The 65,000-nt window shown below is 47.3% G+C and overlaps 3 protein-coding genes across 3 annotated transcripts in view; all 3 read left to right on the top strand.

The window, feature by feature from the left end:
- The window catches only part of cyp1d1 (cytochrome P450, family 1, subfamily D, polypeptide 1), a gene marked incomplete at both ends in the record, with an annotated part of 4,894 nt that extends 269 nt beyond the window's left edge, over positions 1-4,625 (top strand). Inside the window, 7 exons of the mRNA XM_079750590.1 lie at positions 1-7; positions 1,213-1,824; positions 2,503-2,626; positions 2,728-2,817; positions 3,925-4,048; positions 4,148-4,234; positions 4,343-4,625. The exon at positions 1-7 is cut by the window's left edge and continues 269 nt beyond it. Coding sequence (XP_079606716.1) covers positions 1-7; positions 1,213-1,824; positions 2,503-2,626; positions 2,728-2,817; positions 3,925-4,048; positions 4,148-4,234; positions 4,343-4,625 — 1,327 coding nt within the window. The remainder of the gene's footprint in view (positions 8-1,212; positions 1,825-2,502; positions 2,627-2,727; positions 2,818-3,924; positions 4,049-4,147; positions 4,235-4,342) is intronic.
- Positions 4,626-20,193: 15,568 nt separating this feature from the next.
- Positions 20,194-27,196, top strand: anxa1a (annexin A1a). The gene is made up of 12 exons (XM_079750696.1): positions 20,194-20,262; positions 20,898-20,972; positions 21,572-21,662; positions 23,181-23,275; positions 23,569-23,682; positions 24,095-24,185; positions 24,599-24,678; positions 25,215-25,359; positions 25,469-25,564; positions 25,910-25,968; positions 26,249-26,371; positions 26,580-27,196. The coding sequence occupies exons 2-12, from the start codon at positions 20,916-20,918 to the stop codon at positions 26,637-26,639; spliced, it is 1,011 nt and encodes a 336-aa protein (XP_079606822.1). The 5' UTR covers positions 20,194-20,262; positions 20,898-20,915; the 3' UTR covers positions 26,640-27,196.
- A 902-nt stretch (positions 27,197-28,098) lies between these two features.
- mfsd3 (major facilitator superfamily domain containing 3) lies at positions 28,099-47,647 on the top strand. Its single transcript, XM_079750682.1, has 6 exons — positions 28,099-28,231; positions 29,200-30,066; positions 37,753-37,900; positions 42,027-42,127; positions 43,667-43,776; positions 46,257-47,647. Exons 2-6 carry the CDS (start codon positions 29,349-29,351, stop codon positions 46,482-46,484), a joined length of 1,305 nt encoding a protein of 434 aa, XP_079606808.1. The 5' UTR covers positions 28,099-28,231; positions 29,200-29,348; the 3' UTR covers positions 46,485-47,647.
- The last annotated feature ends 17,353 nt before the right edge of the window (positions 47,648-65,000 follow it).

The raw sequence follows: 65,000 nt of genomic DNA, 5'->3' as shown, positions 1-65,000 counted from the left end.
CTTCCAGGTGACCCTGGAGCCGCTCCGTGTGACCTGTTGTCTGCTCCATGTGACCTGTTGTCTGCTCCATGTGACCTGTTGTCTGCTCCATGTGACCCTGGTGCCGCTCCATGTGACCTGTTGTCTGCTCCATGTGACCTGTTGTCTGCTCCATGTGACCCTGGTGCCGCTCCATGTGACCTGTTGTCTGCTCCATGTGACCTGTTGTCTGCTCCATGTGACCTGTTGTCTGCTCCATGTGACCTGTTGTCTGCTCCATGTGACCTGTTTCCCGCTCCATGTGACCTGTTGTCTGCTCCATGTGACCTGTTGCCCGCTTCATGTGACCTGTTGCCCGCTCCATGTGACCTGTTGTCTGCTCCATGTGACCTGTTGCCCGCTTCATGTGACCTGTTGTCTGCTCCATGTGACCTGTTGCCCGCTCCATGTGACCTGTTGTCTGCTCCATGTGACCTGTTGTCTGCTCCATGTGACCTGTTGTCCGCTCCATGTGACCTGTTGTCTGCTCCATGTGACCTGTTGTCCGCTCCATGTGACCTGTTGTCTGCTCCATGTGACCTGTTGCCCGCTCCATGTGACCTGTTGTCCGCTATATGTGACCTGTTGTCTGTTGGTGTTTGTCTATGTATGCACTTTGCACTTTAATACAGAAAGAAAGGGTTAGGGAAGATTATTTTATATGTTTAGCCTCTCATAAACTATTTTTGATGATGTTTAATGTTTTGTTTTATGTTGATGTATGGCCTGTCTTGTAACATCAGCGACCATGATGGAAATAAGTGCTTGCACTTTGTCACGTTTTTCTTATATCCCTCGGATATGTCTTTTGCTCCAAATAAATCTAATCAAATCAAATCCTCATGGTAGAACGAGACAGTGTTCTTCTAGAGCAGGGGATGTAAACGCTTTTCAGGGCGAGGACCTCTTCTGCTGATGGGGACACAGTGGAAGAACCCAGTGTTTCATATCGTATAACATTGTGTTGCTTATTAAACTGGGCCAATAATAATGTGTAGTGCGGTCTATTGTGCCATGTGTAAAAGTGGCACGAAGTCTTAGCATTGTACGCATCATTAGAAATTATACATTTAAATATCTGGGATCAAATAGTTCCGGGGACATTAACCCTGCGGACCCCCAAAGGGGTCATTGACCCCCGGCTTGAGCCCTCTGTTCCAGCGCGTTAACCCCCCCGCCGGCCTCCTGCTCCAGGTGCGTCTGGGCTCCCTGACGGTGGTGGTGCTCAGCGGCTACACCACCCTCAGGCAGGCCCTGGTGCGGCAGGGCCAGGCCTTCGCCGGCCGGCCCGACCTCTTCACCTTCTCGGCGGTGGCCGACGGGACCAGCATGACCTTCAGCGAGGAGTACGGCCCGGCCTGGACGCTGCACAAGAAGCTCTGCAAGCACGCCCTGCGGACCCTCTCCCGGGCCGAGCCCCGGGGGTCCGAGGCCTCCTGCCTCCTCGAGGAGCATGTGTGCGCCGAGGCGCGCGGCCTGGTGGACGCCATGCGGGCGCGGGCCTCCGCCGGGGGCCCCGGGGGCCGGGTGCTGGACCCGGCGCGGCCCCTGGTCACCTCCGTGGCCAACGTGGTGTGCGCGCTGTGCTTCGGGAAGCGCTACGACCACGAGGACGAGGAGTTCCTCAGCGTGGTGCGTGTCAACAACGAGGTGCTGAGGATCTTCGCCGCCGGGAACCTGGCCGACTTCTTCCCGGTGTTCCGGTACTTCCCGAGCCCGTCGCTGAGGAGGATGGTGCAGCACATCCGCAGGATGAACGGCTTCATGGAGAAGAACATCCAGGAGCACGTGGCCTCCTTCGATAAGGTATGGACGAGGGGGGAATAGAGACCCTTACACTGGTCAAATTCACAGTATGAGAGCCGACTACAAACTAGAAACACTTGTATCATTACATAATATGTAATGATACAAATACAAATATTAGAAATAATTATGAAGGAAATGTATCCCAGTGAATATGTATTGATATGTATTTATATGTAACAAATCACTTTCAAACTTCTTATGAAATGAAGCCTAGTTGTGATCTGTTTTCTTTTTATTCTAGTTTCTTCCAATGTCCACTCATTTGCTGACAACTTTTTAAGTAATCAGTGTCCACCCATGCAGTTTCTGCTGTGTGGTCAAAGCCAAAGAAGGACCTTTGTTCCAGCGCGGAGAGGCTAAAATGTTTGCACGCACGTTAATTTGAAATTAGCAGTCAAGTGGAAGACACGCGTAACTTAGCAGGCATTACTGCAGGCAAATTTTTGCTCAGCGGAAAGAACTTGAGTTTGGACTTCTGAAATGGTAAAGTCCAACATTAGTATCACACACTGCTCTGAAAAAAGTACAAAAGAACAAAAAAACAAATATGATTAAAATACATTTTGTAAACAGTGACAACAGCGATTCTGCTTGTGGACATGTGTTGACCTGTGTTGACCTGTGTTAACCTGTGTGCTGTGTGTGTGCGCTATTAATTTCCGCCCGTGAGTCCAGAACTCGATCCGCGACATCACAGACGCCCTGATCGCCCAGTGTGAGGAGAGGGGAGAGGACCAGCAAGGATCCATGCTCTCCGACACCCAGATCATTCACACCGTCATAGACATCTTCGGAGCAGGTCCGTCACCTTGGTGATAGCCGAGTGATGCTCAAGAAGACTGGTGTAAATGTGGATGATAATCGCTCTCATCTATTTAAATGTTGGCTTTTCTTTGTAAGGATTTGACACCATCATAGCTGGTCTACAGTGGAGTCTCCTGTACCTGATCAAGTTTCCAGACACCCAGGCCCGAATACACCAGGAGATAGGTACTGATAATTATAAACCTTGATTATTCAGTGACACAAATCTTTGCTTCTTTAACATGCCGGCTAACGAGCAATGCATCTTTTATGATTGTCACATGTAGTACTGGACATTAAGAGAGCAATAGTTTTCGGTCAGGAAGTTTACCATGAAAAAGATGTGGAGTATTTAAAACAGTATATAAATACTCTCTGACACACACACACACTTACACACACACACACACACACACACACACACACACACACACACACACAATCCACACACATCCTTTTTCCAACAGCATTAACACTTCCTCAACTCATTTCACCTGCTTTTGTGCTTTATACACTTTATACATAAGTGCTTGCATAGATGCACACCTACGATGCCTTCTGCTGTAAGCACGGACTTGTTCTCAAGCCCGTTCGACACAAACCAGGCGAGAGAGAGGAAGGAAGAGAGCCGCAGTAAGAGGAGACAGGATGAGGCAGAATGAGAGCGGGAGTGTGAAAGAGGTGAAGAAAGAGAGAGCTGTTCTGGGCCGACACAAAGGCGGTAACACGCAACCACCAATGCACACACACATGGTTTAACATCCTCCATTCACGTGGCAAGCTCTCTCAGAAGTGTGCATCAGGAGTCGCGTTCACATCACAGCATCCCTGAATAGTGGTTGGGTTTGCTGAGAAATCACTTTGTGCTCAACAAAAAGTATTGTGAACCCTTCTGAACCCAGGGCTCTGGGTTCTCTGGGTTCTCTGGGTTCACAAAGCTTCTTTTCTCTCCCTCTGTCACGTTTGCTGTTTCACAGACAAGAGCCCAAATCATAGCTGTGTGATTAAGAAATAATGATTTAGAAATTAACTATAAAGCAAAATAATCAAATTAATAACCAAACGATTACTTATAGATTTGATTTAAAAGTGTTGTACCATAACTGAGTCTGGTGTTGTACATCAACTGAGTCTGGTGTTGCACATCAACTGAGTCAAGTGTTGTACAACAACTGAGTCTTCCGCAAATCGATTTTATGGGGTTACGGTGTTTGAAATGTTGAGGTGTGGCTGGGATTTCATTGCCACATAAACTCTCTTATGACCCCGCATGCTCCTCTGTGTCTCTCTTAGACGAACACATTGGCTCGAGCGGAGTTCCCAGGTTTACAGATAAGCCCAAGATGCCCTTCACAGAAGCCTTCCTGTACGAAGTGTTTCGCCACGCCTCTTACGTGCCGCTCACTATCCCTCACTGGTGAGTTCACTTGTTGTCTCAAGTAGGAAAGTCCATCACCAAGTGATGGTGATATTCCAAATGGGATTCAAATGGAGTCTGTCTTGAATGTGTTTGCAGCACGACTACAAACATCACATTGAACGGATACTTCATCCCCAAAGACACGTGTGTCTTCATCAACCAGCACCAAGTCAACCACGATAAGTACGACGGAGTTAGGGTTAGGGTTAGGAGTATCCCCCTTGACCTCATTTGGACTGAGCTTTCGATTGCTCTGACGCTCTCCACGTCTTTTATGTCCCCGGTCTCCAGAGATCTTTGGGGCGATCCAGACGTGTTTCGGCCCGAACGCTTCACGGATCCTTCGGGACGCCTCGACAAGGCGCTGACGGAGAAGGTCCTCATCTTCGGCATGGGGAAGAGGCGTTGCCTTGGAGACGGATTCGCCCGCCTGGAGATGTTTGTGTTCCTCACGACGCTGCTCTGCGACCTGCGGCTCCAGAAGGTCCCCGGCCAGGAGCTGGATCTCAGCGCCGAGTTCGGTCTGACCATGAAGCCACGGCCATACCTCATTAGCATCTCATCAAGGTTCTAGAACGCTAGGACGACCAATCATGTTGCGTGTTTCTTAGGACGGCCCTCTGTAGCTACATCACGTCACATCTTCTGGCCTTGTTTAGATATATTCAAACACAGCGGCGGACGAAATCTGCGACATTTAACCTGTACTAAAACAGATGCTAAATATAATTTGCAATATATTCATATTTTCTCATTTTTTGTCACACTTGATGTGCAGTAGCCTATCATTGTTTTGTTTGCTTGTTTGTATGTGGTCAATTCATTCATAAATATAAACATCTAAATACACATGAATATAATCTGAGGATCACCGTACAGGTACGCGGATTGTGTGTGTGTGTGTGATTATGAGTGTTTTGCGTGTCATTGTGTGTGTGGGTGTGTGTGTTTGTGTGTGCTTACCAAATCCCCGGAGGACACCCAACCGCCCTTTGCCACTAATGGGGCCCTCATCCGTGTGGGGCTGGCCGGCCTGTAGCCTGCGCGGCCGCCTTTGTCTGGCTGTTAGCTGCTGCTCCATGGAGCTCATGGTACGATTCAAACCAGGGAGGTTATTAAAGAATAACAAATCACTGGGGCCGTGCGCTGGGTCGCCTCTGATGGGGAACGGCCAATGAAACGCTGCACGCAAAGCTAGGAGCCACCGCGCTAATTTGGCTTAATGAGCGCGGTATAGCGCGGTGTAATATCAGCTGGGAGCTGCTGATAGAACCGGGCGCCGACCAATGCAAACGCAGCGCTGGTTAACTGGTGGAACATGGGGGTCTTGTGCATCGCACTGTGACCGGGACCGGGGGGATAGGACTGAACCAATACCTTTGGTTGAACGGATTATGTTTGGGACGACACACAATTTGAGTGTACAACAGCTATGCCAACTTTACTTTCAGATTCACATCCAGACACACACACACACACATACACATCCAACAACACACACACACGCACACGCACACAGACACACACATACACAGACACACACACACACAAACACATACAGACACACGTGCACACACACACACACACACACACACGCGTCCCCATGCCAGCCATTGTCCAGCTCTAGCATCCACCAGCCCGCGGGACCCCTTGCGTGTTTGACAGTGAGTGTACAAGATGTACAGAGCTGTTTCAATCCCACACACACCATTGTGTTCCCAAAGAGACTTCGTCTAATTCAACGGGCGCCAATAGAAGTATCATTCACCAGGCCAACTGACCTTGTAATTACTCAGCCTGGCCTACAGGGGGCCCCAGATCGAGGGGGAATTCCAGAACTTGGACCGAGAAGCACCCATTGACATACAACACGCGATGCCCTTAATTGCCCACTCTCGGTTCCACCCAGTCTGGGACCCAGAACGACCCCCAAACAAACACTTCTTCATCCCAATCACTTCTGTACGGTTTGTTCTGTTCTGGAGTGACATCCCGATGTAACTAGCCGTGACGTTAATATTGCATTAATCGCAGAAATAGACAAAATAACAACCATTAAACGAGAACAAGAGTATGCAGTATGTACAGTTTATGTGATTGAAGTACTATGATGAAGTGTTCATATAGGCTTAGAAGTCCTTTATGGAGCATTAGTAGGTATGGTTACAGTCAGTAGTACAGTACAGTCAGATGATAGTGTTTGAAGTCCATTTACTTCTATGAATAAATAGTAAAAATACAAATGAACAGATTCAGAATCAAAAGTTAAAGCCAATTGTGATAGACGAATGGTCACAGAACAGTACAATTAAAATAACTTTGGAAGAGTTCAGACTTCCTCTTCCTCGACCGTCTGTCCAGATTTCAGCTTCAAGATCACCTGTTAAGAGGAGAGGAACAACCTTTCACACCTGCTGTGTGCCTCCCGCTGTGATCTTCTGCTGTGATCTCCTGCTCGGTATTTATTTGGTGTTTCATCATTTTTGTGATGTTATCCAACGTGGCAAAAAGTGGTTTCAGTATTAACCGAGTGTTGACCTGTTCTTTAGACCCAGAGGCCTCCTTCGCCAGGGTTCGGTCCGTAAGCCTCCAGCCGTGTGTGTACTGAACCTCACCTCTTTGAGAGCTGCGATTTCCTTGCTTTCCAGGTTTCTCTGAGCGTGGTTGGTGATCGCCTTGACTCGCGTGGCATAGCTGTGGGAAGTTGGATACTATCAGAAGGGTCCACATTCTAAGTGTTTGTCTTTGTATAAAACGTTTGTAAAAAGGACCTCTCTCTCTCTTTCTCTCTCACACACTTTCTCAAACTCCCTCACACTGTCTTACATTCTCTCACTCTACCATGTCTCTCCCTCTCTTTATCTCACTCGCTTATCTCTCTCTTTCTCACTTTGCCATGTTTCTCTATGTCTCTCTCTCTCTCTCGCTGTATCTCTCTCACACTCTGCCATCTCTCTCTCTCTCTCATTGAATATCCTTCATCCTTTTCTCCATGGACTCACACTAGGGAGGTGAGGGTCTCGTCCATGTTATACTGCGAAGGAGAGATGTTGACGATCATCAGGGTTTTGGCGTTGCCACCCAAGGAATCCTGCATCACCTACGAGTCAAAACAACCCACCACAGACAGCAGTGAACATGCGCATAAATACACAAGGGAATGCCTTGGGCTGACATGGCTCACAAGCTTGTCGCCGTGCTGTAATGATGTCATGGTGTGTTTGTCGTGGTTGTTGTATAGACAGAGTGGAACCTGAGTGAGTTTGCTGTTTCTGTAGGGAACATGAGGCAGTTCAGAGGACAGGGCTGATATCACATCACCCAGGGCACTCAGCGACTTGTTGATGGAGTTAGCTTCCTGTAGAAGAGCAGATGAGAGGGGGAGGAGGGGAGAGAAGGAGGGAGGAGAGTAGAGAAGGAGGGAGAGAGGAGAGGAGAGCAGAGGAGAGGAGGAGGAGAAGAGGGGAGGAGGAAGAAGGAGAGGAGAGGAATGGAGAGGAATTGAGAGGAGAGGAGGAGGAAGAAGGAGAGGAGAGCAGAGGAATGGAGAGGAGAAGAGAGGCGAGGAGGGATTATGTGATGAAAGGAGAGAGGAGGAGGAGGAGGAGGGAGAGGAGAAGAGAGAAGAGGAGAGAGTAGAGGAGAAGAAAGGAGAGTAGAAGAGAGAAGAATTGAATTGAGAAAAGGAGAGTGAAGAATAGAAGACACATAACAGACAAATTAAGAAATAAAAAAGAAAAACGCTGACATTGATGACTTAGATAAGAAAAGTCTAACATTTGCCAGACCCAGCCACCTTGAGTTGGTGGTCTTTGGCGCCGGTCTTTGCTGCTCTCTCACTGCCTGCCAAGTCGACCAGACTCAGCTTCCCACAGCTCACGCTGCCATTGGTCAGATTCCTGCTCTCCACCATGATGCCCATGATGAGGTGGGAGCGGGAGCTCTCTGAGTTCATCTCTACGGGAAAGGCAAACAGACAAACAGCGCTATTCTGACCTGTGTTTACAGTCGGATATCGTTAGCAACAGACACACTGCTGTATCTCAGGATGGATCACGTTTTTTGTATGAATGAGACCTTATGAACGGCAGAACATTGCCTTGATAGAGCGCGTGGTTGGATATGTAATGGAGACATTTCGACAGACATATTGACTAGCCATCTTCTTGTTTACGACAACATATCGTCTGTCAATAAGTCTTCCCGACATCTTAAGAGGAAATGTCCATCTGCTTTTCACGAGTCAGACAACTGTCCCGGTTACATGGGATCAATGTATTAGACCAGCTAGCAGTGATCCAATCTTAGTAGCTTACAGTACCACACAATTAGTGACCCATGGTACAATCTCCCAAGTCCCAAGCCCAGTAGCAACTTGGGCTAACCATGGCCTCATCATCCCAGTGACTGTGAAACTACCATTTAAAACAACCCTTAACAACAACTCCATGACTCCAAACCACAGAAACGATATATTGTTTCCCTTTCTTCTGACAAATACTTATTATTGATTGTAAGTTGCTTTGGGGTAAAAGCAGGGTAAAAGCGTCTGCTAAATGCCCTGAATGTAAATGCAAATCCAAACCAGCCCGCAGTGTCCTTGTGACTCCCTTGTGGCTCACTGGTGGAGGAGATGTGCCGATTGGCGCAGGCCTGCTGGAACAGAGCGAGGAGCTCCGGGGCGCTGGTGGCCAGCTTGGTCTCCGCTCCCTGGGCGAACACCACGCCCTTCCTGTTCCTCTTGATCTCCACCCGGCGGGGCGGGGCGTGGGGCTGGGCCTGCGAGGCTTGCCCGTCCCCTGCCTGGCCCACCAGCAGGTCCTGAAGCTGGTCGTTGTACAGCTCCAGCATGTAGGCTGAGACCTGGGCGGGGAGCAGCCCAACGTCCAGAGCGGTGGAGGACAGGAGAGACACAGGAGAGATCAGAGGACAGGAGAGACACAGGAGAGACTCAGGAGAGATTAGAGACCAGGAGAAATACAGGAGAGACTCAGGAGAGATTAGAGACCAGGAGAGACACAGGAGAGATTAGAGGACAGGAGAGACACAGGAGAGACTCAGGAGAGATTAGAGAACAGGAGGGACACAGGAGAGATTAGAGAACAGGAGAGACACAGGAGAGATTAGAGGACAGGAGAGACACAGGAGAGACTCAGGAGAGATTAGAGAACAGGAGGGACACAGGAGAGATTAGAGAACAGGAGAGACACAGGAGAGACTCAGGAGAGATTAAAGAACAGGAGGGACACAGGAGAGATTAGAGAACAGGAGAGACACAGGAGAGATTAGAGACCAGGAGAGATTAGAGAACAGGAGAGACACAGGAGAGATTAGACAACAGGAGAGACACCGGAGAGACTCAGGAGAGATTAGAGACCAGGAGAGACACAGGAGAGATTAGAGAATAGGAGAGACACAGGAGAGATTAGAGAACAGGAGAGAAACAGGAGAGAGTGAATGGTCAGAGACACACCATAGAGATTGGAGATTAAGAGAGAGACAGTAGAGATTGGAGAATAAGAGAGACAGTTGAGAGTGGAGAACAAGAGAGACACAGTACAGATTGGAGAATAAGAGAGACAGTAGAGAATAACAGAGACACAGTAGAGAGTGGAGAATAGGAGAGATACAGTAGAGATTGGAGAATAAGAGAGACAGTAGAAATAAAATGAGCTGATGAATGAAACATGATATAGATGGACCGATATCTTCTATGTTTAGTTAAATGTGTGGTCTCCACCCTTTTGAGTTTATTGGTGGCGTGGAGGGCAGAAGTTATGAAGGGATGCCAAAAAGAAATCTAGATATATATCCTTCAAATTCTTCAGAAGTCTTTCATGGTTTTGATTCTGCACTTGGAGTTTATAATTGCAGACGATAGAAGCAGAGATAAATCAACAGTTAAGATGAGTTAAACCTTAAAGGAACGCAAAAACAACCTAGAAAGATATCTTGTATTGTCTGCGTTTGTATTTGATTCAACACGTTTGAGTCCAAGCTGCCATGTCCTTTAGATATCTTTTAATCCAATCAGACTCTGGGGGGGCCCTGGTGTCACCTTGCAGTCGAACCGGGTGCTGTTGTCCTTGATGATGTCGAACATGGCGGTGAAGGCACGGGGCATGATGCCCGGGCTCCGGTATTCCTTGTCTCCCACCATGGTGAAGGTCTTGCCTGAGCCCGTCTGGCCGTACGCAAAGATGCACACGTTGAAGCCGTCGATGGCCGACTGGATCATTCTGCAGGACACAGTGGATAGACACACACAGAGTGGATTCACTATGGGTACGTGTCAATTAGACGACTATACCGCTGAGGGACTGTCTACGGTAGATATGAAGAAACACAGATTAAGAAAGGATTCTCAATCAGCTGGACTGGATTGATTGATTGAGAAGAACACAATAAACAACAACACGACTCCCAGAAATTGCTGTCATTAAAAATGATCAAGCCTTCTTTGGCACATTAACTACCCCCCCCCCCCCCCCCCCCCCCCCCCCCCCACTAGAGGATGCAGAGGGTGGAGCCCCCACCTGTGGGTGTCCTGGAACAGCTCCTCCTGGGAGCTTTCAGCGCTGAACACCCGGTCGAACTGGAACTCCCTCAGTCCACGGGGGGTCTCCACGGCAACCGAGTAATCGTCCAGCTTCTCCACCACGACGACCCCCCCCTGAGCCGCCTCGGTCCGGTTCACGGGCCGGATACGACAGAACACCCGGATCTTACCTGTCGGGGGTCGGGGTTCACAGAGGGAGTGACAGGTCATCACATGTGTGACCCCCAGTGCAGCCAGGGTTTGTTGACCAGGATGGGTCTCTCTCTCTCTCTCTCTCTCTCTCTCTCTCTCTCTCTCTCTCTCTCTCTCTCTGTGTCCACCTTTCATGTCCTCCACCATGTTGTAGAACTTCTTCCGGAGGGTTCTCTCGGTTGTGTAATTCTCTATCACCTTCTTGTTCTCCTCTTTCACCTGCTTCAACTAAAGACACAGGAGGGATAAAGAACAGAGACTCATCTGTGTGTGTGTGTGTGCGTGTGTGTGTGTGTGTGTGTGTGTATGTGTGTCTGTGCCTGTGTGTGTGTGTGCGTGTGTGTGTGGGTGCATTTAAACTAGTAGCTACTTGCTAGTAAAACTTGCTTCCTACCAACCGTCCAATATTTTCCTGACATACTCTATCTCTAAAATACCAAACACTTTGAGAACATCTATCTGGTTATCGACAGGTTGGAGGTAACAGGTAGACTCACCTGGTCCTGCAGACCCAGCAGCTGCTGGCCAACAGTCGTCACTCCCTGCGCCTCCGCCTCCACTGCGTCACATTCTGGGAACAAGGGAGAGGGGAGGGTTCCACTCGGTCAGATCAGCCAGTCAACACAGAGCACACAACGCTAATGATGCTTTCGGCCTTTCGTTCCGAAATATATACGGTCCAAGTGATACATTCTGTTGAGCCAAAACAATATACAACCCTGTAAAACATTTGAAATTGTATTTACTGACCCCGCTTAACAGGGATGCCTCCAGTCCTAATGTAGTTGAGAGCCATCTGAATGACCTCCCCCTCTCCCACTGCCTCCTCCAACGCAGACAGCCTGTCAGGGAGGAATAAACAACAACGTAGAATCAGCCTCTCTGTTTTCTGATGACACACAGCACTGTTGCAAGTAACCCGTCTTTAAACTGTTTATCTCTTTGGGTCTTCACTCAATCGTTGCAATCCGCATTGACTCTTGATTCTTCAAATCAGGTTTCTGTGGGTGAATAAAATACAAAACAATAAAGACAATGACGTTAGTTTCTGACTCGGTTGGGTCGGCGGTCTCTTCTTCGGTGGGTATTTGGTCCTCTCTGGTCTTCTTGAATTGCTCCAGTTTGTCTCTGGCTTGAAGCAAAGAAGCCTGATTCTCCTCAATCATCTGCTGTAGCTGGGTTCTGGCCTCTGGGACGGTTAGACAGATCGCATGGGCCTGGGAAACACATATGGGTACAACTTCACCTTTGTGTGGGTTTATTAATGTGTGAGTATATCTGAATGCCAGACACATTCCCATTTGGATGATTTTGGCAAATATGAATGAAAAGAATTGTAATATTAGAGTTGCTAGATGAAACCTTCTGGATGAGAACGGGGAGCAGAGTACTGCAGGGTGGCGGAGGGATGGGGTTCCTCTCTGCCCCCAGTAGCTCCGTGATTTCACGCTCCCTCTGGTACAGGCTCTCCTTCAGCTCTTCCAGGCGGGCGTTAGCCCCCTCTAGTGGCAGCTCCTGCTCACTGCAGGCCTGTCGATTATTTTACGAAAACTTTGAGAATACGAGATATTTCCTGTTGGTTTTAATAGCACGTTCACATATAATTTCTTACTTTCTACGGAAACATTTTGAAATACAGCGTTACAATATATTCAGACAAGAAACGGAGGCCTTACCTACCGCAGGGTTTTCTGACTCCTCATTGTTCTCGGGGGAGTCGCCTTCCTCGGTCGCCTCCTGTCGTTGCTCCTGTGCGGCGATCAACATCTCTTGGACCTTCCCGACCTCCTGTCTGGCCATCTGCAGCTCCTGGAGGGCTGGAGGTCAGCATCGTAACAGGTTTCAGACATATGAACGCAAACCCCAAAGACACAACGTGAAGACACACTGAATACTATCGGAGGCTCACTAGAGGCCTGGTGGCTGTGGAGGAGGTCCAGGCGGCTGGAGAAGACCTCAAGCATTTTGCTCTGAAAAAAAGAAAATCAGAGAATATTTGGTAATAGTGATGAAGATTTGATGATGATGATGATGATGATGGTGAGGATGATGATGATGGTGAAAATGATATGATGAAGGTGATAAGGATCAAGCAGAGTCTCAGAGGAGCTGTGTGTATGTTTATTCTGTAATGAGGCCACAAGGGGGTGACAGCGTCTAGGGGTCTGTCTGTCTGTCTGTCTGTCTGTCTGTCTGTCTGTCTGTGTTTGTTTCTCCACACATACCTTCTCCCTGTGCCATTGCTGCACCTCCTCCTTGCACCTCCTCCTCTCTACTCCCTGCTCCACCAGCATTTGCTCCCTCTGGGCTGTCAGGGCCTGGAGAGATCAGTGATTGGGTTAAATTAAGGCAAAGGGATTGGAAGAGGAAACCATCCTGCTCAAACGCCCGGTCAATATTTTTAAACCTTTGCCCCGAGGCCGTACGGTGGCAGCATCAGCTACGGTAAAAGGCAGCGAGCTTCCTTGTCCGGTTCAGCTTGGATGATTGTGTGACACACCAAGTGTGCGTCACCAAGAATGCAAGTTGAAGCAAAAGCCATAAAACAACACATGAACAATAGTCAGGATCACAGTACGGTCTAGCACACTGGTTGAGTGAGTTCATGGTTACAGTCACTGTGACTTCAGGTGATGAAGCTGATTGATGTGTGAATGATGCTCCAAAGCCAGAGAGTGATGGCGGCTGTGCCATGGTTGGGAGGAGAGGGCGTAACCCTAGTGACGATTCAAGCATGGTGGCAGATGAGCGATGAGTGCAGGGATGTGTTGGTTTGTGGTGTACCAGGACTTTCTGGTGCCACTCTGTGTCCTTCTGCTCCACCTTCCCCTGATACAGAGCCAGCATCGTCTTCAGGGCGGTCATCTTGTTCTGGTAGTGGGCCCGGACCTTCAGCACGGCGCATTCCTGAACGCACACCAGACGGCGGAGGTTCAGGTGGAGGAAAAAGCACCCCCCCCCCCCCCCCCCCCCACTGTTACGTCCTTCAGGTGTGGAGCGACACGGGGCCCTGTGCACACACAGGTATGTGCACACACACATTCTAGGGATGTTCTTCAAACAAAAACATGCCAGATGGAACAATCACTCACATACATGCCCATGCACGATTATGATCACACACACACACATACACAGAAGGCAAATGCACACACATGTGAACGCACAAGCCTAAACACTCACACACACACACACACACACACACACACACACACACACACACACACACACACACACACATACAGCAGCTCACCTGGGTTTCTCGAGCCGCGATCTGAAAGTTCACCTCCAGCTCTTTGACCATTTCAAAGTGTCTGTTCTTCATGGCCTCCATGTCTTCGGCTATCTGTTTTAACACACACAACACACACACACACACACACACACACACACACACACACACACACACACACACACACACACACACAGTAACCCAGACACATGCACAAACACCCACACACGCACACACACACACACACACACACACACACACACACACACACATACATTTGAACATCAACACACGCACTCACACATACATGCACATACATAAACATGTACATACACACTCAAGCACCCACCCACACACACACACACACACACACACACAGTAAGCAGACACATGCACAAACACACACACACACACACACACACACACACACACACACACACACACATACATTTGAACTTCAACACACACACTCACACATACATGCACATACATAGACATGTACATACACACTCAAGCACCCACACATACACACACACACTTCTCAGCGGCGTTGTGTTTATGCCAACAATGCACAGGGTGTTGCAGGGTGAGATACCTTCTAGGACGGGGGACTTATCTTGGCGACCATGTGAGAGAGCCAGAGAGAACAACATAATCCCTTCATTGTCTTGTGCCTGCCCTGAACGTCATGCCCCTCCAGGACACAAGCTAGGTTTTGTGGTCACAAGATGGTCTAGAATGCTGGATGAAAACCATTTCTATTAAACATATTTTCATATCTATTGCATAAACATGTGTATCCCCATGAGTCTACTCTTTGGGTAATCCTAAAGACGGATTTAAACATCCTTATAACTATACAAGAAATTAGTCATTCTTACAAGTCACGACACTATTGGGTGGGGACAGTTTGATTCAACTTGACTCCCTTCGTATCTCAGGTGTGTGCGCTGGGCAGGGTGTGGCGCAACGCGGTCACCTGAGTGATGCACAGCTCAGCAGACTCATAAGGGATGTAGATCCTCACGTCCTCTGAGGCCTCCTCCTCCACAACTGGGGAGGAGCATGGTGGAGTTAATCAGGCTTATGAGGAGTGATGCCGAGTGCCGCCATAGACGGCTTCATAATAGCTTCATGGACAACCATAGTTGACAACCATAAAAAGAATATTCACCAGTTTCAACAAAAATGTTGGAACTTAATAATGATGAGAAAAGTATTGCGTGTAGGGTCTCTGACTGATTTGTAAATAGGACAGCGACTTTTGAGATTTTGTCATTCTAAGGCTGAGAATGATTGACCTATTAGTGTAAATACTGAATAGAAAAATGGGTTGATTCTCCAATTTTCCATTGGTTATAACACCAAGCATAATGAAACTTGCCGAAGCAGGATATTGCATAATATATCAACCTTTAACACTGGGAAGGAAACCCAAAAATAATGCAGCAATTTGCCACAAGCACCTTGAATTAGTGTGGCTCACCTTGATCGTCTTCCTGTGTCCTGTGACCGGCTGAGACCCAACTGCGGAACGAGGTCCACTTCTGCATCCACGAGGCTTTGTGCTGAGCAGCTACTAGAGACAATACGGCAAACATGACCGTACTATGAATCAATACAACACACAGTACACTAGGGATGCAATGCCCAGAGGAAGGGTTTTGATCGTTAAAACTATATTAAGTTTAATGAAATGTAAAACATTTAAATTTAGTCCACGCATTGATTCAACAGCATTAATGTCCTTATTTGTAATTGGATTATACTGTAAATAGAGCTTGTATAAACGTGTGGACATTTCTAAGAGAGTCTGTGTGATCTATTTGACTTCTATTTGACTTGTCTGTTTGATATGCTATCGTCCTGTTTGCGACTCCACCATAAAATGAAACATGGACATCAGCCGTTTTTACAAAATACTGTCCAGTTATAGCTGAGCTACTGTAGCTACTTTCTTTAGCTTCTCTATAATGGCTCCAATCTATTATTGAGGTTATATAAATATAATGCATAGAAAATTAAGCACACTGGTTTAAATAGATATTTAGAATTGTTTTATTGTTTTTTAACGCATACAGTTTATTACATAAAGTCAAAAAAAAGCACAATAATTCCAGTGAGCAAACTTTTAGTCATTTAATTCATGCAGTTTAAAATGGATTTTAAGCTTTTATTTTGATAAAGAACAGAAAACATGGATAACATGCAGGGTACTGCATAGTATTTACAGGGGTGTTGCTGCATGGAATAGCACTGACAGAGAACAACACACAGAAAGGCCAAAACATTGCTAACTTCAGCATTCTAATCTGGGGTCAAGTGTGGACCATAATATTCATAATATGCTAATTATACCTGTTTAAACTGATTTGGACGGTTACATTGGCTTTGGCTTTAAAAGACACACTCAGTTTTATGCTGCTGCTATTACAACATCCCCAACCCCACCCTTCCATGTGTGGAATGTGGGCGGGGCGTGTTACTCCTAGAAACACCTGTGTTTGGAAAAAGAGAATGACATCATGACTGGAGATAATCTGTGGGGCGACGATACAAATAAATTGGTCTTCTCTAACGGGAACAGGGTAAGGCAAGGGTAGATACATGAGGCCATTCACACTTTAAGCACACCCTAGTTAGAAACAGTGTTTATGTTGTTTGGGTGTCATTTTTTGCATTGCATTACCTTCCATACTATTGACGAGTTATTCCCTTGGTTTGCATCTACTAATATTAATGTGTGTATGTGCATGTGGGCGTGTGCGTGGGCGTGTGCGTGTGTGGCTGACCTGCAGTGTTATCTGGGTTCTGGTGGATGTGTGTGTGTGTGTGGGCGTGTGCGTGTGTGTGTGGCTGACCTGCAGTGTTATCTGGGTTCTGGTAGATGTGTGCACGTGTGTGCGTGTGTGCGTGTGTGTTGCTGACCTGCGGTGTTATCTGGGTTCTGGTGGATGTGTGCACGTGTGTGCGCGTGTGTGCGTGTGCGTGTGTGTGTGGCTGACCTGCGGTGTTATCTGGGTTCTGCTGGATGTGTGTGCTGTAAACCGGACAGGCCGCCAGGCGCCGGGAATCCTCTCTCAGGTCTGGCACGCTGCCAGGTAGGTCCTCCAAGATGGCCGCCGCCACCGGAGCGTGCACCACCCTCGAAGAGACGGTGGACTCCTCGACTTCTGAGGACCTGTTGGTCGTCTCCCAGGCGCCTGCGCACAAATCAGGACAGGGTGAATAAGGTAAATAAGAACATCGGTTTATGTTTCCTTCCAGGTGTCGGAGACAAATCAAGGAGAAGGGATTTTGTTTGGACAAAACAAAATAAACAACATTTTGTGAAATCTATGTTTTCACAAGGTGAGATTCATTTCCTCACTCATACTATGTCTCTATTCATTATGTAATGTAATGTAATGTCAATGTAAATGTAAGTTGCACCACAAAGCCTAACCCTAAACCTAACCCTAACCCTAACCCTAACCCAAATAAGCAGCAAATTTTCGCACAGATGGAAACATGCACAGAAATGTACTTCACTACGTAACCAGTAGACATCAGTATCCCCACAGTAGTCTGTTCGCCACCTGTCCACGTCTAGCGTTGACATCTGGTTCCAAATCGAGAACACTGTGCTCTGCTATCTTAAGATGAATTGTCTGCTGTACTGTCTGCAGTCGACTGGAGCCCAACATCTGAAATATTTGAGCTCTCCACCCAACCCTTTCTCCAAGGTCAAAAGAACCAACATGTTATTGTAGCATTACATTAAACTATGGAACACAATGTTTAACTACTGCTGCACAATGTATCATGACATTTATCAGTCATTGTGTGTGTGTTTGCGTGTGGGTGCATGCCAGTTTGTGAGAGGGTATGCATGTGTGTGTGTGTGTGTCTGTGTGTTTGTGTGGGTACATCAGGGTGTGTGAGAGTGTATGCATGTGTTTGTGTCTGTGTGTGTGGTGTGTGTGCATGTAGGTGTGTATGTGTGTGTGTGGATGCGTTTGACAGTGTGTGAGTGTGCACATGAAAGTTTATACTTGTGTGTGCGTGTGTGCGTGCGTGTGTGTGTGTGTGTGTGTGTGTGTGTGTGTGTGTGTGTGTGCGCGCGAGTGTGTGTGTGTGTGTGTGTACTCACGCTGTTGGCCTGCAGGAGCCACTGCGTGGTTTCTTCCCACCTTCTTCCCCAGGAAGGTGAGTGCCAGGGAGCCGCTCTCTTGTCCGGCTGAATTCACGTACATGCTGAGTGCGTGGCTCTTTATGGACGCTATGAAAGGTAGCATTCGTGCTAAAATGTATTAATTCATTAATGTTAAAATGACACATTTATTAATAAATATATAGAATTATTTCTCGATTCAATTGTTTGTTTTGTTTCTACTTTGTGTCTATGTTTAGCAAAACTATTTTCAGATGTTGAAGAAAGCAGGCCTAGCATTCCCCTCATGGAACGGCACCCACATTTGACTCCAAGCCAACTATGGGCATCTGCGCATTTTAAAAAACAATTGGTTACAGAAGATAGCGATAATTCAACACAGTGTCTGTTCTGAACCCTTTAGATAGGCATTCTGCCAGTCCAAGTCAAATAACTATCGATTCAATCTCACTCCAACATCAACTGACTCACAATTACTCATAATAACTTGACCCTTAAAGTAGGTCCCTGATAACGCAGAGGGAATGTGTATTTGTCAGTTGGAACCACACATCATGCCCACTGGCCTTCGAACCCTGAAGTGATTCCCTTACGGTGATAAGAAATATCTCATAAATTGATGAATACACGCCCAGAAGAGTAAACAAAGGATAAGCGCGAGAAATCATGACTAACCTAATCACATCTCTCATCCCACAGGATTGATTATACCAAATATTTCGGCCCTGACAGACATGCAGACAGACATCTCGGCCCTTACCTGTGCTTCCGAGTGGTTCTGAGAGCCGGCTGTCTACCTGCTGTTGTCCCCAGCTACTGGTTTAGGGACAGAGCTGGGAGAGTTGGTCAGAGCTTGGCCGACCAGCAACCAAACTCTCAACACTCTTTAAATATTAACCCCTGGGAGATGAGGTTTCATCCAGGATTCTGGGTCACACACACACACACGCACACACAGACGCATGCACGCACACACACACGCACTCGCACGCACGTAGCATGCACGCAAGCACACACACACACACAGACACACACACACACACACACACGCAAACACACGCACAAACAAACAAACACATAAAGAAATGCTTTAGGCCTCAAGTTTCCCCTGCATATTGTGTATCTGTGTGTGTTTTCGGGCATGTGATTGGCGTGTGTGTTCATTAGTGCGTGTGTGTGTGTGTTTGTTTGTGTGTGTGACATAGAGATTGTAACTGGACACTAAGTGAAACTGAACACACATATAGACTGACTCTACAATTCAATGTATTTCTAATTTCCATTGCTTTGAATGGATGCTATAATCTATTGAAGAATATGTCACCTGTAATATTTAAGGTACCATATCCCTTTTTACTAAAGCTTTCATACAATTTTTGTTTCCCTAAACAGATGATTAACATTACATTCTGATCATTCTTTCATCAATATGTAATGCATTCGTCTTTTTGAATTGAAAGGCTTCCATAAATCTAACTCTGGGGGCTGGCCTTAAATTGTGCATTTGACAATAAAAGAACTTGACTTGACGCTGACATCATCCAGAATATATATATAATATAATAATCTGGTTTAGTTGTTCATTGTCTACCTTTTATTTCATTTCTTTTTTACAGATTTGTAATGGCATTTGATTAAATTTAGTCATCGCATTGGCCTACTTGTCTTTTGTCATTACAATAAGACGAGGACTAAACTATCACTTCCACCTAGACGCACATCATGATCGCCTTCCAAACGCGGTGAATTAAATACTTCTTTGAGAAAAGCCCGACATGATAAAGTTCCATATTCATTTTGCATGAATGACTCAGTAACCATTCAAAATATTTATTTGTATAACATTTTTATTTTATCGTAAATTCTCTTCAAAGAATAGAATCAGTGCATAACTTGCGTAGCCGACGATGGAGAATTCCCCGTCTCGGCCGACGGAAGCACCGCGCCCGGCCAATGACCGCGACTGGGCTGCGCCCTGTCGCTAGGTGTGGTTAAACACGGGTATAAATATGATGCTGCTGCCGCTACTCCTCCCCTGAAAGTCCTACCAACACTATTTCCTCCTAACCCACGCAGTGAGTACAACCACTTTTCTACAAAAATCAACATAGAACACTACTATTTTTTATTTCTGCTTTAGTTAGTATCGTTTCGCAGTTCGATACAGAGTGCCGATATTTCTTTCTTCTTTATGTGGTGAACGCGGAACACTAACGTTGAAGTTGAGTGGGTGTGGTTAAGAGACTTCTACTGTAGCAGCCTACTGTTGATTCAGAGCGCATAGCGGACTCGTTTTATTGGACTCGAGATTATACGGGAACTGAAGCGATGCAAGTCAAAGTGTAGCCTGGTTGTGTCAGAACAAGGTGTGTCCGGATCCGGGGAAGGGATTAGGTGCATGCTACCTGATAATGAAGAATAAATAACAGAGATTACAGAGCAGTAACCTAGAGCTATCCTCAGACTTATAATTAGGTCCAGCTCGATTCAGATCCCGACTTTATCACCATAGTATGCTATGCAAAATGATACAACAATAAATAAATATAGCATCTGCGATGTGAATCTTAACTTTTAACTTCTCTTTACTCTTCCATTGTTATGTTAGCTTATATTTAAGACGGTTCATTTAACATGATTAAACATTATCACTACTATGATGGACTATCCTTATCTAATCTATTACATTGTGAACGACTCTTTCCTTCAGTTTGTGTCCGACTCCACCATGTTCGTCCAAGCTTTCCTGCAGCAGTCGGTTTATCTGGGCCTGCCTGATGACTCAGTAGGTAGCAATCTGCTTCCAGCTTCCAGGGGCCGGCCCCTGACACACACACACACACACACACACACACACACAGACACACAGACACACAGACACACGCGCGCGCGCACACACACACATACACACACTTCTGAGTGACTATTTTCTGTTTTTTTCCCTTCTCTTCCTGTGGTTGGTTGAGATGGAAACTTCTACGCAGTCGAGGCGAATGGGGTTGTGGAAGAGGGAAGTAGCAAGAGGGTGTGTTACTGTACAGTTATATGGGGAAGCAGTGATGATGGTGTCCATGATTATCCGTGATATTATGTAAAAAAACAACAAAATAAAAACCCTTTCCTCACTTCCATATCTTGAACCAGTGAAAGAAAGGCAGTTTTGAAGGTTCAGAGTTTACGCAAATAGTGAGAAAATGCCCTTACTTAGTCTTGTGTAAACGTGACTCATCAGGGCAGGAATCTGAGGCCACTCCCTGTGTACTTTTCACTTGTTTCCTTGGCTTCTTTAAGTGAACTCCCGGAGCACACGTCTCTCTGTCTCTGTCTCTGTCTCTCTCTAATAGTCTGTTACTGTAAACTAACGGACATTACTGTATCTCTCAGACTCTGAAGAACGAGGGTACAGTCACCCCAGCGCTCCATTTCAGCCCAGAGGGAGACGCCGGAGTCTTGGAAAAGGCCATCAAGGCAAAGGGTAAACTGTGATAAATTGTATACAAAGACACACACACACACATACTCATGCAGATATGCACACACACATGCAGACACACACACACACACACACACACACACACACACACACACACACACACACACACACACACACACACACACACACACACACACACACACACACACACAACCAGACTGTAGCGGAATGTGTGCGTGTTTAAGCACTAGAAACATCAGATTTCACAAGTGAAGTTCTGGTTTTCATTTAAAGAACAATATTGCCCTCTGCTGTTCAACAAGGATCATTGCTAGTTCACAAAACTACCAGTGAGAAGTGAATCTTTAATTAGGACTCAAGAGAGCATGATTATGAGTCTCATTATAGAGAAATACTAATAGCTTGTTATTTATACTGAATAACATTATTTATTTAATTATTTTAGGTGGTACACACACATCAAGTGATCTGTATTTATTAGTGCTGTCAAGCGATTAAAATATTTAATCGCGATTAATCGCATCAATGTCATAGTTAACTCGCGATTAATCGCGATTAATTGCACATTTCTTTATACACTAAATATCCCTTGATTTCGTGCTGCTAGCCTTTTAATTAGATAAGAGTGTTGAGAAGGACAGTAATAAAATATATTTGGTAAGATGAATATAAGAAGAGACCCGCAGTGAATTCAACCCGGTCCACTTGACATCAGGGAGGTGCATGACAGTGGTAGGCCTACCGTAAAACTTCAATAGCCCAGGCTTTTATTTGTTTCAATCACTGAACTTTCGAACAAAACTCTTGCTCATTAAAGGTGGGAAATACTATAACATTTATTATTTAAACCAGCATGAATATTCCTACCGTACGAAGGCCTATACACATTACCAGGCTATCGAATAACACCTACACACACACACGGCGGCGGAGTGGTAATCGGGAGAGCTGGGGTGGGCCGTTAACGTTTCGGGGCTATGGGGCTGATTACTGCGGGATAACAATATTGCGTTTATAAAAGTTTCTTGCAGCGCCGTCCGACAGCCTGAGCTGTGCGCCCACAACCTCTCACTCACTCAACAGCCGTAACACTCAAAAACTGTCAACGTCGCAACCAAGTCGATTTTGTCTAGAGGGGAGTAACTGAGCGGCCCCTTCCGAAGTGGTACAGCCCAGGTGGTCCTTGAACTGCGATTGGTCGGAAAGAGGTAATGACAATGTCAGCTAATGACAACATTGAACTCTAGTACCAGGCTCAAACAGAGTGACACACAAACACACACACACTTTTAAGGAGTTTTTGTGCGGCGTGCTTGTTGTTTTGTTTCCGGTGTAGCTAGATCCGGTATGGTTTTGGAGTTTTTCTTAAGTGACTAGTTGTTGCTAGACAGCAGGTGAAAAAACGACAATGTTTGCCAAACCAAAAGAGCGTTAATCGCGCGATAAAAAAATTAACGCCGTTAAAATTGGTTTGCGTTAACGCCGTTAATAACGCGTTAAACTGACAGCACTAGTATTTATAAATGTTTATTTTCCCAGGTGTGGATGAGAACACCATCATCGATGTCCTGGTTAAGAGGAGCAACGAGCAGAGGCAGAAGATCCAGGAGGCCTACCAGCGCGCCAGCGGCAAGGTGCGGAGAGAGACAGGCTGTTACTATGTAGACGTTATAGCGATGTTGTTTGGGACTGTGTGGTGGCTCTAATGGCTAGCCTGCTCACCAACGTTGACGAGAACCACCAGCCTGTGGTTCTTCTTTGGCAACTTGCTCGTTCTCTTACATATTTTTGCTCATTGTGTATCACCAAGCAATGTTATGAACATGTTCATACCTACAATACGCACACGCATATGCACGCACACACACAGACAGACAGACAGACGCACAGAGAGACTTTGGGTTGATGGTCCTTGATGTGTCGGTAGCCCCTAGAGACTGCGCTGAAGTCTGCGTTGAAGGGGGACCTGGAGGAAGTGGTGCTGGCTCTGCTGAAGACACCAGCACAGTATGACGCCCATCTGCTCAAACAATCCATGAAGGTACACACACACACACGCACACGCACACGCACACGCTCACACTCACACTCAGAGTTTCGATTGAGCTATTGAAGCTTCAGGGAAGATAGTTTTGTTTGATGTCAATGCTCAACTTTAACTCGTTTCTCATCTGCTCTTGAAACTAATGCTGCGCTGAACCTAGAAAAAATAAAGAAACACTCTGTATTTGCAGTGAACACACTCATATGAAGACTACATTCAATACGGACACACACAAAGGCAGACATGCAGAAATGTAATTTGAAGTACACTCCGCCGTCCTGCTGGCGTTGGAAGTTCAAAAAAGAAACTGTTCTGAGATGATCTGAAAGGGCTTACCCTGCCTTCCTCTGCGGCCTTCATGCCTTCCTTCCTCCCCCCCCACCCTGTCCTACCGTCTCATCTCTCCCAGGGTCTGGGCACAGACGAGGACACTCTCATCGAGGTCATGGCCTCAAGAACCAACCGCGAGATGGAGGCCATCAAAGTAGCGTACATGGAAGGTGTGCACAAAAAATACAAATGCATGAAGAATACAGAGCAAAACCATAACTGTTACAACACAACGCACCATTGTAACATTAAGATTCAGGATTCAGGAAGATTCAAGACAATGTATTTGTCAAATACAATTATGCAGTGAATCGTGAAAGTGACAGTGCCGTAGAAGGAGTGCGATATAAGACAAAAAATGAAAGATGATGCAATGTGCTTTAAAAAGTAATAAATAGCAAAAAGCAAGGATAAATATATATCACAAGTATGCTGTAGCAACATGTTAACAGTGTAAGCAGCATATAAACAGCGGGAAAAAAAAAGGAACTAATAACTAATAATGATGCCTCATAATATGTATGCATTAATCTAAAATACTGTACGCGCTTCATTATCATTGTTCTGACTCCTCTTCTCTCAGCAAACAAGAAGCAACTGGAGGCTGACATCAAGTCGGACACGAGCGGAGACTTCCGGAACGCTCTCCTCACACTGTGCAAAGTACGTCTGCATGTTTTGGTCGATGGATATTTTACATTACAGTGGTAAAGCAGAAATATGTCAATCTTTCAGAGGCTTTGGGCGAACAATGAACACAAAATAAAGTCAAATATAATGTATTTAATGAGTTGACTATTCAGGTGTTGCATATGATTTGTCTTGTTCTTGATCCTTTGTGGCCTGGTGATATTTTCAACTGATTATCATCCTTTGTGGTTTGCAAGTAATACCTCATGCATAACAACCCCAAATTTGTGCAATTTTGTTTTGTGAGGCTGAACTGAATTATGGGCAGAATGACTTCGGGGGGAGGAGTATAATGGAAACAGCCATGTCGTCAAATAATGGAATGTTTACATAATTATGAAGAGGATGTCGGATAACCTCCATGGGCTGCAGTTGGGTTTACATGAGTCATGAACCCAAGGCCTGTTCAATGGAAATTGAACAGGCCTATTGTGGGTGTCTGTGTTGGAGCTCTTTGCACTTAACTCGGTGCAGAGCCTGTGTTTATCATATCGTTTTGTGGCTTGCAGGCCGGGAGGACTGAGGGAGTGAATGACGAGCTGGCCGACAGCGACGCAAGAGCTCTGTACGCTGCGGGCGAGCAGAGGAAGGGCACGGACGCCTCGGTCTTCATCGACATCCTGACCTCCAGGAGCGGCGCTCATCTCCGCAAAGGTTGGCTGTCCCTTGCTGCCGTCATCGCTGTGGTTGTTGTGCTACATGCCAAACATTTTTTTTTGTCAAACTCAATGTGTTCACAATCTCTTTGGCTCTCTTTTCGCAGTGTTTGACAGATACTCCAAGTACAGCAAGGTGGACGTGTCCAAAGCTATTGATCTGGAGATGAAGGGAGACATTGAGAGTTGTCTTACAGCAGTAGGTAGGAAGCCAGATTATTCCTGGGTCTCGCATATTCTTCAATAATTCATATATTCAGGTAATGCTTGTATGAATATATGAATTTTGTTATTGAATAAATGTGCTTGAAACCGGGATTCAATCATATGGAAAAGATAGAGATACCTTTTGAACATTGTAATCGGAATAGCTGAATGCCATTTCTGCTCTTTATCTTGCCTTGTTTTTTTTTTTTCTCTTTATCTTTCTGTTTATTTTCTTTGGCAATGTATGGCATTAACATTATTCATAATGAGAAGACTAAGACACTGATATTTCTCAAGGTAAAATTGTGCAGGTTTAAACACACTCCATTTCTCCCATGCAGTCAAATGTGCTGGGAACAAGCCCGCATTCTTTGCTGAAAGGCTCAACCTGGCCATGAAGGTATGTGGGTCTCACAATATGCAGGAGAAAACCACCAAGGTACTTAAGACACTTCCTGGATCTCAAGACTGCATCTTTCTCTGTCTCTCTGTGTCTCTGTCTGTATGTCTGTATCTGTCTCTCTCTCTCTCTCTGTTTCTCTCTCTCTCTCTCTCTCTCTCTCTCTCTCTCTCTCTCTCTCTCTCTCTCTCTCTCTCTCTCTCTCTCTCTCTCTCTCTCTCTCTCTCTCTCTCTCTCTCTCTCTCTCTCTCTCTCTCTCTCTCTCCTCCACTCTTTAAAGGGTAAGGGAACCCGGACCAAAATCCTGACCCGCATTATGGTGAGCCGCTCTGAGATCGACATGAAACGGATAAAAGACGCCTACAAGAAAGACTACGGAAAAACCCTCTATCAGGAGATTCTGGTAAGCCTTAATGAACAGAATGATGCTATCGCAAACGGCATTTCAGCTATGCTTTGTGGGCTGTTTGTTCCTTTTCACTGATGATGAAACGCCAAACTTTTTCATGACGATATAGTTCATAGATTTCCCAACTGTTTCCTCAAACTTTTAAAAGGATTACACAAGTGAATGGGTGTGTTAAACATTTAACTGATCTTGTCTTTTCCAGGATGACACAAAGGGAGACTATGAGAAGATCCTGCTGGCTCTGTGTGGGAGTGAGAATTAATCGACCAAAAACCTCCCAACTCAAACCCTGACTCAACATGCACATCTATATGAAACATAACCTTGTCACAGACCTTCCTCTGCCAATCACTCATGTGGATAACTCTGGCCCCACTTTAAACTACTTGCAAGCGCCCATAGCAAGGAATAACAAGGAACACGCCAAAGCTTTAGCATATACTATTACTGCATTGTAATGTATGTATCTAATGTATCTCATTCATTTTGTTGACACCAGCAGACAACAGTTTGCTCTGATGTAGGCTTTGGAATACATAGGGTGGTAAACATGTGCTATTTGGTAATGCATACAGTATATACATATACATATCAAGTGCTGGTGTTTGAGCTTCGGCTAAAATGAGAGCTTGTGCAATCTGTCTGATAGCTCAACACTAGAATCCAAGTTAATCATGGACCAAATGTATTTGGCGATGGGGCCCTTGAAGGAATTTGTTATTCTACTCCACCTAAGTAAAGGGTTTATGAAGGCCTGAATCACCTGTATTTTTGCTAACGCTGGTTACAAGAAGAAGAAAAATAAAAAAGCATGCTCGATTTCAGTGGTACAGTTTCTATGATTCTTGTACCGTTGTAGAGGCTATCAAGACAGACTGCAGTTTGATGAAAAACTACTTTGATCCTCTGTGGTATGGTAGTCTCGGGCTAGGTATGACTCAAAGCGGTAAATGCTCAACACGTGGTTTATTTAAAACAGAAGCACAAGGCAAACAAGCTTGCGTTCTGGAGGTGGTTCATGAAGCATCTCTCGAATACAGGTAAGAATTCAGTTTATATTGGAAGAGGGCAGAATGGTAAATAAGCCACGCCTACGGGTTCTAATTTACCCAGGTAAACCTTTGGTCTGTCTTGGCTTTGGCTGAAATGGCAAGTGGCCATGTTTGTGGTCTTTCTATAAACTCATAAAACCTTATATGGTGTCGTCCATTATGTTGAGAAGAAACCATTCATAACTGTTGTTAGCTTGAAACATGTCATCAGAAGTAGCATAGACTAAAATAATGTACATCAGATTACATTCCTCTTTATTACTAATACCTAGCAGGACAGAGCAGTGGCATCTGGACACAGAGGGGCTATATCTTTGCTACATCTGTCAATATCACAATGACTAAAATAAAAATGTAAACCGCTATGTACATACCATGCTTTTAAATTAGCAATAATTGAAGGCGGAAAAGTGAGCCTTAGAAAAATCCTAATAGATCTTGATACCTGGCTTTATTGTTACCTTTTGATGTTTACCATAAGGAAAAGAACGATTCGAGGTTGGTTGTGCATTTGCAACAAACTGATAAAATTCAAGGAATTAAACCACATTCCAGATCCTTTAAATAACTTGGAATTTAGACTATATGGGGGTTTAATGTGGGTTTTCGTTGGCGAATCTGGCAACCCGGAGCCCTCGGTGACGAGCAATGTCAACAGCCGCTGCCCCACACAGGAGTCTCATGTGCAGCTAACGTCGGGCTAACGCCTCCCCTGCTCAGTGCGATCTATGCATCCTGGAGGCTGTTTTAATGAAAACCACCCCAGCCAAAAGTGACAGTGAAAAGCCATTAACCACCCGCCGTAAGACATTTGTTCATTGGTTTCTAACCCGTCAGTGTCATTAGTCATCTGGCTGCTGTTTCGGCTAACTAGCGGTCTGAAAGTGAGCTAGCGATAGTATCAGTTGTCACTGGGTCAGCTCTTTATGGCTGGTTCAGACTACACGATTTCAGCCCGATTCTGCCCTAATTCGTTCGTCGGGAGACAAATTTGCGAGTCGTACATGATTTTGAAAAGTCGGCGACGAGATGAGGTCTTGTAATGGGGCATGCTTGCGATCTGCGTCTGCGACGTTCGAAAACGCCACAACGAAAGTTTGGCATGCCAGAGATTTGGAGGAATCGCATGACGTATCCATTGTTGACATGGAGGGAATCCCGCGAACAGCTGGAGCTCACGGGCAGTGTTTACCTACTAGTAAAGAACTCACTAGCAAAGTAAAGACTAGTAGAGGTGCGCGGCAGGCTGTCATACTCGCGGACACCGTGGATAATCCACGGGTCGGGTGGATTGCGTGGAAAGAAAGTAATTCTTGGAGGAATTACGGGCGAGTCGCGGTTGAAATAAATAAATCATAAGTAGGTTAACATATTGACTTGACAAACGGCAAACAGGACAAATTGGACATTATATTTTTCTATAATCTTCCTGCTTCTGAAATCTCCGCCCAGCGCTGGTCCGCTGGTTTTCCATAAGCATTCCAAGGCATGCTGTCTTAAAGAACCTCTCGACACAAGTTATACAGTTCAGCCGATGTTACCCGACGGTGAAATGCTTGTGAATGGAAGTTTTGCATGAGAAACAGTGACCTCATTGACATTGCCAACAGTCAGAGACAGTGGCTCCACTAGTTATGGCAGGACCCTGGCGGTCCCTTATAGCAATGTTCTTGTCGTGTAGTATTACTAAGTGCATGTTGAACCCTATACGCCTGCCACCTCAGCACTGATGCAACTAAAGCTATCCATGTCCCCCTCTGATCATCCCAGGTCACCCAGCAATCCAGATCCACCACTATCACAACCAGTACCCCCACCAGTACCACCACCCATCCTTCTGCCTAGCCCTAATAACCACCCTCTATTAAACACCTCTCCTATGGACTGCAGAGTCTCTGCTCTATCCACCAAACGCTGCCATGGGACACATGATGAATGACAAGCTGGTCTTTCTGGGCCTGCTGTACTTTGTTCAGGGCATCCCCTACGGGCTCCAATCGTCTCTGCTCCCCGTCTACCTGCGGGGGGCCGGCCACTCCCTCACCCGAATCGGCTTCACCAAGATCCTCTACTTCCCCTGGGTGCTGAAGGTCCTGTGGGCGCCCCTGATAGACAAGATCGGCTCCAAGCGGCGCTGGCTGGTCGGCACGGTGTCAGGGCTGGCGCTCACCTGCGTCTCCAGCGCCCTGCTGGCCCCGGAGTCCCACATCTGGGCGGTGGCGGGGACGCTGCTGGTCATGAACGCCCTGGCGTCGGTGCAGGACATCGCGGTGGACGGGGCGGCGGTGGGCCTGCTGAAGAGCCGCGGCGAGCTGGGGCTTGGGAACACGGCCCAGGTGGTGGGCTACAAGGCCGGCTCGGTGTTCGCCGGCGGCGGACTGCTGGCCGTGATCGACGTGGCCGGGTGGAGCTGGATGTTCCTGCTGCTGACGTTCGTGTACGCCGGCGTGGCCCTGTTTGTGTGGGGCGCGCCCGTGCTGGACGAGGACTCGCTGAGGTGCCAGCAGCAGGCTGACGGGGGCCGGAGAGGAGCGAGCCAGGGGGAGGACATCGTCAGGCCCTGGAGGGTGTGGAGGAAGATGCTGGCAGTGCCCGGCACCCCCTGGACGGTGTTGTATGTGCTCACGTATAAGCTAGGTGAGTGTGTTTCAGAACCAAACACACATTGAATATGAGCACATATGAAAATGATGCAGTATTACAAGTGTAAATGAGAGAATTTCAACGTTGAATCCTAGCAAGCATACAATTTGGTGATTTATGTAGTCATGCTTCGAGGCTAGCTCAAATTACAGTATTCAATTTGTTTTAAGGATAAGGACCTGGGACATGGAAAAAATGATTACCCTTCTGTTTTGCAGCGAAAGCATTGCAGTTCAACCTTTCACCTCTAGATGTCTCTGTTGGCTTATCCATTAAGACTGGAGAGCGCAACTCATTCCATCGATCGTCCAATTCCAGCGACGCGGCAACTTGAATAAAAATAAGATAAAAAACACGCACAGCTCACCTTAAAATAATTCTGTAGTAGCCCTCGTTTTTTAAAATCAACTTTTCACTTTTTTCGTATTGTGTACCTGAAAAAAAAATGGATTGGCTTAGGGTGGTTGTCTTTTCGTTTTACTCGACAGCAAGCGTAAAGGTAGATAGCGCGAGTAAACTTGAGGGGGCGATTGATGAAGAAAGGGATATAGTTGATATGGCCAGAGTTTGGTATTTGTTAGCAGAAGGGGATTAGGATTAGAGCGTCTTTGTGTTTGTGTGGCATTCAGAAACCGACATGGAAGATGCAACATTGCAGTTGTTTTTTTGTGTGTATGGGCCTTTGGTGGGGTGGTGGGTGGGAACGTATGTCGTCCCTTCCTATTTGCATAGTCCCTACGTGTGTTTAACCGTAATGCTCTATATCTTTGTGTTGTTGTTTTTTTTACATTGAGTGTAAATGTGGCCTGTGGATGTGTGGGCTATTGAGAGAGGGAGAGAGAGAGAGAGAGAGAGAGAGAGAGAGTTGAGAGTGACTCAGTAATCGGATGAGCCCCTGCAGACAGAGCTACTAGATGAAACATCAAGAATGGCTGAACCCCTAATCTGTCTAGGGAGCCCCCCCAACAGACACACACACACATACACAAACACACACTCAAAAGATCACAAACAGCTTATGGACATAATTACAGCCATAATCACTCTTGTGATTTTATAGTCTCATTGTTGGCAGGTTTCATTAACAACATCAGCAACTTTACCGTGGTGTTAATATTGCTATTAATGAAAGTAGCTTAAGAAAAAGCCATGTCTTTGATTATGTCTTGTGTAAATGCCCTTGTGAAATTTGTATGTGAGACGGTATTTTTATTAAGGGAATGCGTTTGTCAAAATGTGCGTCTTTGTAAATCGAAAGGAACACACACACGGGCGCGAGCACGCGCGCCTCCATTCATTCCTCATGAAGACTTTTTTGAGTTTGTCCAAACCAAAAGCCAATTAGACTCGGACTTGATTCCGAACTTTGACCCCTGTTCAATTTGTGAACCGTGGACATGATGTGCCGACCATCCGGGCAGATGCCCACGGATGGATGGAGAAGGAAAAGTAGTAATGAGTAGCTTAAGGAGAATAAGTTAAATATACAGACGAGGGAGAGGCAGGACCCAAACATCTAACATCATATGATGTACAAAGATTTCCTTGGTTTAGTTTGTGGATCTTTAAACTTTGGGTGTCGTGACGATGTGACTGAGATGAGTATATTTGATGCAAAACCGCTCCGAAAAAAACCTAATCAGCACACAGTCGCACACAATGAAGGGCTTAGGCGCTAAGTGTCACGGGTTGTCGCCCCGCAGAAAGTGTGCGTTACGGAGCGGGACAAGCCCGCCGAGTGACCGAGGGGACGTGAGCTGAAGGGGGGGAGAGAGGGAGAGCAGGAAGGACGGCTGAAGGAACGCTCCCGATGGTAGCTTCTCACGGGGAATTGAACAGATGGACGAGAGAGAGAGAGAGAGAGAGAGAGCGTCTCGTGGCGAGCGCAGAAGGTGAGCGACGGTGCGTTTTCGTCCTGTATCGCCCTCTCTAACCGTCCCCGTATGCAGGAGGGATGGAACAGTGCGACGAAGCGCACGCCAGCCTTGACCACCGTCTGCGGGAGGTGACGGGGTCGTTGGTGAGACACGTGAGAGAAATGGGTGTCGGACGACCGCCACTGTGCTGGGCAGGGGGGAGGGGTCAGGGGCATGATGGGAAATGAGAAGGGGGGAGGGAGTGAGGAAAACCTAGGGGGAGGGGGGGGGGGGGGAGAGAGAGGAGGGAAAGAGGAGGACTCCAGATAGAGGCTAAAGGGGGGGGATGAATTAATGAAGAACCACCACATGGCACCCTGAGAGATGAAGCAAGATGGCAGCTCCAAATATTAAAAAAAAACATCTGAAAGGTCCATACTAAATAAAGCTGGACAAATGGAAAAAACGTGCACAAAACGCTTAAAAAAAACGCCAAAGCGCCTAGAAATATAAAGAGTATATGGGCAAATAGTGATGTAAGTTGACTCTTTCTATTATTTATAATAACTCTCGACCCTCAAACCCGCCAGCGGACCCTTAGTTATCGGTTAGATCATGCATGGCCTCTGTAAGCAGACAGAAACAAGAAGACTGAAACATGGAGACTATGCATGATCTATCCGACAGACACACACGCATACACACACTCAAAAGATCACAAACAGCTTATGGACATAATTACAGCAATAATCACTCTTGGGATTTTGTAGTCTCTCTTAACTACACACACACACACACACACAGGCAGGACATCTGAGTGGTCCCTGTGATGCCAAAGGGCCCACTCAGAGGTCCTGCCTATGTTTGTATTTGAGAGTGTCAATAGGCCGCTATAAGCACAAGGGCCACAACATTAATGCTAATCGAGTGTGTGGACAGACCTCTGTTGACCCTACTCTCATCAGGGTGTTTGAAGGGAAGGTTTATGGCTGTGGATGTGGGCCTGTTTGGACGTACCCTATACACACAGACAGCTTTCTACTGCCTGTGGATGCCTGTTTGTGTACGTGTGGGTACCAGGGGACACACATCTGTTACTCCTCTTGGTTGTGCATTAAAGAGCCCAACGTCAAACACTGAGATTTAATACATTGTGTTTTGGGTTGGGTAGAAGGTGTAAGGAAGGAGGGGGGCGTGTTATCCCCATGGTTACGACCGACTTCGACTTAGTGATACTTTTTTAGCACCGTTGTGTGTGAGCGTTGTAATGAGCGATGTTGTGTAGGAAATGTGACACACGGGTGTCAGGGAAGCAACCTCAACCTCACTTGAACCCGGACATTAAATAAATCGTGGCTAAGACCGAGCTTCACTATCCAAACACACCTATGTTGTGTGTGTGTGTGTGTGTGTGTGTGTGTGTGTGTGTGTGTGTGTGTGTGTGTGTGTGTGTGTGTGTGTGTGTGTGTGTGTGTAAATAGAACACTTTATGTGTACACTATGTGTCTGGGAGCCTCACCCTGACTCGGACCCGGACATTAAAAGAACCGCTGCCCGGACAGAGCTCCACGCGTCCACCCAAACAGCGGTGCCCATGGCATCGGAGAAGGCACTCAGACTTCAGGACCGAGGGGGGCGCCGGTGATCGCCACACGCATTCACAGCAGAGTGCAACGTGCCCACGGTGATCAGGGGAGAGGGGCGAAAACATAGGATGGTCCACTTTTATTAAAAAAATGGGGACTTACTTTGGTAACGTTTATTCATTTTATATTAGCTCTCGACCCTCAAACCCGCCAGCGGACCCTTAGTTATCGGGTAGATCATGCATAGCCTCATGCACTTATTTTGGTAACATTTAAAATAGCATAGATATCTGTGTTGACCATCCTATGGTCAACACAGATATCTATGCTATTTTAAATGTTACCAAAATAAGTCCTAATTACCGAGTTTTAATAAGAATCAAACCGTGTTGGGTTCACCGGCTCTTTAAGGGGTGGACACGCCGCCGCCCGGCGGGACGCGGCAGGCGGGACGCCGGCCTGCGGCGGCTGTCCTCCTCGCTGATCACTCCAACTCACCCTGATCGGCGGCTCTATTGTCTGAGCCGCGCCGTGGCGACCACAGTTTGATGATCCCACTGCCCTCGTCGACCTCTCACCTCCGCCACCCTGCTGAGCCTTTGCTCTAACCACTGACCCCACCCCCCACCCACCCACCATCCCTTTGCCGGTTTATCCTTTAAATGTTCGAGCCAAAGACTACACTGTTCTGTTTCTTTTTGCTGAATACATTTTTTTATTACATTTATTATTTGTCTCTCTGGCTGTCTCTTACTCTCTCTCTCTCTCTCTCTCTCTCTCTCTCCCTCTCTCTCTCCCCCCCTCTCTCCCTCTCTCTCTCTCTCTCTCTCTCTCTCTCCCTCTCCCCCCCCCCTCTCTCCCTCTGTGTCTCGTTCAACACCTCGCTGATCTTCTATCTCACCAGCCCGCCTCTGTCATTTTCCCCTTCACTAACTTCCTAACAATGTCTCTGTTCATCTGCCCTGACCCCTCCCCCCACCTCACCCTACTCCACCCCCGACTCTCCCCCACTCTCCCCCGCACCCTCTCTCTCCATCCCCGACTGCACCGGGCGCTCTCTTCTGTTGCGTCTAACCTCTGCCCTCTACGTGCATCCCTCGTCTGTCCGTTCGATTTGCTCTCTCTCTGCCTTTTGTGCTGTTTGCTGTTCAAACGAACCTCCTCCGTGTTAAGACCCTGTCCTCCGCCTATTGTCACTCCCCTTTCTCCCTTTTTTTATTCCTTTCCTTATTGACTCCCAGCCCTACTTTAACCCGTCTTCGTGTTGAATGCAATCCTTGCTTACAGCATTGCTTTGAGAATATGTTTAAACAGGGAAAAACCTGCAATGTTGTGTCAGGCTACATGTATTACAGCCACCCCTCTTATGTAATGATTAGTCGCAGGCAGCAGTATGCAGGCCTTTGGTATTGAACGTAGCAGCGGAGCTGGAGCACTGAACTAGAATAAGTGCAAACAAGCCATAAGACAAGCTAGATAAAGCTTAATCTAAAGCTAGGTAAAGTTAGACCTATGTAAAGCTAAAGCTACGTTTACGCATTGTTTTTAAAGATGGAGTGGTTAATGTTATTTAAATGTACCTGGATGGACTAATACAATACCTTACTACCGTTACTCAGACTTACATTGATAACTTCTGTATATATGTTCATTGTAATGTTTATGCATTCCTTTTCGTCATGGGAAGAATTGACTTTAATTCGAGTTAGGCATATGTACAATCTTTTTACACTGTACAAACAGGGAATTCTTGGTTGGTGGTGCTTCCGAAATCTAGCAAACCATCTGCATGATTGTGTCATATGGGTGCCATGCGATAGGCTACACATCGGAATACATTGTGGTTTTCTTTGGGCGATAATCCACCATTTTGTGATTAGAGTTATCCCTCGCTGTGGTGGTTTCAAACCCAACAATGTCAGCCCATAATGACAATTGATTTTGCGATTGATTACTTAATAATGACCAAAACACCATTACCACCCATAACCTTCCTATTGTTCCGAGATGGTCATTGCTCTAGAAGCTCTACAAGCCCTTTGATTCCCAGTAGTCCCTCTTTGAGTGTGTTAGTCTGCTGGTTCTGCCGGCAGAATTGGCAGCGCATGCACAACACATTCTCACATATTCAATGTTCCAAGGTAACTTTTGAGTTAATACACTCCGTTGCAATTAAATATAGAACGGGCACATTCTGCTGATTGTAAAATACAACACAGCTCGTTTCTGGTTGATGACAATTTCTACTTATTAAATCCTTAGGGTTAAATATTCTTTTTCACCAAATCAACCTTTTCTGCGTTTGTTTTGCTGACAATATGTTCCATCAAAGGAGAAGAGCTCACTAGATGAAGAGAATGTCTGATGAACGCACACACAACCACAGCTCACGTCGGAACCTCCCACCGCATGTCTGCCGGGGTCGACGCACCTTCATCGGAACAAGTGACACTTTTCTATTTTTCCCATCCGCACTCAATATCACTCAAAGCCGTTCAGCTCACACTTTGAGGCTGTCTCTCTCTGTCTCTCTCCCGCTCTCTTCCTCTCTCTCTCTCTCTCTTCCCCCTCATCTCAATCTCTGTTTAATCTCTATTCCCTTTTTGCTTTCTTTTCTTTTCCTTTCTCTATTTTTGTTTGTCTCCTCGCTGACGGGGCGAGCGTTGAGAGTGAGTGAGGGAAGCGAGCGAGGTTGTCGCCTGTATTGTGTCTTCTTTGACGGCGGTCTCGGAACACAGCTGTCACTCACGCGGCTCCGCGAGGCCCCTGCGTGCGTTCTGAAGTCAGCCTCCATTAATATAATAATGCCGCGCAGAATATTTTACTGTATTGTTCAGCGGAAAAATTACCGACACCACACGTTGAGAGAGTGTCGCGCTGGGTGACAGAAACTCTGTTATTTTTTTGACTGAGAGGTCTTTGCGAGGCGCGTTTAATCTCTGGATTTATTAATTTATTTAGTTTGGTGTTTTCCTTGTTGTGGTTTTAAGTGGGAGGGCCCCCTTCTTGTCAGGAATACATTACCCAGACTCTCCAGGAAAAACAAAAGGAGTGAGGTGTGTTGCACTTTGCCGTGCCTCTCCTTTAACTCTACAAGCACATCTGAGGAGATGAGCACACCTTGTGGTCCTGCTGTCGACGGGGGGGGCCCGGGGAGAAGTTGTTTGAGGAGTTTAACTGCGAGGGGAGTCAGACTGGGCCTGCTGTGTGATCCTTCTTCAGACTGCGTGACCGTTTGCACTCTCCATTTTCTACTAGTGTCTGGACTTCCATACTTATTTGACACTGTTATTACCAATTATTACCTTTAGGTTCGGTTGAAATGCTGATTAATACGGACCTATCAGGCCACCAATGAATCATTTTCAAGTATTGATGTATAGTGAATTATACCCCATATAACATAAAATACACTGAGTCTCTGTCTTTGTCTGTGTCTCAGCTGTCTGACATGGCCTGTGAATATACTGTTTCTATTAGGTGCAATGTTCAACCGCAGTACCTCCGTGAGGGCTTGTGCCTTTATCCAACACCGATGAGAGCCACACTCCTAACACTATTGCTCCGTTCCTTCTTAAATCTCTCTTTTTATATCTTCCTCTTTGGCTTTCTTCCGTCTGTGGGCCTTCATCACCTAAACCCGGAGTGTGCTCCGTCATCCATTTCTGTTCCTCTGTCTGTCTGACGCTGTGTCTGTGTGCGTATGCGTGTGTCTGGCACTTATTATACTCACTTATTGTTTGACTTACGTCCCGGCACTTAGAAATAGTACTTAGCATTGTGTAGCGTCGTACCCTAGCTATCTTTGTTGTGTACGGGGAGGTGGGTTATCTAGTGACAGCGATATATTGTTGTTTCTCTTTCCTCTGACAAATCTACTTATTTTAAGTCGCATTGGATAAAAGCATCCGTTAAATGCCGTGTGTGTGTGTGTGTGTGTGTGTGTGTGTGTGTGTGTGTGTGTGTGTGTGTGTGTCTGTGTGTGTGTGTGTCTGTGTCTGTGTGTCTTTGTGTGTCTGTGTCTGTGTGTGTGTCTGTGTCTGTGTCTGTGTGTGTGTGTGTGTGCGTGTGTGTGTCTGTGTCTGTGTGTCTGTGTGTGTGTCTCTGTCTTTGTGTGTGTGTCTGTGTGTGTATGTGTGTGTGTGTGTGTGTCTGTGTCTGTGTCTGTCTGTGTGTGTGTGTGTGTCTGTGTGTGGATGTGTGTCTGTGTCTGTGTCTGTGTGTATGTGTGTGCCCAGGCGAGCAGGGGGCCGTCACCATGTTCCCTCTGTTCCTGCTGGACCACCACATGACGGCCAGGGAGCTGGGCTTCTGGAACGGCGTCATCGCCATGGCCTTCTCCATCTGCGGCTCCTCCCTCGGAGGGGTGCTGCTCGCCCAGTGCAGGTAACTCCCCCCCCACCATCCCCCCGTCCCTCCTCCCCCCCCCCCCACTCATCGTTAACGGCGTTGCAGCGATGCTATTACCTAGGGCTGTGCGATTAATCTAATTTTGGTCGCGATTTCGATTTTAGGGTCAAACAATCACAAAACGAATATAATCGAGTTGAAACATTTTTTTTGTTATTAGTTTTTTTTTGATTAAATGTTTATAGAATGTGCAGAACAGCTGGATACATATCTGTACATTTTTGGGGAATTTGAACATTTTCTATTTGACCATTTTGTGTATTTTTTTAAGGCGAAATTTCAAAGTTCTCAGTTACAAAGGTTTTTTTGGGAGGGACGTGCTGAATAAATACATCATGTTTTCAATCTCCAAAATAATCGTTTGAATAATCGTGATTTCAATATTGACCAAAATAATCGTGATTATGATTTTTTCCATAATCGAGCAGCCCTACTGTTACCCTTTGAGACCGAGATAGATTCAAATGGACCAAACCGCCCTGCTTCCTTTGTGTCACAACAAGGTCAGCTGGACGCTTTTGTCTGAGCAAATATAGCACCAGGAAATATCCCCGCCCATCTCGCCAAATCTAAGGGCAATACGAGAAGATCCGATATCACGATGCTATATATGTTAAGGGCGGACTTATTGAAGAGTGAACATCATACAGTACATTTATGATCAAGAGTTCACGTCTGCCTAAACATAAACGTGTCTAACGTTGTCAGAGTTCATCACCAGCCCCCATGCCCCAGTCTGAGCAACTCTGTCTTCTCATTATGGAGATATCAACCAAACCCATGCAAACAATATTGCTACACTTTAAGATGCTGAATCATACCACTTAGCTGGCAAAGGAGGACTAGGAAGAAATTATTTCAGAGATGGACAGGGTGTATACTGCATGTCATTTTGTCAACAACTTAAACGACCACGCCAGGGTAATTTTGACTTGCCATTACCAGAGATTCTAATTAAGGGTTTTCTGTGTATACAGCGTATAATTTACCTGTTATCAGTCTACCTTACTAAGTGATGTTCACTGTAATTCATGCTGACATTGATGGAAAAGCACTTTTGGTAATTGTAATCGCCTCTTGTGAAATACTGGCTGACAATATCCTTTGCTGGAAGTATGTATAACTCCACTACAAACCTGTGTTTGACTGCATGTCAATGGCCAAAATGTCTCTAATCAGCTTATTAAAATATACCAGCAAATGATTCAATGGGACAGAACCAGGCGCAGAAATTAGCACGAGTTTCCACTCATTTCCAACCATTAAGAGCAAGGAACGAATAATAAACAATACATCGGTCCCGGCTATTATCCCATTATGTCATGTCCCTTGCCTCAGGGCAGAGTGATGGAACACAAGGTGTACACACATACATGTCCATGAAGTCACCTGTGGGAAGTGTGTCAGTTCCCACGCTGCGTATTCTCTTACACGGCACCATCCATCATCTATTATGATTGCGAGTCGTCCTTTACACACTGGGGATCTCAGTCCGGCTGTTTTGAGGAGTTACGCCTTTAAATGGTCAACAACAACTGCTAAAGAATTCAGCTTAATCGATTGATGAAGAAAATGTATGTTTAAACACATGTTTAGTGGCTGTTTACGATCAACTAAAAAGTCAAGCAGGATCAGAATGATGTCAGTGTGTTCATGAATGAAAAACTTGACAGGGTTTTAATTGTGTGTGTTTGTGTTTGTAAATGTTGTGTTTTATGTTGTGTGAGTTATACCTTTTGCCCTTTCGGCCTATCGCACACAGGGCAAGTTTGGTATTGTCCCTCATGTTATGTAAAGCATTTGGATGGATTCGTAACACGTTTCCACATTGTGGAATAGAGACGCTTTAGTAGATTTACTGAGCTGACGTTATGAAGGGCTGGTGAAGGGCTGGAACTGGGAGCGGGCGAGTGAGAAGCAGACAGAATGGACAGAGTGAGAGAAAGGCAGAGTTAGGTGTTCTGTGGGAAACTGAACTGTATGCCTCTAGTGTCCTCACACACAGACACACGCACACGCGCACACGCAGACCCAGAGCCGTGGTTCCTCCAGCACTGAGTGGCCACTGAGCCACTCAGTGCCAACCCCCTTGCCTTTACACCACAGCGCTATCAGCAACCTGAGAACACAGGTTTTATCTTATCCGGACCTGGCTCTGTGAGGTGGTAGTCAGGCAGGTTCACCCTCACGCACGCACGCACGCACGCACGCACGCACGCACGCACGCACGCACGCACACACACACACACACACACACACACACACACTGACACACACACACTAACACACACACATTCACACAAAAACAACACACAAACACACTGACATGCACACCCCGGAGTCTCCTGAGAGAGTGTGAAATGAATGGCTGTCATTGAGAACAACAGTAAAGCAGCCAGAGAGACGAGAATGTCTTTAGCATGTGAATGCTGCAGGGTTGATTTTCTTAGTCCAGATAGGGCTCCTGGTAGCAGCCAGAGCAGAGACTGGCCAGAGAGAGGAGGAGGAGGTCACTGGGGAAGTTGAGTTGTCATAATGTAAAACAGGTAATTGGTGGATAATGAAATGTAGAGTAATGCGTAATGCATACCGCGTGTGGTTCTTTTGACTCTGAAATGCACTCAGGATAACAACTCGATGGCCCTGACGCGTGCTGGCAAACACACACACACACACACCCATACCCCACTCGCAAATATTCAAACCTTATGATTGGCAGGCTTCCTTTTAAGAGTGATTGACACTGTGTTAATCCCTAAAGTCACGTGTGGGCTTGTATATGTGTGTGTGTGTGTGTGCGTGCGTGTGTTAACCACTGATTACTTATCTTCATCATGCTGTGGATCTCCTTAGCTTATTGATTACCATGAGCTGAGCACACTGGGGAGCGATTCTCTACCACTTACTGGGAATCAATTAGTGTCTGGGGACTTGTTTACTCTTCTGTGCGTGTGTGTGTGTGTGTGTAAAGGGAGAGAGTGTGCTTGCATTGTTGTTCATGCATGTGTGCGTGCTCTTCTTACCAAAACGCATATGCAAACAATGGGCCTTAAAATAATGAAGATATTTGCTCCTATGGGAGCCTGTGTTGTGGTTGCACGGTGTCTCCGGGCTGACAGCGATGGCCCCACACCGGGACCGCAATGGAAATAAGCCTTCGGGCTTTGTTGTGTCATCCCTGACTATTTACGTATTTCAATGTATGGCACAGAGTGCTGTTCGTGTTTTATATGAAAATGGTCAAATAAAATCAATCAGTCAATACATTTTTCCCCCCTGTGTCCCCCCTGTGTCCCCTCTGTCCCCCTCTGTGTCCCCCCTGTCCCCCCCTGTGTCCCCCCTGTGTCCCCCCCCTGTGTCCCCCCTGTGTCCCCCCTGTCCCCCCCCTGTATCCCCCCTGTCCCCCCCTATGCCCCCCTGTGTCCCCCCTGTGTCCCCCCCGTCCCTCCTGTCCCCCCCCTGTATCCCCCCTGTCCCCCCCATGTGTCCCCCCCTGTCCCCCCCTGTGTCCCCCCCTGTGTCCCCCCTGTCCCCCCCTTTGTCCCCCCTGTCCCCCATGTATCCCCCCTGTCCCCCCCTGTGTCCCCCCCTGTGTCCCCCCCTGTATCCCCCCTGTCCCCCCCTGTCCCCCCCCGTATCCCCCCTGTCCCCCCCGTGTCCCCCCCCCGTGTCCCCCCCCTGTATCGCCCCTGTCCCCCCTGTCCCCCCCGTGTCCCCCCCCTGTGTCCCCCCCCTGTGTCCGCCCTGTCCCCCCCATGTCCGCCCTGTCCCCCCATGTCCCCCCTGTCCCCCCCCTGTCCCCCCCGTGTCCCCCCTGTCCCCCCCTGTCCCCCCCGTGTCCCCCCCCTGTGTCCCCCCTGTCCCCCCCCTGTGTCCCCCCTGTCCCCCCCCTGTCCCCCCTGTCCCCCCCGTGTCCCCCCCCTGTGTCCCCCCTGTATCCCCCCTGTCCCCCCCGTGTCCCCCCTGTCCCCCACCTTGTATCCCCCCTGTCCCCCCTGTGTCCCCCCTGTCCCCCCTGTCCCCCCTGTCCCCTCCTGTGTCCCCCCTGTATCCCCCCTGTCCCCCCTGTGTCCCCTCCCTGTGTCCCCCCTATGTCCCGCAGCATCGGAGCTCTGATGCGGCGGGTGTTTGTGATGCGGACTGTCAGCATGGTGTTCCAGAGCTCCCTGCTCACCGTCCTGGACCCCTCCCCGCTCATGAAAGGTGAGAGATAACGCTCGAAGGAGTAATGAAATAAAACACACACACACACACACACACACACACACACACACACACACACACACACACGTTCAATACCAACAACGGGATGGGAAGCAAAGTAATTCTCCATCGGGGTGTACTCAAACATGTGTTAAACTAGTTGGAGACATGTTTGAGTCTCTACGTTTACATTTAGGCCATTTAGCAGACGCTTTTATCCAAAGCGACGGGTGAATACACACATTTGCACCCCAATGGCGGAGCCAACCATGCAAGGCGACCGCCAACCCGTCAGGAGCAGATTGGTTTTAAGGGGTCTTGCTTAGGGGACACCCCAACACTCAAACTAGCAACCTTCCTGCTACAACCTGCTCTATCTCCTGAGCTAAGCCGACCCAAACTGCCCCAACTTGCACCGACATGGGCCAGTGTGCCCTTCACGTTGGAGGTTGTCCAGAGTGTTGTGTTGGCTAATGGCAAGTCAGTGATGGCCGAGCTCGGGCGATATTCTCGCGTTGGGCGTCTGTGCTCGTCGGGGAGCCATCAGAAGACCATCAGAGGGCTGATTCTGCTGCGGGAAACGTTAGAAGACAGTGCGCTGGATGGACCTCTTAACGCCGCTCTCCAGAGAGCGGCTCTGTTGTCTCTGTGAGGCGCGGCGGCGTCGCCGGCTCTCCGCCGGAGATCAGGCGTCAGAACCTCGTCGTTGTCACTCATCTCATCCCGGCGCCGCCTGCCTGTCAAACGCCTTTTGGTCCGCTCGCAACCATTTCTTCACAGTCTTTCATTTTCTTTTCCAACTCCGCAGTGCGTATGCGCAGACAAAACATGTTTTTTTACGATATATATATATATATATATATATATATTTATATATTTGGGTATATATACATCCGAAAATCATGTTTCAAATGGTTTCAATATTACATGACAGCACAACGCTCCCTCGCTGCGTCTACCGTGCTCCGTCTGTGCCTGCGTGTCCCGCGTCGGCGGCGGCGTCGCGCAACACAACCAAGTCTCACCAACGTCGGAGGGACGACTCGGGCGGCTCGGTGAATAATTCAGCGGCAGCACAAGCAGTGCCTGATCGACTGTGTGGTTTCCTCTTGTGTTCCCTCCCAGCCCCTCCAGAGAGTAGGCTGGGGAAGGGTTTTTTGTTTTTATTTTTTTAAAGAAAGGCAATCGGAGACACTCCGGCAGCTTAGCATCTCGGCCCCCTTTTGTCTGCTGAATGGAATCTCCAAACAGACTACAGTAAGCGTCAGCGAGCGCAGCAGAGCCAGCCCAACGCCTGCTCTCCTCGCCGACTGTTTAAGGCTGTTCCTCTCCCCCGTCTATAAGATGTGACGCATGAATATGTATAAGTATCGATGTACTGTAGGCCTGGCTGTCAGGATCAGATTGAGGATGCGTGCCTGCGCGTTGATGTGTGTGTGCGTGTTTGTGCGTGTGTGCGTGTGCGTGTGCGTGCGTGTGCGTGCTTGCGTGTGTGTGTGTGTCTCCATTGACGTCGGCTGTCTCTAACCTCACCTCTAGGTATGGCGGTGCTCAGCATGAGTGTTCAACACTTCCTGGGCGGCCTGATCACCACGCTCACCTTCACCACCATGATGCACTGCACCCAGAGAGCTGACGAGAGCGTGCAGGTGAGCCTGCTTGGCTGGGATCGCTCTCGCCTGCCACCCGGGGTTACGGCCTCGTCACGACTTTGTGTAGAGATTGAAGTGTGGTTTGGATGAATCCGAGGATATGGTAGCCTCCGTTAGGATGAACAAACGAAGAGTTAACTAGTCAATGTCTGTAATGTGAAGAAGTTGGTCCCTTTTACTTTGTCAATAAAGCTTTGCTTGTAGTTTATGTTACGTACTGATGCAAATGTTTTCTCATACCGCCCTTTCATCGCCAATTCATGTGCCGCTCTATACTCTGTAGTCTCTCTCTCTCTCTCTCTCTCTCTCTCTCTCTCTCTCTCTCTCTCTCTCTCTCTCTCTCTCTCTCCCTCTCTCTCTCCCCCTCCTGTGCCTCTTGTGTTTAACGGTAGCTGTTGTGTTTGGTCAGTGGAGGTGGTTATGGGGGGTGGAGGTGGTTATGGGGGTGGAGGTGGTGGTGGTGTTATGATGATTCATCTGGCTGTCATCGCGTCTCCCCGTCACCCTGTTTCAGCTGCCAATGCCCACACCCTCTCACCTGTCCCAACAGCAATCACAATTTCTATTCATTGCCCCCCCCCCCCCCCCCCCACACCCTCAACTGCCCACCACTTTTTTGTCTTCTCTCTCCCTTTGTAGCTCTCCTCCACTTCTATTCGACAAACCAGTCCCTGTGCAACACAACACAACACACAGCACACACACGCACGCCTTTTCTCATCTGCCGTTTGTGGTGGTCTAACTGGGCCGGGTTGGGCAGAGGGTCAATGAACGTCTCTCCCGTCCTGCTCCCTCTGAGGCAAATTAGGATTCCACCCGCGGCCGTGTCTTCGAGGTGACGATATGTATACAAGCGGGGAGAAAACACTTGCTGCCCTCTCACCGAATCCTAGGTGGCGACATGAACGCAATTGAAAAGAAAGCAAGGCCCAGTGTTAATTTGAGAGCTCCTTGTGACACAGATACCGGGGTTCCTGACTATGTGTTGTCATGCGTCCCCCACACCACTGCCCTTAGAGACATATAGCTGTATGTACGTATGTGTGTTGGTGCGGGCGTGCGTGCGTGTGTGTGTGTGTGTGTGTGTGTTTTATTGAAGGTAGGGCTATCCAGTGACTGTAAGAGGATAGTGTGAGTGCTTGTTAAGGATCCCCAGTAGAGAGTAACAGAATCTTTTCAACAAGTTACTCGGAATAAAGGCACTCCACTTAGCTGTGGTCACGCAGGGCTGCGAGTGCTCTTCCAGTACAGTCCGGCAAAACAACTTTTATTTTGAATGTCCCTCTATAAATGTTACACGAGCACATGAGATTGTTTTGCAAAAAAACCCAACTATATTATCAGTTATGCTCCTCCGTTGTGCCATGTATCCCTAGCAATATACTTTACATTTGTTGGAATCCGAATTTATATTATTTATTATTTAGTAAAGTAAAATGTATATGATCAGTTTAATGACACAAGAAATCCTATTGGGCCGTTTGCCGCATTCCTTTGGGAGAACTATCACAGGTGTCGGCTCAGGCCTTCTGTTTGGCTTCAGGGAGCAACAGAATGCTGCACTGCTCTTGGGCAGAGGGAGAGGCTGAGGTTAGGTTAGGTTATCTCTCTCTCTCTCTCTCTCTCTCTCTCTCTCTATCTCTCTCTCTCTCTCTCTCTCTCTCTCTCCCCCTCCATCCTCGGGGCCTTCAGGCTTGGATCGCCTCCTCGTCTCGACTTGGAACCACTCCTCAGTATCTAGACAGCCGTCTCTTTCCTTCTCTCCGTTTCTGTTCACTCCTCTCACTGTTTCTCTCATCTCCTACATTCAGTCCTCCCCTCCGTTCTGTTATGGGTAAAGAAGGTTAAATGAGTCGATTGAAGTGCTTTGTTGAGATTTGAGGGGGCCCTCTTCACACTCCGTTCAACACTTCTTACATACATAATTTTTCACTCTCTTTTCACACTCCCCCAACGGTAACTCTACTCTCTTTAACCCTGTCGCTTCTGCATTCATTTCCCTGTGTCTTGTTCATCGCCACCTCTCCTCACTCTTCTTTCAAGTCTTATTCTTTGCTCATTCCCAATTTCCTAAAAAGTGTGGGCAGTATTTTAGATAGTTAACATAGTCTACTGGCTAGGGTGTTTACCACCCCGTCAAAGTCAGCTGGACGCAATCCCCAATGCCTGAAGCCTCACCTGCGGCCTTCCTAGACCGAGGCACTCACTAAGGCCCCTACCTCCTGTCCTCCTTAATGACAAGGCATCTGAAACCTGTCTGTAATGTGTATTGATGGGAATTTCATCCTAGCTATCTTTGTTGTGTACGGGGAACGGGTTAACCTAGCGATTGTCAGTGCTTGGCACTTGGTTCTATGAACATCCTTACTGTACCCACAGCGATAAATTGTGGTTTCTCCTTCTTCTTTGGATAATAGCGTCCGCTGAATGCCCTAAATGTAGAATGTAAAGGTTGAACCCCCTCTGCCCTCCCCCAGGCCACCCACTACAGCTTCCTGGCCACGCTGGAGGTGCTGGGGAAGCTGCTGTTCAGCGCCCTGGCAGGCGGGATGGTGGACTGGCTGGGCTACCAGGTGGCCTTCCTCTTCTTCCTGACCCTGTCGGCGGGCACGGCGCTGCACGTGTGGACGGCCACCCTCACCGGAGCCCTCCGGGAACAGCCGCTCAAACAGCCGCTCAAACAGCCGCTCAAACAGCCGCAGTGACCGCGCCCAGAGAGAGGTGCGGAGAGGAGGGGCCGGAGGAACGGCAGTGGGCCGCCGGGCGTCCGTCCGCGGGCCAGCCTGGCGTTCATGGGAGCGTCCGGACTCGTCTCCTAAAGTCGGAGTGTAGCACACACGCACGCGCGCGCGTGGTGCAGTAGACGCTTTACTGGAGTGTAACTCGGGCACCAGGGGGATGTAAAAAAAAAAAAAAAAAAAAAAAAGCGAAGGTATTTTGGGAGAATTTAACGTTGATGCTTTGCGTGGGCGGTCTGAGCGAAGGTTTAAGTGAGAGACATTTTATTGAAACATAATAAGCCATTGGTAAGAACGTGTAGTTTAAAGCAATATCGCCGCCAGTGATGGTTGTCCCATCACATTGTACTGTGCTGTATGTCAGTGGGATGTTTACTTAATCGTTTCTATTAAGGTGCCGCTACCTGTGGCACAGAGTTATGTCGTTATTATGCTCATTTCTGAAACATGCTTCACCAGCTTCAGTTATATCCAAGGAACCAGCAGGAGTCATAGATCAGTCAGTCCATAATAAACAGGGTGAAAATGACATGGGGAAGAAAGCAATTTAGTCGTTTGGCATTTATTCCTTGGATTCCATCCTTCTATAAGAACGAAATAAAGAAATAAATCGCACCTCGAATTGCTGGTTGCACAGCATTCGGCCCTGTAGCTAGCTAGCTGGTTGGTTACCAAAGCAACCTTAAGCCTTTCACACTGCATGGTGCCATCCAATCTCAGTTCTTCAATTTAACAATCCCAACATAAAAAAAAAGCAGTGTGTAACTACTGTTTACTAGTTACCACTGGTTACACACCGGTCACTCTCCTATTTGAGTCTCATGATGTACGAATGTAAAAACTAGGATGCAGAATAATAAAATGCACAGCACTGTATAACTCTTGTATTAAAATGCTAAATTGTAAAGTACTGTAATACACTTCAAATCATCAGCACAAGGATCCACTTTATTCATTTTATTAGTTTAGGCAGACCGAATTGGTGTGTGTGTGTGTGTGTGTGTGCGTGTGTGCGTGTGCGTGTGTGTGTGTGTGTGTGTGTGTGTGTATGACACAACCGAAATTCTGTAATAAAAATTAAGTCTTATACTAAATATAAAAGTCTTAATGCTAAGGGTGTTTTATCCTTACCTCATCATAAAGCCTTATGAATTCTGGCATGATGCCAGCTCCAGCAGTAAAGAAAAAAGGCAAAATAAAGATGAGTGTGTGGGTCATTTCATCTATTTACCTGTTTAGTTTAGACTGTTTGTGTATAAACAAGACAGAGCCATAGCCGGCTCACAGATCCCGGCCCATGTCGATACAACGCTGCCGTGGTCTGTGAAGCCAAGCCCACTGTCGTTCAGCAACATCACAGCACACTGGATGTAATGTACATCTCTGTCAGCAAGGTGGTCTGTGATTGGCTCCCCCCCCCAAAAAATGTAATAAAAGCAAATAAAGACACTAAGTCAACGATCAAGCTTCCATCTCTTCTGTACTCGTGTCACTTGTGTAAGGCGGCGTTCGAAACCGCTTCATTTCATTTTCACATCCTTTTGTCAACGCAGTGTCTATACGATCGACCGCGCGCACAAGGCCGTGTTCCTATTCAGGGACACAATGCGCTCCACCTGGGCGTCCCGTGCTCTCGCTCGCTCTCCCATAATCCTGTCCTCAGGCGGCCGGCCGGGCAAAGGAGGACAGGGTGTGAAATCTCCCAGGAATAATCCTACCTTTTAGAGTGGTCTAGCGCTGAAGGCCTCAGCGGCTTCCATTGAGTCCGCCTCCTCCTCCTCCTCCTCCTCCTCCTCCTCTGCTTCTCCCGGGTCTCGGGCCGCGCTCTTTCAAGGAACGCCGCGGCTGACGGCTCGGCCGTCGTTCAATGGGCGCCTTGTGTCACAGGAGCCACGAGGCCCGGGCGTCTCTAGTAACACAACACACGCTGCAAAGGGAAGGATTAGTTTGGTTTAACAAGACGCCCTGAGTGGCCCTCCACGCTGCATCCTCCCACCGCCTGCGTCATCGTGCGTAGAGCCCGACCTGCCGGCTTCACGGAGGCACTGGGGAGGACTCTGGGCCACTCTGAGAGAGAGGGGGGGAGAGAGTGGAGGGTCTTTCCACAGCCAGAGGAGAGGCCTCTTATGCCTCGTTTCCACCAAGCGGAGGCGGCTCGGGTCGGGACAGCTGGGCTACGCTAATTCTGGCCGACACCCTTATAGAAATTGCTGGCGGCAAGGGCGTAGGAACCGGGGGGGACGGAGGGGACGAGTCCCCTCCAATATTGGAGACAGTCGCATTTGTCCCACCTAAAAATTATACCGGGGGAGAAAAATATTTTATTTTATTTTGAAAGCGCAACACAGCGTCTTGTCACCGCTTCTTATTCTAAAAAACTGGATGATTGAGCGTGCAATTAAAGAATACATTTGATATTCAGTTCATTACTGCCATTCAAAATGTGTTTTCCTTTACATTTACAAATGTATCTTTTTAGTAGAATTAGATATATTTGTGAATTTTTTCAGTGTCGTTAATTTATGACATATTTCTGTTCAAACGATTGACGGATCTGTCAGGTTTCCGATATGTGTCCCCCCCAATGTTAAACTCATTCCTACGCCCCTGCCTGGCGGGTACTGTTTTATTTGATTATATCCCCCTGTCGGACTGAGGTGACGATTCTGTCAGCCCTTCAACAGACGGCAGTGTGTAGCTCCACCTTTTCGGCACCCTTTCCTCCGTTGGGGTACCAAGCGGTCTGAAAAGGTGGAGCTACACCGTCAGAAGGGTGCGCTGGATTAGTGCTGGTTTATGGCCACGATCCTCGAGGTTAAAAAGTTCCAAAGGGAGTGGAAAATAATAAAAGTAAGTTGCCTTTAGAGGGACGGTTCCTTGTTTGACACGTGTGTGTGTGTGTGTGTCTGTGTGTGTGTGTGTGTTGGGGGGGGGGGGGCAGGTTGTGCTTAATCATTTTCAATTGTAGAATAATTGAGCCTTGAGTTTTAGTGTGTGTGTGTCTGTGTGTGTGTGTGTGTGTGTGTGGTGTGTGTTCTACAGTGAGCGGCACACACAATGAAAATGAAAGAAGAAAGGAGAGAGGAAAGGTAGATGAGGGGTAGGTACCCTACAGCGCTGATGAGAGAGAGACCCCCCGCCGGGGTTGCCAGATTGGCAGAACCCCCCCCATGGAGAGTGTTTCAGAGGACAGCCCCACCTACCAGGGTAACTATTGTAGCGATAGATTGTTGGATTCATGTGTGTGTGTGTACCTGCGTTACCCCATGTGGTCACACATCAATTGTTAACCTGCCGAAATAAAAACCGCACGGTGAGTGGATTATACCGGGAAAGTTTATTCAATGTACGAGCGGTTGAATAAATGGAAAAAAGAGAGTTGTTATTATTACAAGGGCTGTCTGGGCCTTGATTGTCGCTCTGACGTTGTGGTTCTGCCAACGCACAAGGAAGGGTAAGGCCTGACATTCTTTTATACCTATGAGCGATTCCATTTCACCCGCTAACAATCAGACTGGGACAAATGTCTGGCCGTATCGCCAGCGATACACCCGTATCACAGGGCCATAGGGATAGGGTTCCTCTCCTTCACCCACTGCCAACGCTGCCAAGGCTAATCTGCTAATCACAGCATCACGAGACATGCCTCAATGACACCCAAACAATAGTAAACGGCACAATAATAAGGCAGATTTTGTTCGCTTGCCAAGGAAAAAGTTCAGCGACAGTAACATCTCTCACAAGGTTGAGTTACCCCTGGGGAGCGAGGGAGGAGAGGTGGGGAAAGCAACATGTTTTAATCTTAGCAAACAAAGGTGTTGTATCCTTTTTTTTTTTTGTCTTCCTCCTCCTTTTTTCCACTCGGTGCCCATAGGGGAAGAGGTGTTGGCTTTTTTGCGCTAGCTTTTGTCCTATGGCAGGCGGAATAGCCTTCTGGGAAACCTGAGTTAGCAGGAGTAGGAGAGAGCAGCAGCATCAAGTGTCACTGTGTTTCCTCTACTGGTGTTTACTTTTTGTTTATTTGCAGAATGAGAGGACATGGACACCTCTCTCTCTCTCTCTCTCTCTCTCTCTCTCTCTCTCTCTTTATTTATCCCTTCCTCACCTGCTCCCTCTCTCTCCGGAGCTCCTATTCTCTCACTCTCCACCCTGCGCTTTGTTCTTCCTTTGTGTTCGCCCTCCTCTTCCTCACCAGGCTTTTCCGTTCTCCCATCGGTGTGTTCTGAGACCTTCATGTTTTAACTCTGAAACATATACTTTTCGTCCGCGTTCAAGAGCCATGCCATGTATACGTCGATCTAGCGTTACCCGCACAACCCGGATCCCATTGTCGTTATCCACAGCAACCTTCCGTTCTGCCGTCTTACTTTTCGGTATTTCACCACAGAAAGTGAGCGTCCGGTGGGAAATATTCTCCTGCCAAGCAGGCGAGGCCACGAGGGACGGCCAACACCTGCAATGTGTTTGTGTGCAGTTCATAATTAGGAGCACACTCTCGCAGTTATTTTTCCAAAGATATCACGCAGTAAAGAGTACCTTGTATGGAACGATCTACGCGTCGCGTCACTCCCCCCGGAAACCGAAGCACAGAGGATCGGCCGCAGGTGCAAACGGACAGCCTCGGAGGAAGCTGTGTGTGGGAGAATCGATCGGAGGCACTGGTGCACCCACCATGGGTAGGACTCCACAACCAGGCCCCTCATTGACGGGCGGAGATGTGACAAGCTGCCACCTCATATGGTGTTGAGCCTTGGTCACTTAGCGCTGCTCTCACTCCCCTCTTCCCTTCCACCCCACCCCACCCCCACCCCGGTCTCCCTATAGTCCTCTCCCATATCTTCTCTTAGCCACCTCATTTGGACCATTAGGGCCAAGACAGGAGATGCCTTGGGGATTTTTTTCTGCCTTCTTTCTGCGACCCCCTCTTCCTCCATGCCACATAGTTTTTCTCCCTTTCATTTTCTGTCAACATTTCTTCACCCCCTTCGCGCCAGCCCTCCATCGCTCCATCTCGCTGCGAGCTCTTGGAGACAGCCTGTCAGGACTGGTCACTGACCTGGGTGTTAGCCACACCCTGGGATGATGTGTAAAGAGATGGGAGTCTGGCTGCCTGATCGGCTACTGGCCTGGCTGGCTGGCTGGCTGGTACGCTCCCAGGCAGTCTTTATTCATGAGTGTGTCTCTGTTTATGTACACCTCTATCTGTAGCCGAGCGTTTTGTGGAGAGTGAGTTGGAAACAGGCCAGAGTTGATATTGAATTTATGAACGTCAATGTGACGAGAGGCACTGCTGCCCGGGCAGAGAAGGAAGATCCAGTCTCAGAGAGTAAAAGTCCTCTTTCAGACGGTCTAATTTAAATTAACTGAAAGGTCTGACCTTTCAGTCCAACAGCTTGATTTGAATTAGCTCAGCGGATGGGCTAGTCAAAACTGGAGGAAGAATTTAACTTAACTTGATATATGCTATGCTACTTCTAGGGATAACTAGAATGAGGCACATGTCTAATACCACAATATAATGATATGGTTTTGGAACGTTTCAGTCCACTTGTAAGGCCTGTCTTTCTGTTTCCGTTTCAATCTGTCCTGGTTGGCTTTCCGTCACAGTATGGTATATCATCATGTCATTAATTAGCCACTGCCATACGCCCCTGGTAAAAAGCTATGCATTCTCTTTTTAATTCATTCTTTTCCCAGCAGATTGAAAGATCCCTTCCAATCCCCTCTCTGTATCACTCTCACTACCTATGTATAATTGGCAGCAGTACAACAGTGGCTTGATATTCTGTTCCCACAGGAAGAGTCAGATTTCCCCTTAATCTCAGAGCAAAATGCCCATGCAGAGAAAAGCTACAGACGCCAAATTAGTCATGCCGGTATCGGTTACAGAACTGCGTTCTATTCCTTTCAATGAGCCACACCATTTAGCCACACCTTTTTTTTTCAGTCTCTCTCTCTCTCTCTCTCTCTCTCTCTCTCTCTCTTTCTCAGAAGGACTATCCATACATTCTGTTCTCCTGTGTATATGGGACTGTGGTGTGGATGTGCGGATAACATGGAGGGACAAGGCGATAGATTAGAGGAATAGGGAGGAGGGGGAGGAGGGAGAAGATGACAGAGGGATGGAAGAGAGGATGACGAGAAGAGGGACAGCGAAGAGGAGGGACGGGACCGTTGCTGTTTGACATCACTGGGGATTCTGCCTTGGGCAAAACCTTCTAATGGCGTCTCTTCCTTTCACACACACAGACACGCAGACACACTCACACGCAGACGCACACACACTCACACACAAACGCATGCAGATGCACACACGCACGCTCACACATGCATGTACACATGCAGATATGTATGGCGCCATGAAAAAAACAATATTTACACATACAGTAACTGTGAGTTCTTCCAACACGTGTCTGCAATGTGTGCGCAAATAGTCACACCAATTACAGATGCACAAAGAAATTGTGAAAATTGTTCTTGAGATGATCTCCTCATCTCACTGTTGAGAGAGCTTGTTTCGTCTCCTTTATTGCTCATATTCTACATATACAGTGAGAGAGGGTGACCGTGTCATTCTCTTCTGCGGGCAGTAGCCTCCGCCAACCGTGTATGTTTAACGTTACTAAGTAAAGTGTGTAAGTCCTCCTTGTCTGACTAACCCTAGGACTGCAGGCGCTACAGAGTATTTTGGCAGCGACAGAGGTCAGACAAAGAGGAGAAACAGCACTAGGCTTAACAATGAGAGCAGCACTATGAACAGAGCGGGATGGAGAGAAAAGAAGAATAGAGGTTCAATCATCCCCACAAGAAAATAGATGGAAAAGGAGTCAACAAAGTATAGAGAGGGGGAGAGAGGGGGGGGAGAGCTAGAGAGCGAGAGAGAGGGAGGGGAGAGAGAGAGAGAGAGAGAGAGAGGGGAGAGAGAGAGAGAGAGAGAGGGGAGAGAGAGAGAGAGAGACGTGTGACACGTCCTGCATGTGGCTGGACTATCACTGCAGCAGTGTGGTGACTGGAGTTGACAGCTGGACCCAGATTTTTTAATCTGTCTAAATAGGATGTGTCCATCCCAGGCATCTCTGCCCCAGCAGCCGGCTGAGTGCTGGGGCTGTGGCAGCCAGACGACCTCACGGGACTGAGTGTGTGCATGTGCGTGCCCGTGTGCACACGTGAGTACCTCCCGCGTGTGTCTGCCTGCATTACACAATAAACTCAAACATCGTCGTCCTAGTGAGGCTCACGGCATCCACCAACTCCACGCACAGGAAGAACCAAACGACGGCGGCGGGGGATTTGGTATCAGAACGGTGTTCTGGTTGTGTTAATGTCCCGCAGTGGCAGAGACACGGTGAGAGGTCTGTCTGTCTGGCTGTCTGCCGAAGAGGTGCGCGTGTGCGTGACTGAGGGATAGACTATAGTCTACTGCCACTGTCTGGGACCGCTCGGATGTGAGTTAGACGGAAGGATACGTAGGGTACCCTAAAATCAATACGAGTCCAAAGTGTGTGTGTGCGGTGTGGGTGCAGGATAGACAGGGTGTGTCATCGTGTCAATATTGACATTGATTTTGTGTTTGTGTGTGGGCGCATTAGGCATGTAGGTACAATTTGTCATATTTACACTAAATTATGATAATTTGCATCGCTGAAATATAGTACAATTAATAAAAACAATCATATAATAGATCCGATATCTGCACTTTATTGAACATAATGCAGTGAACATTAGATTCCTTTAAGTCCTCTAATGAAGTGAAGTGTGTGTGTGTGTGTGATGCAGGTTTGTGTGTGTGGATGTGTGCGTGTTCGTCTGTCCCGATGTGTATGTGTTTTCCGTCTGCGTGTGTGCATGTGTGTCTGCTAGGTTGTTTATGTGTGACTATGCTGTGTCTGTTTATCTGTCTGGGTGTCTAAATGTGATCGTGCTGCGTGTGTGTGTGTTTGTGTGTGTGTGTCAGTCTGGGTGTGTTTGTGTTGTATGGCTGCGTTTGTGTGTGTGTGTGTGTGGGTGGGTGTGTTTGTGTTGTATGGCTGTGCGTCTATTGTAAACTCTTCCAGACAGCGTAGCCGGGTTATCGGGGCCCTGGGACGGCTGATAGTGATGGGAACACGGCTTAATTGGGGTAATCGGCGCGCTTTTAGGGACCAGCTCATTAAGAGGGACCCCTCACTCTCACACACACACACGCACACACACACACACACACACACACACACACACACACACACACACACACACACACACACACACACACACACACACACACACACACACACACCCCACACACCACGCCACGGAAATGAGACAGACAGGCAAAGTGACAGCCATAGCTTGACACCCACAACCCCCCCTGCCCTCCACCCTGCGTCCCGCCTTAGTCCCCATCTCGTGGCTCGCATCGGGAGGACTAGGGAAGGGGTGGGGGGGGGTGGCTGGCTGGGTGCGTCGGTATCGCTGGGTGGGTGGGTGGCTTTGTGAGTGGGTGGCTGGGTGGGAATGGCTGATTATGTGGCAGGGTGGGTGGGTGGGTGGGTGGGTGGCTGGGCAAGCCAGAGGAGAAGTGGTGCTGCTGTGTGTGGTTGCGTCTACGACTGTATGTTCGATCGTGTGTGTGTGTGTGCGATGTGTGTGTGTGTGTGTGAGACAAGGATGGCTGAGCGATACTGACAACGGTTAACGAGGCAGTGATACCTATACTGGTGTGTGTGAGAGAGAGAGAGAGAGAGAAAGACGGTAGGATGGGAATATTTCAAGCGGCCTTTTATATAAAAAGGTATGCAATACTCATAACGAGTATTGATAATGATAATATTGTTACATACATGGAGCTTGTGGACTTTCTTTAATATCCTTTTCCTTTCAGATTAACAAAGCTAGATCGATAGATAGATAAAACATGTGTTATTTTCTAATGAAAGAGATATTTGTAATTGGACGCTGTAAAGATTAGACAGTCTGGTCCTGCCTAACGCCCCAAACATACACACACACACACGCACACACACACACGCACACACGCACACGCACACACGCACGCACGCACACACACACACACGCACACACACACACACGCAAAAAAAAAGACACACACTCAAAATCGCACACACATACACGCACACACAAAAACAAACACACACACACGATACATGCTCATTTGATACACCCCCAACGTCCACTCCTAGAGTTTAATTTCTTACCTCATATCATGATTGTGTTTTATGAATATGAACAGAATACCACACCGTCTTCTTTTCCTTTTATGCAAGACAAATAAAAATCCCAATCTTTTTTTAACAGTCCATGAATACTCAGTCCTTTTTTTTTTAGAACTTTATGTTTTTATTTTCACCTCCTCAAATTCAACCACCAATTCCCTCCCCCCCTCCCTCCCTCCCTCCCTCCCTCCCCCCCTCCCCCCCTCCCTCCCTCCCTCCCTCCCTCCTCTCTTCCCAGGATCCATGCATACTTAACTTTTCTCCCCCCACAGCCGACACCACACCCATGCCGGGCGGGGAGGAGATGGGAAATTACTCTGATTCCTTCCCCCCCACCCCGAACCCCAACCCCACAGACCCCCACTCTCTCCCTATCCCTGAGTTTAAGACAAAAGAGCTTTTATGTTTGGTGTTGTTTTTCTGGTGGTCTTGCAAGTAGAAAATGTCACCCCGGCACACCAAAGGTCAGTCCATAATTGTTGACACAAAACAAAAGGGTGGTGATGGCGTGATGTCATGTCTAGACTCCATGCTAATGACAGGAGGAGATCCCCTCTCCCAGGCGGATCTGTACTGTATCTCCCTGGCCGTGTGACATGACACTGGCATGCTTCCGACGCACACACACGCACACAAATATACCACTCATGCGTGTTCATGTTTAAACAAACAGACACACACACAAACACACCCCACGCACTAGCAGGGGTAGACAGAATGGGAATGATTATGGTAATGAAAATAATCACCATTGTCATTAAAGTCTACTCCACCATGTTAAAAAATTAATCTTGAGTAAACGGTAATCCGTGTCTACTCATTAGATTATGGTGTGTGTGTCTGTGAGTGTGTGTGTGTGTGTCTGGGGTTGGTGTGTTATAGTCGGGCCATCTGTACATTAGTAAGTAAGGGTCCAGGGTCCATCCCCCGTACCTCTCACTGACTGCACGCCCCCCACCCCCCATCAACATCACTCATGTGGTCCCGCTCATCTGGTCTAACTTCACCCCCCCGCCCTCTCCTCTCCCCCCCTCTTCTCCCCTTGACCCTCCTCTCCTCTCCTCTCCTCTCCTCTCCTCTCCTCTCCTCTCCTCTTCTCTCCTCTCTTTCCGTCTCCTCTCCTCTCTTTCCGTCTCCTCTCCTCTCCTCTCCCCTCCCCTCCTCTCCCCTCCCCTCCTCTCCTCTCCTCTCCTCTCCTCTCCTCTCCAATCCTCTCTTTCCGTCTCCTTTCCTCTCCTCCCCTTGACCCTCCTCTCCTCTCCTCCCTTTGACCCTCCTCTCCTCTCCTCTCCCCTCCCCTCCCCTCCTCTCCTCTCCTCTCCTCTCCTCTCCTCTCCTCTCCAATCCTCTCTTTCCGTCTCCTCTCCTCTCCTCCCCTTGACCCTCCTCTCCTCTCCTCCCTTTGACCCTCCTCTCCTCTCCTCTCCCCTCCCCTCCTCTCCTCTCCTCTCCTCTCCAATCCTCTTTCCGTCTCCTCTCCTCTCCTCCCCTTGACCCTCCTCTCCTCTCCTCCCTTTGACCCTCCTCTCCTCTCCTCTCCCCTCCCCTCCTCTCCTCTCCTCCATGTCTCCTCTCCTCAGTAGTTTAATTGTCTATAAATAACGGAATAGTAGTCCTAGTAGTAACCCCTTCAAATGGTGTCTATAATCTATAACAGACTGTTACATGGCTCTCACATATCTGTTTACAAATCATGATCATAAGCAATCTCAATTCAGACTTTTCTTTTCATCTTTTATGATTAGAAATGATAAAATCTCATCTTTTTTAATCTGACTCCTGTGGTCTGTTCTCAGTTTTTATTTGTATTCTTATGACTGGCAGTGAACATTGTTGGTCCAGCGTGAATGGTGCACTTCAACTATAACTGGACCAATCGTAGGTCTCACTATAACAATGTCATAAAAAGAACATAAATATGTTATACACATTCTGCCGCTAAACACAGACATACAGTTTGCTTCTCCTGGGTTGAGAGCTCGTCAAACATTGTTGGTTGAAATGCTGTTTCACAATCTACTGTCTCTCACTTTGGGCCCCTCCTACCAAAGGTTGTGTTTAAACAACTTACAATTTCCTAACTTGAAGGAGCTTGAGCTCTTGAATGTTCTATCCTCTTTCATTGAACAAAACAACATTGTACGTCCCTAACTGTCCTCTTTCTGACGGCAGTACGACCTATGGACTGGTGAAGTTTGATTGGTTGTAGACCATCCCTCTCAAGACGTGTCCAGAATGTATTCCTATGATTCCCTAATCTGACACAGAATAAATATTGCTTAGTCTGATCCCAGCATTAGAGGTGTCACGCCCCTAGCGATCAAACGACTTATCTTCAACAACAGGACCCGTCTCAGCTCTGACCTTAACCCTGCTTCAACCACAGGAGGAGTTACTGAAGGAGCATTGAAGGGTCCACATCAACTCTTCCTCTCATGACATCTGGTGGAGGACTAATAGGGTGTTGAGCAGGACCCCCACCCCCACCTCTCTCTCTCGCTCTCTCTCTCTCTCTCTCTCTCTCTCTCTCTCTGTCAAGGGCCTTTTGACTTCAACAGCACATTGCATCGATTTTATTGTTGTCTCTTGAAGGGAGCAAGGCTTGGAGCGTTATGGTTCACGAACATGCACGTGTGTGTGTGTGTGTGTGTGTCCATGTGTGTGTTATGTGTGTATGGACAGATGGCTGTCAATGAATGAAAGCTGGTTTGCACATTCATGTAATAGAGGCAGAGAGACATACCAAACATATGTATTGGACAGCAGGGCTCGCTGACTGGAACTAAGTGTGAGTTTTTTGCAGTGCGGTGCACAGAGATAACCTGCACACAAACGCACGCGCTCGCACGCACGCACAGACAGCCCAGACAGCAAGAATAGAAGCAGACTTCACCTCACCTCGCTTACCTTAAAGTACATGAGCAGAGCTTGTGTCAACTCAACTCGGTTTTATTTCTTGTCTTAACTTCCCCCTTAAGTTCCCAATTGATGCGTCATCACCGAGGTGAGGGACTTGATGAAGAGGAAGAGAGCTGCCACACAAAGAGAGAAAGAGAAAGAGAGAGAGAGAGAGAGGGAGAGGGAGGTACGGAGCTGGAGGGTTTGGGATGCAGAGAACCGCAGGAAAGGATCGACACATGAAACACCGACGGCGTGTCAGAGAGAAACGAGAGGCGACAGACGCGACTGAGGCACAGAACAACACAAGAGAGAAGATCAGAAGGCTGGGCTGGGGAGACTGAGGGGAGCTCAGCCCTGACTCCTCCGCTCCTCTCTTCCACTTTGTCTGCTCGCAGCATTGCGCCTTCTCACAGCCGTTTGTGTATCTGCATGCACGTGTAGGCTATGTGCATGTGTAGGGCCATCTGAATGAATAAGTAACTGTGTTTCCTAGGCTGTGTGTGTGTGTGTGTGTGTGTGTGTGTGTGTGTGTGTGTTTAATAGAGGGTGTCCTAATCTGTGTTTGTGAGTGTGTGCGTGTGTGTGTGTATGTGCACGTGCACGGCCGTGGCCACTGCGCGGGATTGAATGCCAGCTCCCGCCCACCTCTGGGCTGGCTCCGCCCCTACATGCGTCGCAGCTTAACCGTTCCTGACAGCCAGTGGCTCATTAGAGCTGCTGCTCTCTGTTCCGGCCTCCGTCCACCGCTCCAACATCCCCGGACCCTGCCCCCCCCCCCCACCCACACACACACACAATGCCTGGTTGTCCGCGTGCATGTGTGTGTGTGTGTGTGTGTGTGTGCTTGGCTGTATGTATGTGTGTGTGTGTGGGTGTGCGTGTGTGTATATGTGCATGTGTGTGTGTTTGTATTCGTTTGTGTATGTGTGTGTGTGTGTGTGTTTAGCGGACTGCTACATTGTGCACGGGGGCACTGAGAGAGGGAGTATTTGTTAAGGGTGTGTAGGTGGGTTGTGGGGGGCGGGGGCTGGGGGAGTCAAGGCCTATTCAGTTGCACAAAGACATAATTAACCAAATTGGCAAATGGTTTGAGAAACCGCCTCTTGGACATTTTGTGCTAGTCATAGGTTGCCACTGAGTGTGTGTGTTTGTGTGTGTGTGTTTGTGTGTGATGTGTAAACAGTGCATTCACATCGGTGTGTGTGTGTGTATGTTTTTGTGTTTCCCAATGTGCTTACGATCAGCCTGCTCCGAACAAGACCACACACCGCATCATTACATTACGTATGCATCTCATTAGTAGCATCGCTATGTCATCTATACAAATCTAGCAATCAATCATGCAACCCATAAAACATGTATTCACTTGAAGAGCTCTCTTATTGGTCATGATTTACCAAAAGTAATTGAGAAATGATTAATTTCTCCACCAGATTTTCTTAACTTTCCATATTGCTTCAAACAACATCTTTTGTCGACTTTCAACCAGCTATATTCAATGTTCTGCTAAAGTTTGAGTAAGCAGTGATCAAAGAGAAGGCATCGGCTTGTAATTGAATCACACATATCCTATGACTGAGGAGTGAGTTGTTGAGCGTGTGTGTGTGTGTGTGTGTATGTGAGTGTGTGTGTGTGTGTGTGTGTGTGTGTGTGTGTGTGTGTGTCACTGTCAGCTGACTCCCCCTGTAAGTCAATGAGACATTGATCAAACTGATACTAGAGGGACAGACATCAAGGACAAACGACCCGCAAATCAATGGCAATGAGGGAGGATTTGTTTGTGTGTGCGTGTCTATGTGTGTGTGTATGTATGTGTAGGTTTGTGTGGGTTTGACAGCGTGTGTGTACTGTATTCCTGTGAATATAATGGATGACGCACCTTATTCTTATAAGGGAAAACAGACACTTACATAAAGACACAGCTGCTTTTTCTGTCAAACATAGGCTCCCCTGGTGGGCAAGATGTCACCTTATCAAATATAGACCCCAGCGCAGCTCAAAGTTGAACATCCAGAAAGTGGAGTTGATCCGTACTTCTGAACAACACCCGAGTTCAGACCCGATAAAGTTGCTCTTTTTCGCAGTTACAGTGAGGTTGGGAGGTGTGCGTTCATGTGCGTTCTTGTGTGCGTGTATGTGCGCCGGGTTCTATGCATGTGTGTGTGTGTGTTTGTTTGTTTGTTTGTCTACAGTTGCCATCCCTCCCTGTGACTCCAGCCCACTTTTGAGGTTACTTCTTCTCTGTAAAGTTGTGTCTTTTGGCAGCGTGTGAGCATCGTGCTTTGGGAGCTCAGAGCTTGCTTAAAGATAAACTTCAGGTCTGACTGAAGAAGAGTTCAGTTCTTCCTTTCTCTCTCTCTCTCTCTCTCTCTCTCTCTCTCTCTCTCTCTCGATCTCTCCCTCCCCTCTGTATCGCTCTTGTCTCTTCCCTCCCCTCCCTCCCTCCCTCCCCTCTCCGTTGTCCCCCCCAGAGGCACAACAAGAGCTAGCAAACAGCTTGAGCAACGCGCGTACCAGGAGAAAATGCCCCATTTTTATCTGTTTGAAACTGACATTTTTGGCACATTAAGTATTGGACATTAATAAATTAAACGTAATGAACTGACATGAAAGGATGAAAAAAAAAAAGGAAAAAAGTCCAATGGTACAATGCGCAAAAGTATAAAAGGGTAAAAGTACGAAGCGCAAGAAAGCCGTGAAACTTTTCTTATTTCTTGTTTTTTTCCCACTCCAATTAACTCTTGCCATCTATTGCAATTGCAGATTATTATTATGTTAATTCATTCAAACAAATATTCAATAATTTACAGGGGAGGGAATACCAACATGTGACCCAGAGGCTCCGTGCCGTCGGAGGGGAAGAGGCCCGTCTTTGTGGACGGGAGAGAGGAGCCGTCTTAATAAGGGCGACGCGTCGGTCATTTAATGGAATTAGCGCTCCGTTGGGTGTTTTGTATCATTGAAATAATCATCACTGCTTAAAGAGGGCTGATACTGCTCACTCGGCGCCGGCCAAATGGCTTTAATGCCACATGATTGTGTTTGATCTGAGATGTTTCAATAGCAAACAAATAAAAACAGTGGGCTAAATCCATTTTATATTATTTATGGCATAATTTGGCTCTTGGCAGCTAGGGCTTGCATTGAATTCAGATACATGTCGTTAGGGACTATTGCGCAATGATACCTACAGATAAAACCTTTTGGATTGAATCTAGTGCCTTTTGGCTGGGGGTCCCCCACCCTAAATTCCCTCTGACGTCTGGAAGGGTCCATCTATACCTGAGGAATTTGAATTTTGAATTTGAATTTTTATTATTGTGTCATGCATTAGCATGCCCAGCCCACAAGGGCTTACCAGACACCATTATAAAACAACATAGACAGACCAAAAGCCAAAAGTAGATGCTAAACAATACTAACATTAACGATATAAACCATCCTGACGTTTCATCCAGGCTTTAGTAACAAAAGGGGCTAACTTATAAACATTGAAGGTAAACAAACATTCCATCCTGACATCATCATCATTGCTCCAAAATATTTCAGGGTTTTGAGCAAACAGTTCATTTACAAAAGGTTCTCTTAGTTCATCATAGAAGGGATAGTATAAAAGAAAATGAGATTCATTCTCCACTTCTTGTAAATCAAAAAGTTCACAAAGTCTCTGTTCCTCTGGGATATTTTTAAATCTGCCGACCTCAAGTGCCAGGGGAAGGATTCCCATTCAGGAACTGAGTACCTCTTCTATGGATCATTATTATTGGCCCGGTTTTGTCTGGTTTGTATGTATACGTAAGTGTTTATATTTGTGTGTGTATGTGTGTGTTTATTTATGTATGTGTATGTGTGTCTGTGAGTGTTTATGTATGTGTGTGTGTGTGTGTGTGTGTGTGTGTGTGTGTGTGTGTGTGTGTGTGTGTGCGTGTGTGTGTGTGGTGTATATATGTATGTGTGTGTGTGTGCGGGTTTATGTATGTATGTGTGTGTCTGTGTGTGTGTGTGTGTGTGTATGTATGTTTGTGTATGCATGTATGTGGGTGTGTTTTTGTGTGTGTGTGTGTGCGTTTGTGTGTGTGTTGATGTATGTGTGTGTATGTATGTATGCATGTGGGTCAGTGTAAGGAAAACCCCAGTTCACGCCCTCCTTTATTTACCTCGTCCTCGGTAGGTCCCACTACCTCCCAAGCTGTTGTACATGTTCCTCTACCCTTGACTTAGCTCTCCCTCGCCTTTCATCATCATCCACCTGCGCTATGAAACACCCCATGCAGACTCACACGTCTCCGGTCAATATGTCGCAGTATTTTTCAAAATTATAATCCAGGGTGGGTGACAGATTGTAAACACAGTGGATGAGGAACGCCACGCATTGAGACGCATCAATGGTTTTATTCCGCCACTACTCGTTTGATTGGCTCTCGTCCCAGTTCGTACAGCCAGCGCCGTCGGTGATACACAATACCCCGGTGAAGCTGATAGGTGTGAGATCACTTCTGAATGGTAAAAACAAATACACTGCGGACAAAAGGGAGAGAGAGAGAGAGAGGGAGAGAGGGAGAGATAAAGGGAGAGGGAGAGAGTGCAAGAGGGAGAGAGAGAAAGAGGGAGACAGAGAGAGAGAGAGAGAGCCATAAAGGGGGAGGGAGGGCGAGAAAAAAAGAGAGCGGGAGAGAAAGAGAGAGAGAGGGAGACTGAGAGGGAGAGGGAGAGTAAGAGAGAGAGGGAGACGGAGAGGGAGGGAGGAAAGGGAGGGAGAGAAAGAGAAAGAGGGAGAAGGAGACGGAGAGGGAGAGAGAGGGAGAGTCTTGGGCGAGTGTCGCACCTCAGGCCACATTACGTGTTCCCCTCATCTGCCTGATTACCGAGAGGCCTGAATGTTTCAGATCCATAAAGACGTGTTGTAATAGACAGACTGGAGACCAATTAGGCCGCCCTGAACAGAGAAGGGCAGGTAGAGCGGGTGACAGGGCGGGAGTGTGAGAGTGCGTCTCTCAGCCTCGCTGCAGCGTGTGTGAGGCTGGCGAGGGGCGTCTAAGTGAGCCCCCCAGGCCCAACTCCGGCACAAGTTTTTGACAATTGCAAGAAACAGACAGACGTGGAGACGGAGAGAGTCGGGAGCGGAGCAACCGAAACTGATATACACGCAGCCACGATGAAACAGCGCGATAAAAAAGTGTGTTCTCTGCCCCTGAAAATAACACATATCTATTTTTTTTTTCTTTTTTACTTTTTATTTGATAACAAGTTGTAGTTTTGCGGTGATAATAGTCATCCCCAGACTCTTGTCATATTTAGACTATATTTAGAATCCCCAACAGCGAATCAGGTGTAAAATAATAAAATGCCTTTAATAAGTGACAGGTCGTTCATCACTGGTACTGGTACTGGTCCGACCCCGGCCAGGTCAAAGTCCTACCCCCGAAATAGACCAGGAGAGCGGGGGGGGGGGGGTCCCGACCCACAGCAGGGGAACGTAGGAGACACAGAGAGGAGGAAACAGAGCCAGAGACAGGGAGAGGAGGGGAGCGGGTGAGGAGGAGGAGGAGAGGGGAGGGGAGGATGAGGGGGAGAGGAGGGATGGAGAGGAGAGGGATGGAGAGGACATCAAAAACAACAACAAGATGAGGACAACAAACAAGAAGGGGGGAACAAAGTTGGGTGAAAGGGAATAGAGAAGAAGCCTGAGAAAGAATCAGAAGCAGCCAAGGTCCTCAAACTCATTAAGATGATTTGCATTTATTTATGAGCTTTAATGAGCAGCTTTTCTATAGTTTGTTTTCCCCTAATATGAATATTTCCCTTTCATTATGTTACATAGATCACGTCCTGGCCATTCTACTTCTGCTGCTTCCGTGGCTGAGGTTGTGTGTGTGTGTGTTTGTGTGTGTGTGTGTGTGTGTGCGTGTGTGTGTGCATGTGTGTGTGTGTGTGTGTGTGTGTGTGTTCTTGTGTATGTGTCTGTGTGTGTGTGTGCATGCTTGTGTGTGTGAATGTATATGAATATTTTTGTTGTTTACCGAAGACAAACTACAGCAACACAAACAGGGAAGTACTGGCTTCAAATAGCACATTTAGCACATTTTTCTATAACCTCGATCACCTCAGTACTGTACATCATCTCAGCCATTCCTAAATGATATGTTTAGTAATAATAATAATAAAGAAATTACAAAAAAGAAAAAATATATTCTTTATATCGCAATTTTTTATGCATTCACATAAAAAATATGTTTTAAATTGATGGAATATTGCAAGACTCTAAAAACACAGACATAATTCCAACACAATAAAACATCGATGTTGTGTGAGAAGACCTTTTATATCTCCATACACCACCAATTGATTGTTTCCAATCCTCATTAGAAAA

Source organism: Pollachius pollachius, assembly GCF_949987615.1.
Source record: "Pollachius pollachius genome assembly, chromosome: 1".
Taxonomy (NCBI): Eukaryota; Metazoa; Chordata; class Actinopteri; order Gadiformes; family Gadidae; genus Pollachius; species Pollachius pollachius.
The sequence above is the reverse complement of the archived record's forward strand: the minus strand, read 5'-3'. Positions and strand labels throughout refer to the sequence as shown.

Excerpts from the sequence above, each read along its gene's own strand:
- anxa1a (XM_079750696.1), top strand. The coding sequence starts at position 20,916 with ATGTTCGTCCAAGCTTTCCTGCAGCAGTCGGTTTATCTGGGCCTGCCT. Across the intron at positions 21,663-23,180 it reads AAAGGCCATCAAGGCAAAGG|GTGTGGATGAGAACACCATC; the intron begins GTAAACTGTGAT and ends TTATTTTCCCAG. Across the intron at positions 25,360-25,468 it reads CGGCGCTCATCTCCGCAAAG|TGTTTGACAGATACTCCAAG; the intron begins GTTGGCTGTCCC and ends CTCTTTTCGCAG.
- mfsd3 (XM_079750682.1), top strand. The coding sequence starts at position 29,349 with ATGGGACACATGATGAATGACAAGCTGGTCTTTCTGGGCCTGCTGTAC. Across the intron at positions 42,128-43,666 it reads CCCCTCCCCGCTCATGAAAG|GTATGGCGGTGCTCAGCATG; the intron begins GTGAGAGATAAC and ends CCTCACCTCTAG. Across the intron at positions 43,777-46,256 it reads GAGCTGACGAGAGCGTGCAG|GCCACCCACTACAGCTTCCT; the intron begins GTGAGCCTGCTT and ends GCCCTCCCCCAG.